Below are 72089 nucleotides of genomic sequence, written 5' to 3'. Positions count from 1 at the left end.
CAATGTAATTTGCATCTGAATTTAAAGCCAGAATTCTAATTTAGCATGAAATTTTTAATTTCCTGCTGATTTTGATTTCCTGTCACTTTTTTGGTTGGGGGAGGAGAGGTGGTGGGGAAAGGGGACACATGGCAGCCAGTGGACATTTAATTAAATTAATTTAATATACATAATTAATATGATATCAGTTTGGTATCAAAAGTGTCCTCACACCATTATGGCACTACTGAAAAGATCTCTATGTTACGATAAAACTGATGACATAGCTATTCTCAGTGAAAGTGTGAACAATTACAGGAGCTGTAGAATTGAATGAACAGTCCAATGTGTACAGAATTTGAATTGGGAGGAAATCGAAGAATGACGAAGCTAGTGAAAACTAGCAGCAATAAGAACGGCAAGAAAGATATCATAATCGAAGATCACAAAGCAGATGCGGATCAGGAATTTTGTTACCTAGGCAGAAATATTACCCATGACACACGGAAAAAGGACACTAAAAGCAGACTGGCACTGCCAAAAAGGGCATTTTTGGCCATGAGAAGTGAACCAGTATCTTAAGCCTATGTCTGAGGAAGAAACTTCTGAAAATGTACGCTTGGAGCGCAGCATTATGTGGCAGTGAGACGTGGACTGCGGGAAAACCGGAACATAAGAGATTCGAAGCGTTTTAGATGTGGTGCTACAGAAGAATGTCGAAAATTAGATGAAGCGATTAGTTAAGAAAAGAGGAGGTGCTCTACAGAATCAGCTGTGAAAGGAATACATGGAAAACACGGACAAGAAGAAGGAACATGATGATAGAACATTTGTTAAGACATCAGGGAATAATTCCATGGCACTACAGGGAACTGTGGAGGATAAAAACTATAGAGGAAGACAGAGACTGGGGTACATCCAGGAAAAACTGGAGGACGTAGTTTGCAACTGGTAGTCTTAAGTTGAAAAAGGTTGGCACAGTAGAGGCATTCGTGGCGAGCCGCATCAAACCAGTGGGATCACTGAGGACTAAAACCAATACAAAAAAGGTGGGGGTGGGGGGAGGGGTCTGAATGGGTGCTGGACAAACATAGAGCGATGATTAGACCAGGTCTTCAAGCGCTCATAGAAAACAGTGAACAAGAAATTGTAGCTACTGAAATCTGGTTAAAGGCGGAGATAAGGTGAACCGAAGTTCTTAGGAAGGACCCAGCGGTGATCATAGAAGTCAGACTTGTGGCTTGTACGTGGCCTTTTAAAATAATCTCTCTTGTAGTAAAATTGAAGAAGATACCTGTTGGGATTTAGTATAAACAGAGGTTATAATCGACAACCGGAATAAACCAATAACTGGTTCAAGGAGAATTAGTCTCCCTTGGAATAGGTACCCAACTGATTATTATCATTATTATTATTGTTATGGTTCGCGATGACTTCACTGTGCCTTCGATGTGTTGGTGAAACTACCTGTTTAGTGTCGGGGATAGGCATGAAACATCGCTTTATGTTGTGCTAAGTGCTGTCGCTAAAAATTATATTGGGCTGCTAGTTAAATATTGCACATGAATTATAAACAATTGCGATATCGTACTAGACCTCTTATCAACAAACAGCGCATTCAATAATTAAACCCAGAAAGTACCAACGGCAAAACACCATCAACGCCATCACTATGCGACAGCAGTGGTAGTGGCCGTGCGGTTCTAGGCCCTACAGTCTGGAACCGAACGACCGCTACGGTCGCAGGTTCGAATCCTGCCTCGGGGATGGCTGTGTGTGATGTCCTTAGGTTAGTTAGGTCTAATTAGTTCTAAGTTCTAAGCGACTGATGACCTCAGAAGTTAAGTCGCATAGTGCTCATAGCCATTTTGCAACCATATAGAACCATTTGCTTGACGAAATATCCGTATTTAAAGACTGAAAAGGTGCACAGATTATACTAAAACACATGAAATGGCCGCGGGGGAAGAGCCGAGCGGTCTAAGGCACTGCAGTCATGGACTGTGCGGCTAGTCTCCTCCGTCGGGCATGGGTGTGTGGGTTTGTCCTTAGGATTATTTAGGTTAAGTAGTGTGTGAGCTTGGGTACTGATGACTTTAGCAGTTAAGTTCCAAAAGATTTCACACGCACACACACACACACACACACACACACACACACACACACACACACACATGAAATGAAAATGAAGTGATCAGTTCAATTACAGAGTCAAATCACTGACATCTATATGCAGTAGAATTTGGGAACATGTAGAGGAATGGTGCATAATACGAGACACCCTTTTGTAAAACCGCTTTAAAATCTAAGAGTAAATGCAGTTATATTTTTTATCGTGGTAATAATATGTCGCATTACATAATTTTACCGTACATTTATCATATTTGCAATAATAAACAATCTTTCAGTGTAATTATTAAATCTTCACAAGTTAGTCATTTCATAGAAAAGGGGTAAAGGTTTCTTAATATGACATAGTAATAATACTTTTTTTAATTATTGATTAATGACATATGAACTTGCATTCTATAGATATTCATTGATTTCTGTTATCCTTTACTCATTTTACGCTACTTTTGTTTATTTTTACAACACTGCGGTCCAACAAAACTGTCTTCTGCGACAACGCAATCTTCATGAGCGATAACGTTTCGTGCACTGTGCCCACTTTTACCCGTGTTCGACGACAGAAAAGTGCCCTATACGGAATACACACTGCGTCATCGTCGTCACTGCTGCACGAATCACAGCTGTCGTGAAGATGGACATCGGATGCCGAGTTACTAGGCGATTCTTCAGTTTTTGGTGTACGTTTTGAAGACTTTCCACTCTGCTCTCCGAATAAGTTTTGAGCTTCTTTATTCTTAGTTTCAGCTGCTGATTTCTTCTGTTTGGATTCTTGTAATTATTAACGCAGCACAGCGCGAACGCGATGTTGACCTACTTGAAGGGCCGTGTCTTCAGGTGGCTTTGTGATCTGTGGAAGAGTTGTGATGTCTGTAGGGCTGATAGCTTGGCCAACATCACCACCACTAGTTCTGTTTTCCTCTTCGGCTTCTCTTTCTTGAGGAGAGTCAGCATGGTGACGAAGAGAAAATTCATGCTCTCTGAAGAAGTTTCTGTTGCGCGGGATGAGACCGGTTTTACGGAAGGCATTCACAGACCCTTCCATTGTTGCTACTCGGTTGTAAGCTGCCCCAATTAACCTGGCTGTTAATAACGAGGAGACAACACGAAATGTGGTACTTGCCAACCACATTTCTATCTCCTGGGCGCAATAGGTTTTAAAGGGCCCACCGTCAAGTGGCTGCATTTTATGCGTTGAGTGAGGTTGCAAACAAAAAATATGAACAGTATTTTCACATGCTCCATCTAACACATCGAGATCGTTCGTGTGGGAATATTGTCTATCAAGAACGAAAACAACAGGGTCATTTGATGATGGCTTTACATGACTCACAAAATACTCAAACCGGCTCTTTATTCACACGAAGTAACAAATGCTATCGGCAGTGGATCTCAAGCTGATTCCACGTTTCTAGATTTCCAATAGACTTTGACGCCGTATCTCACAAACGGTTTCTAATCAAATTGCATGCTTATGTGGTTGTTGCAATTGGGCTACTGGTTTTGTGATTTACTTTCAGAAAAATATCAGTTCGTAGTAACTGACGGGAAGATAACGAGTGAAACAGAAATGATATCAGGAGTCACAGGTCCTCCGTTGTTCCTAATCTATATAAACGATTTAAGGGACAATCTGAGCGGTCCTCTTATGTTATTTCCAGATGACACTGTCGTTTACCGACAATTAAACTATCAGAAGATGGTAAATGTCGCGTTTACCCTTAACAACAAAAATTTCCGTGAAATTTAGGTTACACGATAAACAACACAGATTTGACGAATGTAGATTCGACGAAGTACCTAGGGCCTGGAATTACAAACAGTTTAAATTGGACTTAACGCATAGAAAATGCTGTGAGGCATGCGAACCAAAGAATGGATTTTATTGGCAAACCACTTATAAGATGCAACGAATCTACTGAAGAGATGCCCGCACGCTTGTCCACTTTATTCCAGGGCATTCCTGTGTGACGGGGGATCCGTACCAGTTGGGGTTGACGGAGCACGTCGAAAAGGCCCAAAGAGTGGCAGCTTGTTTTGAGTTATCACCGAATAGCGGAGAGAGGGTCATGGATATGATAAACGAGTTAGTGACAATCATTATAACAAAGGCGCTTTTCGTAAAGCCAAGATCATTTCACGGATTGTCCGTCCCCGATAGCTGAGTGGTCAGCGCGACAGAATGTTATTCCTACGTGGCTGGGTTCGATTCCCGGCTGGATCGGAAATTTTCTCTTCTCAGGGACTGCGTGTTGTCCTAATCATCATCATTTCATCCCCATCGACCCGAAAGTCACCAAAGTGGGGTCAAATCGAAAGACGTCCCACCGGCGAACGGTCTACCAGGCGGGAGGCCCTAGTCACATGACATTTACGTTTATTTCACGAAATTTCAATCATCAACTTCCTCTACCGAATTCTTGACTCACCTGCGTAGGGAGCAATGACCACTGTAATGGGAGGAATCAGAGCTCCCACGGGAAGATTTAGATATTCATTTTCCCACTTGCTATTCGGTCGAGAAATAGTGTGAATTTGGTTCTGTGAACCATCTGCCGAACACTCCTGCTTGATCTGCCGAATGATCTCGTAGATGTAGTTGACATTTGGAGCGAAATATTTGCGTTTTAGAAAAGCTCATACAGCGTGGTAAGAAAGGAGGAAAACGAGAGAGGGTTTCGTAGTTCACTTCGAGTTTGTCATCCACAGACAGAAAGGTAATGCGCAACGCTCCGTAGAATATTCAAGTTATGATAATATCCTCAAAGAAATATTTAGTTCAACAGTTCATGACCTCTAGCTTCATATTTTCCTGGCAGCGACAGTAATTTGCATACCACCCACAAACATTTGAAAGAAAATCGTGATGCCTTTCTTGTGTAATAATCTCGCTGTAGAAAAAGGACAGTCGTTATAATAATCCGGTTATATTGCTGTCGCTGTGAGCCATAACGGTTTTGCCGCGCAGTATTTCAACTAAATGAGAATTTGCGGGCGTTCTAAGAGCCGGAAACGCTGATACATATCGTACTAGAACATGAAGGCTACGTTACCCCAGTCACTGCGAAGGAGAACGTTCTGTCACTGTAGGAATCTTCGAAGTGGTTTCGTGTATGAAAACTTTGAGGGCAGCTTACTGAGGATTATTTCCTTCTGTGGGTTTTTAAAATAATTCTTCTGTCGTGTCATTGCTGATCTCAATATATGGCACTTGCAAAGTGCGTTTCAAAGCAAATTACAGTCAGTAGTAGTCCTCAGTATAAAATAATTATTTACTTATTTTCCCTCGAGACTACAGTGTACGTGCTTGAGAATTATGTTGAATGATCATATCGGTCAGTAATAGCTGCGAATCACGCCGTCTCTGGCAGCAGAATGGCTCATACTGAGTGGAAACTGAGTTCCGCATGAAATAGCAGTGACTTAAATTACCGCTGTTCGTAAACGTGGGCAGATGGCTGCAAGAGATTAGCCACCTCAGACGCACGCACCATTTTTTACAACTCTTGCGTCTTAATATTCCTGTTTTTCGTTTGGGTCTTGTGCTGCAGTGGAGTTTTTAAGCGTCATACCGACAGGATACCGCGAACCTCGTAATAGCAATCGTACCTGCTACTACTAGTACATCACACGCTTTTATTACACCAGGAACGAAAAGCTTCATTTCAACGAACTTTTCTTTGAAATTCTATATGTTATTTTAACATTCGGCCACGCACTGCTACTATCGAACGTGTCATATCGCTTCCTTATGCGGTGGGTTTGCGAAAGTGACTGCATTGTTCGAGGCTAGCAACTACAGCCCATAAACACATTGTGGTGCAATATAAAGCTAATACTCAACACTATTCCGCAGTGTTCAATAAATTTCATGTTGTTTTCATTGTGACAGAAATTCACTAGTTGCTGAACGAAGAATGAAAGGATCATGTTGTACCGTGTAAACGTCAGCGTATTGCCGGCAGCGGTGGCCGAGCGGTTTTAGGCGCTTCAGTCGGGAACCGCGCGATTGCTACGGTTGCAGGTTCGAATCCTCCTAGGTCATGGATGTGTGTGATGTCTTTAGGTTAGTTAGGTTTAAGTAGTTCCATTCTGTTTAGAGCCATTTCAGCCGTCAGCGTATTGTCTTCCAGTTAGCGTGGCGAGCACTTGATAATACCGAGAAGATTCAAGCTACTCTACGGAACTTATACTGTATACTGTAACGCTGTGTTGCATCTACTCATGCCGATACTTCTCTTTCTTGAATTTCACGTTCATCCTTCCTAATTGTTTACTGGGGTTATTATAAAATCTCCTTATTTCAGTCACTTTTTCTCTTGTTCTCATCGTAAGTCTAGTCCACAATCTGGAATAACGAAAAAAGGCTATTTGGAAGTCCAATAAAGCCGTGGAAAGGCCGTGATCACTGCTACCCCTTCATTCCTTTTCCCATACTTTTACCCTCTCACTACTCAGTTTGCTAGTCATCCATGATTCTCTATCTGACAACAAAAGTGAGGCACCCAGAAGACATTGTGGGACCCCAATGTAACTTCATACATCTACACACCACCGGTATTGGATAACAAAATTCTCTGTGACACAAAGAGGGAACTCTGATGGAAATAAGGTATACCACAACAACATCTACAGGTACATCTACACGTCTACTATGCAATCCGCACTGAAGTGTCTGTCGGACGGTTCATCGAATCACTTTCACACTGTTTCTCTACCGTTCCATTCCCGAATTGCGTGCGAAGAAAACGAACATAAGCAATCGGTGTGAGCTCTGATTTCTCTTATTTTATTACGAAGATTATTTCTCCCTTTATTGGTGGGTATCAACAACATCTTTCGCACTTGGAGAAGAAACAGGGAATTAAAGTTTCATGAAATGGTCCAACCACAACGAAAAAAAGCCTTTGTTCTAATGATTACCACATCAGCTCCCGTATCACATCCATGACACTCTCCCCCCTCGTAGCGTCGTGCGCAGCTCCCATGTGTGCATGCCCACTACAGCTAATCATCATGCAGCTGAAACTCTGAACTGCAGAGTTCCATACAAAGATTTTTTTTTTTGTTATATCAAGTGGAAGTAGTGGGTGCTGCAGTTCCATAGACCTGCACGTGAACCGGAATTCCCACCAACTATAACTGTATGAATGGGGTATCTGTTGAGACTATAGTCAAGTTTTCTTTAAACTTTTCAACAGCTGTATCACCTGAATTAGGCTATCAACCAAAGCACCAATTATTAAGTTACTCTGGTGGTTAAGTGTAATAGATATCCATAACTACGAGATAAACTACTTCCAAGTAACAAGCACACCACCACCAACTGCATTTAATCTATCCTTTCTTAACACAATTAAGCCTATTGATGTGATAGAATTACACTTTCCTGGATATATGTAATTCTCAACTTTCTCTTTGATAAGGATAGAGGCTGGAGTAACGAATTAAAATTTGTGCAGAGATTAGGATTTGAACCCTGGTCTTCTGTTTTCAAATCAGATATGCTAACCATTACACCACACAGCCAGAGCGGTGCAGTGGTTAACTCATCTGCTTAGTAAGGTGGAGATTTGGGCCAAAGTTCCAGCCTTGACAAAGATTTTTACAAAGGACCTAATGGTCTTTATTAGGTCCTTTGTAAAATTTTCTGCTGAACGTATCTACAACTTAGCCAGCATTCAGTACCAATAGTGATTTGAACTTCAGCGCTTTCTAAAAGAGTTTGAGCTCCGGTTTCTTCGAAAAACATTGTGGCCATACTGGCCACTTAGATTAAGGAACAGGAATAATTGAGTTTCTGTTACTAAAACAATAATGACATATTTATTTTTACCATAAGCAACATAAGAATAGATAACTAACATAGATTTTAACTAGCTCTCAAAAGAGTAATAAGTTATACAGATCAGTGGCTTCCTGACCACAAACCATTAACAGTACCAAAAGAATTTATAATACCTTAAAAAGAATTAAAATTCCATATTTGGAACCAGCTCATAGTACAAATTGAAAAGTATGCCAAATAATGACATATGAAGATTAAAATCCAAATTACGGAAATGCCTATCGAATTTTTTGGGTCAAATGTTTTTACATAATTTTAAAAATTAATGACAGTAATCTCCCTTTCAGGAAAAGTGTCGATATCTCACTTTTCACTTGTCTAAAATTTCCATCCATGTTGGGATGAGACCATTTATCCACTTCCTTGCATCAGTGTACATGAAAGTTAACTACTGAAACAGTTCATAATTAGGCACAGAACACAGCAGTCATCTATCAACATCAATAACATGAATATAGCCAAGCACGCACTACAGCTGGTCTCTTTAACACACTAACTTATAACAGTCAGCATTTGTGAATTTACTAAACATTCTCTGTAACCAGTCACGCTAATATAAGCTATTATAAAGTCTGTATTTGAATACTCAACTAGTCATTCACTCTGGCCAGGCACATTAAAGCAGTTAGTTATGTTAGTCTGTACTGAAACACTTACTGGTAATGCCATACCATCATGTGTCCAAAATGGTAGAGCCATATGTTCACCACTCCAAGCATGGACTGTGCCCACTACGCCACAGGATAGCTCAGCTGCAATTGGCCATCCTTCACTATCGACACGCTAGCACTAGGCTTGCAGTAAACTTTGCTACTTTCAGCCATCCTCCACATTCCACCTTCTACGAGAGGGCACAACATCACTGGCTAGTGACTTGTTGACCCAAAGTATTGCCAACTTCTATACCAAAAGGACACATAGTGCCACTCTTGGCATATATTCATCCACCTGATATGCCAATGTGCTATTATATAACTAGATCAGCCTTGAGAACCAGCTTTATTTGGAGAAGGGGGGGGGGGGGAGGCCCTCACTTCTCTACCTGTCCGAAGATTGATTTACCGGATATTTTCAGGAATTGCAACTCTTCTGATTTTAAATGGACCCTTGATCACCGACAAAAGCTTCTCTGTAATCTTTTCAGTGGCTTTGATAATAAGCAGAAAGTTGCTGAGGAGAACTTTCTCCCCACCACAGTTGGCCACCCCACATTATACTGCATATCTTCCCTTTTATGGCCTTCTCTAATATTCATCTCAGTTAATCTCCATTGGTGAACCGCTTGTTGAGCAACTGTACTCTCAGGCAATAGGTCACCAAGTAATCGTGGGCTTCACAGTGGACTGACTACTCGATAACCCAAGATAAACTAGCAAGCATACGGTGATGGCTTTCATGATGGACCGTGTTGAATGCCACGATTAACCAGGGAAGCAATCGATCCCATCCACTCTGATCACTGTTATGGTAAGCTATAAGGGTCGGCGCTCAGTATATGAGGATAATAAGTTGTCATTATTGTATATTGAACTCCCATGCCGAGGCAATACTGCTTAAAATAATGGGCTGTAAAAGATGTCACATTATCAGTTACCAGACCCTGATATGGCCCAAAGGTACCTAAAATACTGTGCAAATTCTAGATAGCAACTTGAGCACTAGCAGCCCTGGTAGGCAGAAGCCTTACGCAATGCATAAACTTGACACCGAAAACCAAAAGTATAGTAATTCTCCAGCTTAGATATACTTAGAAGAAATACAGAATCCACATACATCTTCCGAAAGGCCCTATCCGCTGGCTTACAACAAATAACGTACCATGCTGTTCTAGGCCAGTTTAATCGCTGCTCAAATACTGCAATTGGGTGCTCGTTTCCAGATTTTGTTATCAATGGCTCGCCACACGAACTGCTGGCGGATTTTCTCACGAATTTTATACATGCCTACTATCCACAACATCAGAAATTAGAGATCTCTGCTGGGTACTAGTTAGGCTCAGAAAACTGAGTATATTGCCAGACTGACAACTAGAATTTTAACCCGGAAATCCGAGGTGCACAACATAGAGGGATCAGATAATTTGGTGAGTAATAGTTTGAGACACATGTTCGTTCAGAGCGAAAATCACCAAGTTGTAGCTAGAGCCATTAGAAATCTGTGCTCCACTTCCTTTGCTGACTTCCATTTTAACACAGATTCATCAGTTATTTTGGGACATCAGTGAATTTCTAGGTCAGGATGACTTGTGGAAATATCGAAAACCCAAATGAACCAATTCTTCAGGAACAATGAAACAACATATAAATTTACCTCTCAAAATTTCACCTTAATTTCCCTCAAACGGTCACCCTGATCTTGAAATTAACTGATGTTCTGAAATAACTGAGGAATCCGTGTTAAAATCATGCTCAGCAAAGGAACTGGAATACAATCTTCCAGAGTCTGATCTTCAGCTTGGTGTTTTGAACCCTGATCAAACATGCGATTCAAACTGTTAGCCACCAAATTATCCGACCTCTCTGTGTTCTTGACCTCGAAATTGGGAGTTAAAATTCTGGCTATGCATCTGGAAATATTCCCAGTTTTTTGTGGAATATCGCCTCAGTTCTGCCACTGGATTCTTGATTTCCTGTCAGAACGGTCACAGTTCGTAGTAGTAGACGGAAAGTCATCGAGTGAAACAGAACTAATATCCGGCGTTCCCCAAGGAAGTGTTATACGTCTTCTATTGTTCCTGATCTATATTAACGACACAGGAGACAATATTTTCGCAGACGATGCTGTCATTTACCGTCCTGTAAAGTCATCAGATGACCAAAACGAATTGCAAAATTATTTAGATAACATATATGTATGGTGAGAAAAGTGGCGCTTGACCCTGAATGAAGAAAAGTGTGATGTTATTCACATGAGTACTAAATGAAATCCACTAAATTTCGATTACGCGATAAGTCACACAAATGCTGTAAATTCAACGAAATACTTAGGAATTACAACTACAGGTAACCTAAATTGGACCGATCAATAGATAATGTTGTGGGTAGAGCAGAACACTTAGAAGATGCAACAGGTCCACTAGAGAGAGTACTTACACCACGCTTGTCCGCCCTGTTCTGGAGTATTGCTACGCGGTGTGGGATCCGCATCAGGTGGAACTGACGGATGACATCTAAAAAGTTCAAAGAATGGCGGCTCGTTTTATACTATCACTAAATAGGGGAGATAGTGCCTCAGACATATTACGTGAATTGGAGTGGCAATCATTACAACAAAGGTGTTTTTAATTGTGACGGGATCTTCTCACGACATTTCAATCACCATTTTTCCCCGCCGATTGCGAAAACATTATGTTGGTACCCATCTACATAGAGAGAAAGTATCATCACGATAAAATAAGAGAAATCAGGGCTCGCACAGAAAAATTTAAGTGCTCGTTTTTCCGGCGCGCCTTTCGAGATTGGAACGGTCGAGAGACAGCTTGAAGGTGGTTCATTGAACCCTCTGCCAGGCACTTTATTGTGAATTGCAGAGTAATCACGTAGATGTCGATGTAGACGGGCTGCAGAAAGCAGGGGGTCCATTTTAGCGTAAGACTTGAAAGCTCCTGGATATCTACCAGTCGTCCCCGCGTCGAGGTCTTCTTGGTAGAGACTAACTTACCCTAAGGACAACACACACCCCCATGCCCGAGGGAGGACACTAAACTCCGACGGGGGGGGGGGGAGGTGCGAATAGTGGCAAGCCGCCTGGCGCCTCAGACCGCGTGGGTACACCGCGTGGCTCACAGAGTCGATAAAGATACGAAGTCATTCCAATACACTTGGTGTTACTGAACGTACCAATGTCTTCTTCTGATTTCTTTGCATGCTCACCTAATAGCTATAAGTGACGTTACAGGTTGACTTCTATCTCCAGCCGTGGGACTGACTGACATTTAGATACTACAAGAACATCTGGCAGTTACACTGTATGGCAACACTGTAGCCAGCAAACCTACCTTCCCTACATGCACTGCCCAATTAGGACGTTGCCCTCCTGCTGGTGATATGTGAACAACCGCCGAATGAAATTATGTCCCTGGGAGAAGGTTGACTGCGCAGCAAATAAGTATTAACGCTTCAGATGAAAACGGATTACACTGTCGAGGCCCTGTGTCCTCCAATGAAGTTGGTATATATCTCTCAGCAGTATTAGTTTCACATCAGTAATAAATGGAACTTTCACAGAGGCCACTAATTCAAAGCAATCGTATCCCCAACATAACTTTTACGAACTAGTGATTCCAATAGGGTATTTAAAAAATGTCGGAGGAAGGCAATGGCAAACCACCTCCGCTTGGACCTTGCCTAGTAGGCGGTGCCGGTCTCCCGCATCGTCCCCTACGCTCCTCGGAGTGTGGGGCTTCATCATCATCATTTAAAAAATAAACTGTCACGCTGGACTCTATACCTGAAATGTAGCGATAGTCGTGATACTGCCTAGCAAAATGATAAGCAAATCAACTGCTGATGTTATGTTCTGTTGCTTATCTGTGTCAACAGATGGCTGCTCCGTAAAATGTTCGAAGTTCGATCTGGGTACCATACTTGGTTTAAGACGCAACAGAACTTCAGATTAATAGTTTCCCCCATCTATGCTACTTTCTTAATGTCACAGTATTCTTTGCAGATCCAAAATGTCTATAAAATGCATCAGCAGTGCAAAAAAGTGCAATGTTCACTTCAAGTATCGTAATGTTGTTTCTCATGCACACTCATATCCATCATATTATTGCTTAAAACATGATCGTTAACTCTACAATATGTGCCAACCCCCGAAGGTAAGAGAGAGTTTACGTTTAAAATCAGGCATAACATGTTAATACTAAGCTGACTGGCCTTTACACACGAATAATACAAGTTAGCTGAAATATTAGGCAATCACATAAATAGATCGCTATGCTGTGGCAAATTAAATGCCACAGTTCTATTTCCATGTCTAAACACAGCTATTTCTGTAGTTTCAAGTAACAGACAGATGATATCGCAAAGTTAGGCTTCAAGGATCGAAACTAAAATGACAAGGGTAGCAGTATACAAAGAAGCAGGTTCTGTGAATGTAATTATTTAGGCCTACTCTAGGTGTAACAAATAAAATATTTCGGATGTTACAATGATATTCAATCTGATGATGTATACTCTCATCGCCTAATGTTTATCACCACTAAATTAGGAGGTATGAAGTAATGTATCATCAGCAAAATACAGTCGATGACGTATATTGGCAATCACTGCAAATGACTGCATTTAGTTGCGGTTAACTCCGAAACAGAGCCGCTGCAATTGGAACTATGGTTCTCTAAAACTGTAATCAACTACTTAATAACAGCAACACCTAATAAAAATACCACCACACACACACACGCACACAAACATCATTTTATTATGGAAGGATTAATGTGTCTTTTTTATTATTATGACAACATTAACAATGAGAGAGATGTAACATCTCCAAAGACAAAGACAAAGTTGTTACCTCTAAAGTAATTTCTTTGATACAGTTATTTTCTTCTGTCTAATATAAACAGGAACACACAACACGCGAAGAGACACACATGCTGGCTGTTTATTATAATACACAAAAATAATTACAGACCTGTACAAGAAACTCGAGCAAAATAAAATTGTACTTTTTCTCGAAATATCTAAGTTTCTGCACACTTTGCAAGACAACGGACCTTCAAATGAAATATTTCCACACCTAAATTGTCTTTATTACTTATTAAAACACACGCAGCTTGAATGCTTATCGGGATATGCAAATGTAAGTACAGATCTCGGTGAAAACTATAGCAAAATCATTGATCACTGACCAGTATTGACCAATGATCACCATCAGTCATTGCTGTCATCATCATTGACAACTGATCGTTTCATATCCCGCCTGGAAGGCGGCGCGTAGGTCTGATCCTGTAAACTGAAGGGTAGACCGAATGTACGATGTGAGTAGGAGCAGGAAAAGGTGAAAATCTCTCGGTACTGCTCTTAGAAATGGTTTTACTATATCACAATATTAACTGAATACATAACTTTGCACTGAAGTTCGAAGCCTTAGACCCGTCGTAAATAGTACATAGCCTCAATAGCAAGCTGAGGTTGAAGCGATGTTTCCAGGCCGTCTGCTCTTGCAGCGGAGTTCGTAGACCTGAACAGCGCCTGCTAGAGGGCGCTGTCGGCGGTGTCTCGTAGTGCCAACATAGCAGAGCGCATCTACGTTGTGGCATCGTAGCTATCGATACTACAGATCGTCGTCCTTGATCACTGATCATAATTGACCACTGCCATCACTGCGCAACGAGCGTCGTTCTCAGTTGACCATGTTCGGTTACCTCTAGACCATTCGCAGCCATTCAGAAACTTCATGTTCCCAAACAACAATGGAATTGTTACGGATGGCAATGATCGTTGTTAATGGGCGACAATTGTTCGCGATTGGTCTGAAGAACTTTCTGGACAATCCGAGTGAATGATTGGCTATCCAGATCGCCCAACATGAATCACATCGAAGGTTGTGCATTGTACTTCGGCGGTTCTCACACGTCAGTGTCATGTCTCCGTCGCACACGCATCACCCTCACTGCATTCACTTTGCTAGGCTGTGGCGTTGACTCTTATCCCGGCTCGGACGTTATTTTCGCTATTATGGGGCCTTGCTATTTTTGTATCACTTCACACGCGCGAGTACTTTTTACTCGTCCTTCGCGTTCCACTTCACATATATACATAAATGATTCTCCTTCAAGAATAAAATTTCACGTAAAATTGACAATAGTGTATACATTTTACATAGACATAGACACTGACAATAATAAAATTGACAAATAAATGTACAATTCGCATTCACATTTCATATATGGACTCCATGACAGGCACCATCTTATATATTAATATGTAAATTGGAAGGAATCTTGCATACATTCTGAATATTTGCATTTCCCTTTCTTGTCTTGCAGGACCGACCTCCTGCGCATTTTTACCTTCGCAACTACACATAGAAATACTTTCCATACTACTTACGACATGGAAAGAAGAGGATTTGCTAGCGTCTGCTTTAGAGATCAAGCTTTTTCTAGGATTGCTACATCTACATCTACGTGATTACTCCACTATTCACAATAAAGTGAGTGTCAGAGGGTTCAATGAACCACCTCCAAGCTGTCTCTCTACCGTTCCACTCTCAAACGGCACGAGGGAAAAACGAGCATTTAAATTTTTCTGTGCGAGCCCTGATTTCTCTTATTTTATGGTGATGATCATTTCTCCCTATGTAGGTGGGCGCCAACAGAACGTTTTCGCAATCGGAGGAGAAAAATGGTGATTGAAATTTCATGAGAAGATCCCATCGCAACGAAAAATGCCTTTTTTAATGATTGCCGCTGCAGTTCACGTATCATGTCTGTGACTCTGTCTCCCCTATTTCGCGATAATACAAAACGAGCTGCCCTTCTTTGTACTTTTTGGATGTCATCCGGCAGTCCAACCTGATGCGGATCCCACACCGCATAGCAATACTCCCGAATACGGGGAACAAGCGTGGTGTAAGCAGTCTCTTTAGTAGACCTGTTGCACCTTCTAAGTGTTCTGCCAATGAATCGCAGTCTTTGGTTTGCTCTACCCACAATAATATCTATGTGATCGATCCTATTTAGGTTATTTGTAATTGTAATCCCTAAGTATTTAGTTGAATTTACAGCCTTCAGATTTCTGTGACTTACCGCGTAATCAAAATTTAGCGGATTTCTTTTAGTACTCATGTGAATAACATCACACCTTTTTTTCCAGGGTCGATAGCCACTTTTCGCACCACATAGATATCTTACCTAAATCATTTTGCAATTCGTTTCGGACATCTGATGACTGTACAAGACGCTAAATGACAGCATCATCGCCGGCCGGAGTGGCCGTGCGTTTCTGGGCGCTACAGTCTGGAGCCGAGCGACCGCTACGGTCGCAGTTTCGAATCCTGCCTCGGGCATGGATGTGTGTGATGTCCTTAGGTTTAATTATTACTAAGTTCTAGGCGACTGATGACCTCAGAAGTTAAGTCGCATAGTGCTCAGAGCCATTTGAACCATTTGACACCATCATCTGCAAATAATCTAAGACGGCTACTCAGATTGTCTCCTATGTCATTAATATAGATCAGGAATAATAGAGGGCCTATAACACTTCCTTGGTAAACGCCGGATATTACTTCTGTTTTACTCGATGATTTTCCGTCTATTACTACAAACTGTGACCTTTCTGACAGAAAATCACGAATCCAGTCGCACAACTGAGGCGATAATCCGCAGGCACGCAGTTTGGTTAGAAGGCGCCTGTGACGGACGGTGTCGAAAGCCTTCTGGAAATCTAAAAATATGGAATCAATTTGACATCCCCTGTCGATAGCACTTACTACTTCAGGAATATAAAGAGCGAGTTGTGTTTCACAAGAACGATATTTTCTGAATCCGTACTGACTATGTGCCAATAAATCGTTCTCTTCGAGGTACTTCAAATGTTCGAATATGTTCCAGAACCCTCCTGCAAATCGACGTAAGTGAATCAGACCTGTAATTCAGCGGATTACTCCTACTTTCCTTTTTGGGTATTGGAGTGACTGGAGCAATTTTCCAGTCTTCAGGTACGGATCTTTCTGTGAGCGAGTGGTTGTGTATAATTACTAAATATGGAGCTATTTTATCAGTATACTCTTAGAGGAACCTGACCAGAGGCCTTGCCTTTATTACGTGATTTAAGCTGCTTTGTTACACCGAGGATATCTACTTCTAAGTTACTGATCTTGGCAGTTGTTCTTGGCTGGAACCCAGGAATATTTACTTCGTCTTCTTTAGTGAACGAGTTTCGAGAAACCGTGTTTAATAACTCTGCTTTTGTGGCACTGTCATCAGTGACTTCACCGTTGTTATCGCACAGTGAAGGTATTGATTGCGTCTTGCCACTGGTGTGCTTTATGTATGACCATAATATCTTTGCGTTTTCTGCCAGATTTCGCGACAGAATTTCGTTGTGGAAATATTTAAAAGCATCTCGCATTGAAGTACGCGCTATATTTCGAACTTCTGTAAAACTTTGCCAGTCTTGGGGATTTTGCGTTCTTTTAAATTTGGCATGCTTTTTTCGTTGCTTCTGCAACAACGATCTGATCCGTTTCCTGTACCATGGAGGATCAGTACCATCACTTATCAATTTATGTGGTATATATCTCTCAAATGCCATCGATACTATCTCCTTGAAATCGTTCCACATCTTTTCTCTACTTACATGATCAGTCAGAAGGATTAGTGAATGTCTCTTAAAAAAGCGTTAAGAGCATTTTTATCAGCTTTTTTTAAACAGACGTACGTGGCGTTTCTTTTTGATGGTTGCCAATTTACGGTATTCAGGCTACCACCAGCAACTGCCTTGTAGTCGCTAATCCCTGTGTTCGTCATGATACTCCCTATGTGTCCAGGATTATTTGTTACTCAGAGGTGAAGTATGCTTTCACAACCATTTAGGCTTCGAGTGGACTCATGAAGTGGGCTCATGAACTAACTGTTCAAATTAACTTTCTGCGAAAGCATTCAATACAATTTTGGATGACGTTTTATGCCTGCACCGGCTTTAAACGTATCATTTTTCCAGCATATCGAGGGTAGATTGAAGTCAGCAGCAACTATAATTGTATGAGCAGAATATTTGAGCTTCAGTGCTTTCTATTAGGGCTTGGAGCTCTGGTTCTATCCCAACACAACTACGACAATTTACAACTACAATACCAATCGTTTGTACAGCTACCTTACTTGTTTTACCTGCCCACTTTTAGACGGACGCCCCTCCTGAGGTTCCCTGAAACCCTCTAGCCTAAAAAACCGCCAGTCCCTTCCACACAGCCCCCGCTACCCGCGGAGCCGCCTCCTGTGTGTAGTGGACTCCTGACCTATTAAGCGGAACCCGGAAACCCGCCACCCGATGGCGCAAGTCAAAGAATATGCAGCTACACGGTCACAGAAGCGCCCGAGCCTCTGATTCAGGCGCTCCACTCGGCTCTGCACCAAAGGACCACAGTAGTTTCTATCGACGATGTTGCAGATTCTGAGCTCTGCCTTAAACTCGGAAGAAAGACTGGCAGTCTTTACCATTTTCGCTAGCCGCCCGAAACCAGACAGAATCTGCTCCAATTCAAAGCGACACACGTCACTGGTACCGACATGAGCCACCACCTGCAGTTGCCTGCACCCTGTACTGTTCATGGCATCCAGAAGCACCCTTTCCACATCCGGAATGACTCACCCTGGAATGCACACGGAGTGCACACTGGCTTCCTTCCCCTCCTTGGCAGCCATGTTCCTAAGGGGCCCCATTACGCGTCTAACGTTGGAGCTCCCAACTACCAGCAAACCCACCCGCTGTGAATGCCCAGACCTCGCAGGCCGAGAAGCTTCCTTTGGAACAGGGTGGGCGATTGCATCCGGCTCAGAGACATCGTCAGCCACAGATAATACCCAAAACCTGTTCGTCAAACGAACTGGAGAGACCCTACGATCGGCCCCTAGGAACGTTTTTCACTGCTTGCCAGACTTTGGGATGATCTCCCACTCGACCACGGGTGAGGGGTCACCCTCAGCGCAGGCAGTACCCAGGTCGGTCACAGCAGTGGACTGACCGGAAGACACGTGTGATGTGTTCGACGTCCCTCGCATCCCCGCATTCGATTCCCCACAGTGACGCCCCTTGGCAGCAGCCTCAAGCTGTGTGACGGAAGCCAACGCAGCCTGGAGCAGTGAGTGAAGGTTTGCCAATTCAGCTCGCATCTGTACACAACACTCACAGTTAAAATGGTTCAAATGTCTCTGAGCTCTATGGGACTTAACATCTGAGGTCATCAGTCCCCTAGAACTTAAAACTACTTAAACCTAACAAACCTATGGATATCACACACACCTGTGCCCGAGGCAGGATTCGAACCTGCGACTGTAGTGGTCGCGCGGTTCCAGACTGAAGCGCCTAGAACTGCTCGGCCACATGGGTGGCACACTCACAGTTCCTGTCCATTACTTTAGTCGCTCCTGTTTTGAGCTCGTAAAAATATGGAAGAAACGAATGGTGTACTCGGCTTATTAGCAGCGGGAACTCGAAGTGCACTCTTACTGATGCTCTAAGTGACACTGAGCTGTTCTAATCAAACAAACAAAAGCCTGTGCACTAAGAGGGTCGATACAACGGTCTACATTTACATCTATATCTACATCCACACCCCGCAAGCCACCCAACGGTGTGTGGCGGAGGGCACTTTACGTGCCACTGTCATTATCTCCCTTTCCTGTTCCAGTCGCGTATGGTTCGCGGGAAGAACGACTGCCGGAAAGCCTCCGTGAGCGCTCGAATCTCTCGAATTTCACATTCGTGATCTCCTCGGGAGGTATAAGTAGGGCGAAGCAATATATTCGATACCTCATCCAGAATCGCACCCTCTCGAAACCTGGACAGCAAGCTACACCGCGATGCAGAGCGCCTCTCTTGCAGAGTCTGCCACTTGAGTTTGCTAAACATCTCCGTAACGCTATCACGCTTACCAAATAACACTGAGACGAAACGCACCGCTCTTCTTTGGATCTTCTCTATCTCCTCTGTCAATCCGACCTGGTACGGATCACACACTGATGAGCAATACTCAATTATTTTTTTATTTATTTAGCGTATGGTTAATACAGACATATCATGAAATTACATATACGTATGTACATATTGACACACAAGAAACTTGTCTTTACAACTGAATATCCAGTCCTTCAGTCCAGCGCACTGCGTCTGCAGTTGCTAGCAGGAAGTCCTCTTTGGCGCCGTGATAGGCTCGAATCCTGCATTCACTGACAATGTGGTGAACAGTCTGGTATGGAGCCCCGCAGTCACAAGCTGGATCAGGAAGCTTCTTCCACTTAAAGAGAGCATCCCTGCATCGCCCATGGCTGATACGGATTCTGTTGAGAGTAGACCACGTCTTGCGTGGTAAGTCGAATCCACTTGGAAGTTTAGCACCTGAGAAGATGTTATGCAGGTGCACATCTGTCACTGCTTCCCACCGACCTTTCCATTCTTCAAGAGGTTTGAAATTCTTAGTAACCGTGTCAGCAGCATCGCACAGAGTTGGATGACGTGATTTCAGTCTCTTGCGATTTAAAAGTGGCAGGTGGCTATGCACGGGTAGGTTAGAATTCCTGGAGATCTTGTGGAATTCTCTCATAAGGGCAGTACATCTGCGTAGATCAGGAGGCATTATACCGGTTAACAGTGGAAGCCAATAAACTGGAGTAGATCTGATTGTGCCAGATATTATGCGCATTGTCGTATTCAGCTGGGTATCAACAAGCCTTGTATGATGACTATTTATTCATCCAAACAGGTGCACAATACTCAGCACTTGAGTATACCAAGCCTAGAGCTGAAGTTCGCAGGGTGGTTGCTGAAGATCCCCAGGTAGTTCTGCATAGCTTAAGGAGGATGTTGTTTCAAGTCCTCAGCTTTTGAGCTAAGTTAAGAAGGTGTCGTTTGAAGCATAGTGTACGATCCAGGATGACACCAAGATATTTTGGGTTCCAGTTGTGACGAAGAACTCTGCCTCTGAAACTTACCTCCAATTTTACGTTCGCCAACTGGTTATTTAAATGGAAGCAACACACTTCTGTTTTACTCACACTGGGTTGCAGTCTCCAGATTTTGAAGTAATTGTCTAATGCAGACAGGTCATTGGCTAAAATCTCTTCTGTTGTCTTCATTTCCTGGTGTTTGACGGCTCGAGCCAGGTCATCGGCATAGCAGTATCTTCTGGACGAAGTGTCAGGTAGATCAGATAGACATAGGTTGAACAGTAAGGGTGAGAGAACTGATCCTTGAGGCAATCCGTTGTTCAGCTTCCTCTCCTTACTTATGTTGCTTCCAGTGATTACCTGGAACTTCCGATCATGCTGTTAATCAGTCGAGCCATTGTTCTGCAGGGTATGATGCGGAGAAATTTGTAGATAAGGCCTTCCCTCCACACAGTGTCGAAGGCGGCAGTTAGATCAACAAATGCCACAGATGTTTTCTGCTTCATTTGGTATCCTGACTCTATGAAGGATGTGAGAGACAATACTTGGTCGCAGCAGCTACGCCCTGGTCTGAAGCCTGTCTGATCAACTGGAACATTCTCTAAGATAGCGCTACTTATTCTGTTATATATTAGCCTTTCAAAAAGCTTGTAGCAGCAGCTGAGTAGGGAAATGGGGCGATAGTTTTCTACCCTGTTGCTGGGTTTGCCCGGTTTCAGAACAGATATTATCTTCACCTTTTTAAACTCAGATGGAAGTTGACCAGTCAGCAGGATGTCAGTGACGAATTCTGCCAGCCATTTCTTAGCTTTTCCTCCCATATGCATCAGGAATTCTGGGTGGATACCATCGAATCCAGGTGCCTTAAGAGGTTTGAGGTCCTTCAGTCCAGAGTCAATGTCTGAAACTGTGAAGGGATGGGTATACTCAGATGAGGGAGATGCCTTCTTTTTAAGGTCACGAAGCTGTCGTCTGATATGTCTTGTATGTTTCTTGTCAGGAGGTACTCTTGAGGTGGTAATGATGTGGGAAGCAATTTGGTCTGGTGTTACTTCGGAATTTTTTCTGCATGCTGGTGCACTTCCTCCCAGTTTTCTCAGAAGACTCCATGCTTTCCTGCTCGAGTGGGTAAAGTCCATAGTTTTGACTGTTTCTGCCCATTTCTGCCTCCGACACATGTCCAAGCTGGACAATAGTTCCGTAGCTATCTCTGGGTCACCACTTTGCTGGAAGTATTGGTACAGTGTTTCACTTTCCTCATTCCATCCTGGAACATATTCTTTTCGGTATCCTCTTGGCATACACTTTTTAGCTGTTGCTGTTACTGCACCAATGAAGCGTTGATAGTTATGTGATGGAGGTATCCATCGAATGGTCTTATCCAATTCCGTTGAAAACTTCATCCAGTTGGCTTTCTGGAAATTCCATCGAGCATGCGGAGTTGATAGTATGACAGGAACAGTGCAGCCAATTTGTATTATTACAGGTCTGTGTTGGCTGTGAGGAAAGGCATCTATCACTTTCCTTGTGGTGTTGATGGGAAAGCCAGTTTCGTTGCAGCTAACAAAGCATAAGTCAGGATTTGAATCCTTGTCCCAAGCAGCTGACCTGAAAGTGCCTTGATCTTTGGCATCAAACACTAGATGAAGATTATTCTCTTCGATCCATTCTGCAAGCATGCTCCCATTTTCATCATTTTGAGAGTACTTCCAAAGTTCATGGTGACTATTGAAGTCTCCTATGTAAATTGCAGGATGTTCTGCTGTGTGTAGGACAAAATCGGGCCATGTTGTTTTGGGTGGTTTGTAAACATTTGTAATAGTAATGCCGTGCAATTGTATGACAGCTGTATGTATATCTGCCTCCACACTTACAGAAATCAGCGAAGCTTCGTTTATGTTGTTACGGACATACGTAGCAATTCCATACACCTCGTGGTAAGTTACACCAAGTGCAGAATATCCAGGAATTCGACCTCGGCTTCGGAATATTTCTTCGCTGGAAACACGAGTTTCTTGAATGGCGACGACATCGATATTGTTGTCCAGCAAAAATTTTGACAAGTAGTCACACATTGCCCTGCTAATGCTTTCGATATTCAGTTGAAGGAGTCTGATAGTTGGTCCAATGTTTCTTGTTAATGAGCTCTGTAAAGAACTGTTTCTGCTATTTAGTTGATATTTCATTGCCAGGAGATCCTATGGATAGTCTGGCTGCCTGTAATCACTGTTGCTCAATTAGCACCACCCAGGAGGCACGTGTAGGGTATTTTAAGGTTAAACCTACGGACGTGAGCAACGCTACCTCCCAATACTCAAGTATAGGTCGAACGAGTGTTTTGGAAGCCACCTCCTTTGGTGATGGACTACATTTTCTAAGCGCTCTCCCAATGAATCTCAACCTGGCACCCGCCTTACCAACAATTAAATTTATGTGATAATTCCACTTCAAATCGTTCTGCAAGCATACTCCCAGATATTTTACAGAAGTAACTGCTACCAGTGTTTGTTCCGCTATCATATAATCATACAATAAAGGATCCCTCTTTCTATGTATTCGCAGTACATTACATTTGTCTATGTTAAGGGTCAGTTGCCACTCCCTGCACCAAGTGCCTATCCGCTGCAGATCTTCCTGCATTTCGCTGCAATTTTCTAATGCTGCAACTTCTCTGTATACTACAGCATCATCCGCGAAAAGCCGCATGGAATTTCCGACACTATCTACTAGGTCATTTATATATTGTGAAAAGCAATGGTCCCATAACACTCCCCTGTGGCACGCGAGAGGTTACTTTAACGTCTGTAGAAGTCTCTCCATTGATAACAACATGCTGTGTTCTGTTTGCTAAAAACTCTTCAATCAGCCACATAGCTGGTCTGATATTCCGTAGGCTCTTACTTTGTTTATCAGGCGACAGTGCGGAACTGTATCGAATGTCAAGGAAAATGCCATCTACCTTGGAGCCTGTATCTAATATTTTTTGGGTCTCATGAACAAATAAAGCGAGTTGGGTCTCACACGATCTCTGTTTCCGGAATCCATGTTGATTCCTACAAAGTAGATTGTGGGTTTCCAGAAATGAGATGATACGCGAGCAAAAAACATGTTCTATAATTCTACAACAGATCGATGTCAGAGATATATGTCTATCGTTTTGCGCATCTGCTAGACGACCTTTCTTGAAGACTGGGACTACCTTTGCTCTTTTCCAATCATTTGGAACCTTCCGTTTCTCTAGAGACTTGCGGTACACGGCTGTTAGAAGGGGGGCAAGTTCTTTCGCGTACTCTGTGTAGAATCGATCTGGTATCCCGTCAGGTCCAGTGGACTTTCCTCTGTTGAGTGATTCCAGTTGCTTTTCTATTCCTTGGACACTTATTTCGATGTCAGCCATTTTTTCGTTTGTGCAAGGATTTAGAGAAGGAACTGCAGTGCGGTCTTCCTCTATGAAACAGCTTTGGAAAAAAGGTATTTAGTATTTCAGCTTTGCGCTTGTCATCCTCTGTTTGAATGCCATCATCATCCCAGGGTGTCTGGATACGCTGTTTCGAGCCACGTACTGATTTAACGTAAGACCAGAACTTCCTAGGATTTTCTGTCAAGTCGGTACACAGAATGTTACTTTCGAATTCACTGAACGCTTCACGCATAGTCCTCCTTACGCTAACTTTGACATCGTTAGCTTGTGTTTGTCTGAGAGGTTTGGGCTGCATTTAAACTTGCAGTGAAGCTCTCTTTGCTTTCGCAGTAGTTTCCTAACTTTGTTGTTGAACTACGGTGGGTTTTTCCCGTCCCTCACAATTTTACTCGGCACGTACCTGTCTAAAACGCATTTTTCGATTGCCTTGAACTTTTTCCATAAATACTCAAAATTGTCAGTGCCGGAACAGAAATTTTCGTTTTGATCTGTTAGGTAGTCTGAAATCTGCCTTCTATTACTCTTGCTAAACATGTAAACTTTCCTCCCTTTTTTTATATTCCTATTTACTTCCTTATTCAGGGGTGCTGCAACGGCCTTATGATCACTGATTCCCTGTTCTGCGCTTACAGAGTCGAAGAGTACGGGTCTGTTTGTTATCAGTAGGTCCAAGATGTTATCTCCACGAGTCGGTTGTCTGTTTAATTGCTCGAGGTAATTTTCGGATAGTGCACTCAGTATAACGTCACTCGATGCTCTGTCCCTACCACCCGTCCTAAACATTTGATTGTCCCAGTCTATATCTGGTAAATTGAAATCTCCACCTAAGACAATAACATGCTGAGAAAATTTATGTGAAATGTATTCCAGATTTTCTCTCAGTTGTTCTGCGACTAATGATGCTGAGTCGGGAGGTCGGTAAAAGGAGCCAATTATTAACCTAGCTCGGTTGTTGAGTGTAACTTCCACCCATAATAATTCACAGGAACTAGCAACGGCGGTACTGTACACTACACTGTTATTGAAATAAAAGGTTGTGCCTAGTAAGCACTCGACCACGTAAGAACTTACAAAAATAAACTAGTAACTACAGAGATAACTGAAAATAAGTCGTTCCTGTACACTACTTGTAGTGGGTCGTTAGTGTATTTTGTGCATGTGTGGCCTTTAATAAATCTTTATACTATGTGCAATATTTATAAATTCTCATTTGTGAGCGAGTATGGGGAATGTTATACCCCCGACAATCCTGACTTCATAATTTCTTATTAATCATCGTAATTCATACATACATATTTCAAGCTGTATATCTGCCTTATTAGTGCGACGACATATTCTTGTTTACCTTGGTAAGGTGTGACTGGTAACCTTGCTGTATTTAATCATGTGTAATTTCGCTCTCAATTCATTCCCGCTAAAGAAGAAGTGCTTTTGCTAAATGTACTGCTTTCGCTTCTGCGTGTGTCAAGAACTCACTGTAGAAAATATTGTTTCACTGCATTTTGTGCTCACCCCTCGTACGAATTGTATACCATATTTTCATTTATATTTACCTTACGGTTGCTCAAGCTGTAAGAGTTAGTCGCTAAGGAAATTATTTTCATACTAAGTTCTTTTTCATTGTGATGTGCGTGTAGCAAATTACTATGGTGTGGTGTACGTTAAATGTACCATGTACCCCTGTACTATTGAGTTCACTGTCCCTCCTTTACTCTTCACTGCTTCAAGATGTTCTTTATCACAATTATTTACAGTACATGTATCATTACACTTCGCTTTCCACACTCATACAATCATTCATTGTAAAACTTAAAACTAAATAATCGATTCTTGCTTAAGTCGCTTTTGTGGACTTTTCCTAGGTACCACTGAAATATTCATCTTCATATTCATCACCATATACCCATACAATTATTCATTAAAAATCTTCCGCATAAATCACCATTTATTTCCATATATTACCTGTGGGGTCCTCACACTGGCACCATCACCCTATTTATTTCTTCCCACAAGTATAAATAACTCATATTACTCTAATACACTTTCATTCTCTTCCTAATTTCACTCCACGTATGATATATCATACAAAAGGAGATTAACCAATTAATACCTCCAGCTGAGTCTAAAATCTTTCACACTCTCTATAAAAAATGGCTCTGAGCACTATGGGACTCAACTGCTGTGGTCATCAGTCCCCTAGAACTTAGAACTACTTAAACCTAACTAACCTAAGGACATCACACACATCCATGCCCGAGGCAGGATTCGAACCTGCGACCGTAGCAGTCGCACGGTTCCGGACTGCGCGCCTAGAACCGCGAGACCACCGCGGCCGGCTTTCACACTCTCTATACTTCCAAGTATTATCCTGCAGTGAAATTTCATTTATTCCTCCATATTGCTTTTTAAACATACAGTACTTAACTCAATTATTTTGTTAAAGTTCTTGTAATTACATTGTGTGTGCTGGTTTGTTTTTGTATTTACGTAGCTTATCTCCCACGTGTTGTACGATTCATATTTACAGTTTTATTTTGCTGCCTATGCTTTTCCCATAAGGTACTACGTAATTAATAGCAACTAACGTAAGTGAGTTCTGTAATAGCAAATTTGTAGGTATGTGTTCTCCCTCTACATTAAGCCCACTGCCTCTAATGTTGTCAGTAAAGAAGTGTAGTTCCATAAGTGCACATCTGCTCCTTTCGCTAAATCTTGTACGATATGTTATTTTACACTTTACGTCTCAGGCACACGCATTTTTCTATGTGTATATTTCATTCTATCTTTCTCATCGTCGCTTATTTGCATGCGGTATGTAAGTCGCTTCGTTCTTAAAGTTCTGTACTAATAGTTTTCTTTTAAGGGTACATGTTATTATTTTTCTTTCAGATTTGCCTTAATCCTGTTGTATATGGTCGGGTAGGTTATTTCCTGTGTATATTCTCTTCTACCTTTAATCCTTATACTTAACTATGTACGTTCAATAGCCTATTTTAAGTTCCAAAATTTAGCATAGTCTACGCACCTTATAGTTTACTACTATCGATGGGCTCCTATTCTTAAAACTATGTATGCTTAACATAATGATATACTCTTAAAATCAGTGTTCTTTGCAGTGTTGTCTGGACTTGGGAATAAATGTCTGCTCGTTTTGTTTGTGTAGCTGATTTACGTTATAGTAATCACCTGATAGGTACTCCATTTCGTATCGCTTCTGTTTTGTCCAGCTGCCTGTGCGCTGTGCATGTCGATTCGCTTAAATTCCAAAATGGTTTCCGTCGCGGTGTGCGGTGTGTCTACATCTACATCTAAATCTACATCAACATCCATACTCCGCAAGCCACCTGACGGTGTGTGGCGGAGGGTACCCTGAGTACCTCTATCGGTTCTCCCTTCTATTCCAGTCTCGTATTGTTCGTGGAAAGAAGGATTGTCGGTATGCTTCTGTGTGGGCTCTATCTCTCTGATTTTATCCTCATGGTCTCTTCGCGAGATATACGTAGGAGGGAGCAATATACTGCTTGACTCTTCGGTGAAGGTATGTTCTCGAAACTTTAACAAAAGCCCGTACCGAGCTACTGAGCGTCTCTCCTGCAGAGTCTTCCACTGGAGTTTATCCATCATCTCCGTAACGCTTTCGCGATTACTAAATGATCCTGTAACGAAGCGCGCTGCTCTCCGTTGGATCTTCTCTATATCTTCTATCAACTCTGTCTGGTACGGATCCCACACTGCTGAGCAGTATTCAAGCAGTGGGCGAACAAGCGTACTGTAACCTACTTTCTTTGTTTTCGGATTGCATTTCCTTAGGATTCTTCCAATAAATCTCAGTCTGACATCTGCTTTACCGATACTCAACTTTATATGCTCATTCCATTTTAAATCACTCCTAATGCGTACTCCCAGATAATTTATGGAATTAACTGCTTCCAGTTGCTGACCTGCTATTTTGTAGGTAAACGATAAGGGATTTATCTTTCTATGTATTCGCAGCACATTACACTTGTCTACATTGAGATTCAATTGCCATTCCCTGCACCATGCGTCAATTCGCTGCAGATCCTCCTGCATTTCAGTACAATTTTCCATTGTTACAACCTCTCGGTACACCACAGCATCATCTGCAAAAAGCCTCAGTGAACTTCCAATGTCATCCACGAGGTCATTTATGTATATTGTGAATAGAAACGGTCCTATGACACTCCCCTGCGGCACACCTGAAATCACTCTTACTTCGGAAGACTTCTCTCCATTGAGAATGACATGCTGCGTTCTGTTATCTAGGAACTCTTCAATCCAATCACACAATTGGTCTGATAGTCCATATGCTCTTACTTTGTTCATTAAACGTCTGTGGGGAACTGTATCGAACGCCTTGCGGAAGTCAAGAAACACGGCATCTACCTGTGAACCCGTGTCAATGGCCCTCTGAGTCTTTTGGACGAATAGCGCGAGCTGGGTTTCACACGATCGTCTTTTTCGAAACCCATGCTGATTCCTACAGAGAAGATTTCTAGTCTCCAGAAAAGTCATTATACTCGAACATAATACGTGTTCCAAAATTCTACAACTGATCGACGTTAGAGATACAGGTCTATAGTTCTGCACATCTGTTCGACGTCCCTTCTTGAAAACGGTGATGACCTGTGCCCTTTTCCAATCCTTTGGAACGGTACGCTCTTCTAGAGACCTACGGTACACCGCTGCAAGAAGGGGGGCAAGTTCCTTCGCGTACTCTGTGTAAAATCGAACTGGTATCCCATCAGGTCCAGCGGCCTTTCCTCTTTTGAGCGATTTTAATTGTTTCTCTATCCCTCTGTCGTCTATTTCGATATCTACCATTTTGACATCTGTGCGACAATCTAGAGAAGGAACTACAGTGCAGTCTTCCTCTGTGAAACAGCTTTGGAAAAAGGCATTTAGTATTTCGGCCTTTAGTCTGTCATCCTCTGTTCCAGTGCCATTTTGGTCACAGAGTGTCTGGACATTTTGTTTTGATCTACCTACCGTTTTGACATAAGACCAAAATTTCTTAGCATTTTCTGCCAAGTCAGTACCTAGAACTTTACTTTCGAATTCATTGGACGCCTCTCGCATAGCCCTCCTCACACTACATTTCGCTTCGCGTAATTTTTGTTTGTCTGCAAGGCTTTGGCTATGTTTATGTTTGCTGTGAATTTCCCTTTGCTTCCGCAGCAGTTTTCTAACGCGGTTGTTGTACCACGGTGGCTCTTTTGCATCTCCCACGATCTTGCTTGGCACCTACTCATCTAACGCATATTGGACGACGGTTTTCGCGCATCTCGGCTGTAGAAGGCAGTCCTTAAACGTGATATTGACCCTGACTTCGCATTTTGCCTACTCTAGCCCTCCAATCATCTTTAGCCTTTTTGCATGTGGTTGTTACTGTATGCTCAGCCTTAAGTGCGGCTGCGCGTCTCAATATATTTCACCGCTCGTTGCTATCGCTTAAATCTCGCGAGCTGTGAATTCCTTTCTTTTCAATTACTCTCATTCAAGTTTTAGCGCATGATGTAGTACAGCTACATCATCTCTAATGGTTTTCACTCGTTCAGTATTATGTACAGAAGTTTTAGTTCTTGGTGTATATTCCGTGTTTCATTAAGAAATATCAAAAGACTCCTTTGCTTCTATAGAAATTTAAGTCTTAAGTACAATATCAAAATACAAGGAAAATTTCTGTTCACTAGGTTACATGTCATTCTTCGCATGTTAGATAGTAGAAGAAAATTTAACGTTTCTTATTGGCTATTAGAAGAGGTGCCGGAAATACAACTATTGCTGGAGAGGAACCGAGCGCCAGCCAGTTTATTCGTCAAAGGGCGACAAACCTCCTACCTTCGTGTGTTTTGTTGATATGTCAGATAGGGAAGACTTGAATTTTCATTTAACAATTTTCAGCAGATCTTTATGTAGATACATGCCTTTTATTTTGCTATTAAAATTTTAGGGTAGATAAGTTTAACATTGTCAGGTGTCTGCCTAGTCTGACTAGTCGTTGTAGTTCTTATTAATTTTACTGTCAGTGTGCGTTCTCCTACGTGAAACTGACATTCCCCGCTGCCGGTGACTATCTTTACCCCATAACTTCTGAACACCTCCGTACCAAGTATACAGTTCACTATAAGATTGTCTACCAACAAGAAAGTACACTACAAAATTACACCACATATTGTAATGGATATGGTAGCCTGTAATTTTATAACTTTAGATTTACTTCCCATCGCCGTTATGATCTTACAGTTCTCTACGAGTAGCGTAGGTACATTTAATTCCTGCGCTATCTCTTCAAACAAGCTGGTTGACATCACTCTTGTTGACGCGCCAGTATCCAAAACAACTGGTATATCTATGTTTCCCACCTTTACCTGTATTGTTACTTGAATAATTTCACTTACCTTGCTCGTTGTTTCTTTTTCTTCAGTGAACAAATCGTCTTTAATTTCGCTCCCATATAATACGTTAAAAATAGATTACGAATATTCTGTACGTGTAAACTTGTTTCAGTATCTACTTCCTCTTTCCTATTTCTGTTCATGTTAGTGTATATGTCACTAATTTTATTACTGTGGCACACTGCCAATTCATTACCTTCTTCCTCTTGAAAATCTGTTTTTAAATTATGGCTTAGTCATGCCCGATTATTGTTATTTCCTGGGGACTGTAAAGGTATTGTTCCATTTTCTGCCACCGCTTTACTATATTCGCCGTATGTTCGCGTGCTCACCAGTTCGCATCCTGGTTGTTTCGGTTTGACTGTACGTGCTGCTGGTTCTCACTTTGATCCCGGTAATTTGCATTTCCTTGTCGCCGAGTATCAAAGTTTTCTCTCGAATTTCTTCTACCTCGGCTATTGCCGTACCGATGACGCTGATATTTGTTTTCTTACCTTCGGTCACCCTGTGGCTGATAGGTAAGCCAATTCTACTGATTTCCGCCGTGGTGCGGCAGTGCTTAAGGATGCCGTTCATTCATACGCACACAACCTTTATAGTATCCAAAGCCATTGACGTTACCGTATTTTTTCCTCCCATTTGGGTTGTGTTCATTACCGTTACGATCACAAGGCATGGCTTGCTCATCCTCCTGAATTAGATCTATTGAGTCGAGCAGAGAGAGAAAATATGTGAGATCAATTCCGGAATTTTATCGTAACATTTGCAGTCCATTCGTTCTTTAAGACTTTCAGTACATCGAAGATTATTCCAGTCTCGGGTCTTGTTTAGATATGCTTCAAAATAGTTTCTTAGCGCCCCGAATTATGGATGACATGATAATGGATTGAATACCTCTCGCCTTAATGTCTTCTGTATAGATGTTCACCAGTATTTATCTAAAAATTCGTTCTCAAATATTATTGATCATATGTCGAGCAGTGTTCCGACATCTCTGTAGCCCACAAAAGGGCGTCGCCTTCTACCATATATTTGATCTTTTGAGCTTCTGTCCAAGCCCTAGCCAGTACATTCCCAAAGGTTTGGATAAACACTACCGGGTGAGTTCGCTTTGTATCGTTTGAAACTACAGGAAACTGTGGGTGTTTTATTAAACTCTCGTCCATTAACAACGCTGTCCAGCAGGACGGAACAGCATTTACATACGGTGATGACATATCTGTCTCATAAAAGTTTTGCCCGTTGCTCGCGTCGTGCGTCGGCATGCAGTCGCGCGGCGTTGGTTGGGCATTGGTGTCCGCGCCACTGCTTTCTCTCCTCTGCGGATGGATGTTTACAGCTCCGTTTAACGCCCCCGGCGATGATATTACCGTACTTTGTTTGCCAACTGTTTCGTCCATTAACCCTTGTTCTACCTGTTTTAAAATTTCCTCTCCCATGTCTCCCGTTACTTCATTCACCGCTTCCACATAAGTACGCTGTTCGCGTACACATTTTCCCACAAACGTTGTGTTTTCATCTTATGTATTGTCCTTTACTGTTTCGTTAAGTTGCGCAATATCGGATTTGATTGTTTTATGTTCTAACTTAAGTAATCCTGTCTCCACTGTGATTCTGTGATTTTTACTACATGTTCTGGTAAGTCGTCACAGAACGAACGTAGCTTCGCTATTACTAATTGTACATTATCTATGTTAACCTGCGTATTCTTTTGCACTACCTGTAAATAATCCTGATTTTCTCTGATTCCGGATAGCTCCTGTCCATGAGTGTGTTTGAGTGTTTCAAATTTTTCTTCCACTGTGCCTTTTAATTTCTCACTCATATCGTGAAGTTTGTACTTGTTCGTTAATTTTCTTACCCACCTCCATGGAGATTTGCGAAATCTGCTGGGTGAATTTCGCATCCAGATTGTTAAGTTCTGTACGTAATTTTTTTTACTTTGCCTGATATGTGTGTCATGTTTGTATTTACCTTCCCGATCTCTGACTTTACTATGGTCATGTCTGCTTTCATTTTAGTCATGTCTGTTTGTATTGTTTCTGAACTCGATATTTTTGAATTTACTGTGTTCAAATTGGTCTCTAAACTCTACATTTTCGAATATATGTCTGTTTTCATTGCGTTCATGTCTCTTTATATTGTTTCTGTTAAGGCTCGATATAAGGCTTGCATATCTCCCCCAGTCACTTCTGGCCTACACCTGTCAGTATCTGCGTCTGTACTACACGTACTACTCTTAATTAAAATATTCCTTTGCCTTGAAGTGTCATTAATTTCGTCTACTGTAATCAATGTATTGCTTGTAATGAAATGTTCTATATTCACGGGCGTCGAATGCAACAATGGTATGTCGCGCCCAGCATCCAAATAGTCACAAGTTGACGGTTCCAAACTTGCAAATGCAAGTCTACAACACTGGTATTTTCATTTTGAAATTACATTTCATTATCGTTTTGTCTATCTATTATGAAAACCTTTGCGCCTCTGCAGTTACCAAAATTAATATTTTCTCTGTTTGGATTTTACTTCCGCGCTATTTCTCATGCGACAGAATGCATGTACAGCTATATGCAATTGTATGCTTGTTCACTTAACATGCTTTTCGAACTGATAAAGAAATGCCAGTCTCTCTAGTTGATTGCAGTTGCGTTAGCTTCTGAAGCTTTAGGTTCTGGGTTTTAGGAAATAGGTGTTTGGATTTTCTAATAGGTTTACTAAGAGCGTATTCTCTACATGCATTGCGTAGTCCTACCTTATTGTTGTCTTTTAACTGGTACTTCCCTTTATTGTACTTTTAGTTGTTTTCTTCCTTCTAATTTACTTATTATTATTATTATTTTTTCTCAGTTAGTATTTTTCCAGTATTACATTGTTTTCTCCGTCATGTCATCAGAGTGCAAGGAATATAAGGAAATTATTAACACACATTTATATTCATTGTCTTAACAATACTAGTACTCACTGTTTTGCCCACTACGTATCGTCTTGTCACTTGTCGCCACTTCAAAATATCATAAAAAATAAAATTTAAGTATATGGAAATAATGAAATTAATTAAAGGCAGATAAGAAAATAATAAAGAGGTGATATGAAATTTGAATTTTGATTACTGTCTTACAAAATTTCCCGGAGTGTCGGACAAGCACAATAAGCTCAGCTTTGCCTGTAAATGGGTAAAAAATCTTTTCATATTAGATTCACATAAACATAATAGTCTTTATCTTGTTGTAGATTTATTCTTACCAATTAATAATACTATGTCCGGTCGCCGTATCCTCCTAAAAAAACCTTGACCATGTCTTTTATATTGTAATCGGATCTTCGTGACAACTCCGAAATGCACAGGTGGTCTTGGTTTTCTATATATTACAGTACTGCTTGGAATAATGACTCATACAACTTTTCACTGGTAAAATAATGCTATATTCTTCCTTCGACACACATAAAAAATGCAGTTTTTTTCTTATTCTCACAACAAAAAGGCTACCGCCGATTACGCTCTTAAATAACTTGTATCTACCTTCGTTTATTAACAGAGAGCGAGTCCTTCCTCTTACCGAAGAACAGGAAAAACATCTTTTTTTTAACACTTGAAAATCAAATATTCATGACAGTAGGCGCAGACTCTACGCTGGGCTACCGCTTCACATTTCTCTTTGCCTTTGAAGAATACGAAAACATAAAAGTTAGAAATGAAAAAGGCACGTCATACAGCTACACACAACTCTTTTCTGACCGCGACTGACACTTGGAACCTATTGTACGTTGCACAGGTGCCGTTTGTGGTCAAATAAAACAGCACTACCCACAGGCTCGGATAGCATTTGCATTTATGTTCAAGCACGTATTTCTCGCGATGGTTCCATGGTCGAACGCCTGTACCTCTGCTGTTACATGTGGCAGCTGTATCTGGAAATATACACGTTCTACATCACACCACTGGCTCGGCTGGGCAGCTATCTCTTGGCCACCAGGCTCATTTTCGTATATGTGACAATGCAAGGTTACAATGTGACGATATCTGTTGGCACTGTGTTTTCCTTCCTTGCGGGCATCCTAATCATCTTACACCCAAGTTGTTTTCCATATAACGTCTTCAATAATTCTCACATCACTTTCCCTACCCACAATTATCAGAAGCTTCTATCATATCATCCACCTAAGGGAAGAAGTTATATGACAAAATCATCACGTATTTCATTTGCGCGTGGTCTACGGGCAGCCAGCACGGTAGCTCAGCGTGTTCGGTCAGAGGGCAGCTCGTCCTCTGTAATAATAATATTCATCATCATCATTTAAGACTGATTATGCCTTTCAGCGTTCAGTCTGGAGCATAGCCCCCTTATAATATTCCTCCATGATCCCCTATTCAGTGCTAACATGGGTGCCTCTTCTGATGTTAAACCTGTTACTTCAAAATCATTCTTAACCGAATCCAGGTACCTTCTCCTTGGTCTGCCCCGACTCCTCCTACCCTCTACTGCAGAACCCATGAGTCTCTTGGGTAACCTTGCTTCTCCCATGCGTGTAACATGACCCCACCATCTAAGCCTGTTCGCCCTGACTGCTACATCTGTAGAGTTCATTCCCAGTTTTTCTTTCATTTCCTCATTGTGGACACGCTCCTGCCATTGTTCCCATCTACTATTACCTGCAATCATCCTAGCTACTTTCCGTAACCTCAACCTTGATGTGACTACGAAGGCTTTCCCGGCGTAATAATTTATAAAATTCTTCTCGGGTATGCAGCCGGATCATGACGTCTTCAAGACACAATATTTCTGCGGTCCAACTGTCCGCCATCATCAGGTGAGAGCGCTGGTGCACAATCTCGCCGGAACTGACTTCCCAGCGCAAGCGGCAGCCCATATATAGGCCGCAGAAGGCCCACAACGCGTGCGCGAAAAGGTGCCGTAGCTGCCCTCTAGTGCAGTAAACATGCCGCGCCGCCGGTGGTGGAAAGAGGCGAAATCGAGATATCGCTGTCAAAAATAAAAGAAAATTAAAAATTTCTATTCCGACGATTGAGACGCAGACCGTTGTTTTTTTTAATGTCGGATAACACCGGGTCCCAAGTCTTACTTAAAAGATAGCCCTTGTCCCTATTAATAAGATTGTCAGATAAACGAATCTCTATTGATTCTTTTAAAATACAGTCCCAATATCGAGATGCAGGGGCAACCATTTGTGTCGCATCATATTGCATTCTGTGTCCCTGGGTGAGACAGTGCTCCGCCACTGCGGATTTCTCGGGTTGAAGCAGCCGTGTGTGCCGCTGATGCTCAACACATCGGTCCTGAATGGTCCGGATCGTCTGACCAATGTAAGCCTTCAACCTTGTTGATAAGGTAACCTGAATCCACCCAGCTTTCGCTCCCATACAACAAAGTTGGTCGAAAGATTGAACGGTGCACAGATAACTTAGTCTTGGTACTGACTTTCTTCTTGCAGAAGAGAGTAGATCGTAGCTGAGCGCTCACTGCATTACCTTTGCTACACCTCGTTTCCAGTTCTTTCACTATGTTACCATCATGTGAGAATATGCATCCTAAGTATTTGAAACCGTTCACCTGTTCTAACTTTATTCCTCCTATTTGGCACTCAATCCGTTTATATTTCTTTCCCACTGACATTACTTTCGTTTTGGAGATGCTAATCTTCATACCATAGTCCTTACATTTCTGATCTAGCTCTGAAATATTACTTTGCAAACTTTCAATCGAATCTGCCATCACAACTAAGTCATCTGCATATGCAAGACTGCTTATTTTGTGTTCACATATCTTAATCTCACCCAGCCAGTCTATTGTTTTCAACATATGATCCATGAATAATATGAACAACAGTGGAGACAGGTTGTAGCCTTGTCTTACCCCTGAAACTACTCTGAACCATGAACTCAATTTACCGTCAACTCTAACTGCTGCCTGACTATCCATGTAAAGACCTTTAATTGCTTGCAAAAGTTTGCCTCCTATTCCATAATCTCGTAGAACAGACAATAACGTCCTCCTAGGAACCCGGTCATACGCCTTTTCTAGATCTGTAAAGCATAGATACAATTCCGTGTTCCACTCATAACACTTCTCCATTATTTGCCGTAAGCTAAAGATCTGGTCCTGACAACCTCTAAGAGGCCTAAACCCACATTGATTTTCATCCAATTGGTCCTCAACTAATACTCGCACTTTCCTTTCAACAATACCTGAGAAGATTTTACCAACAACGTTGATTAAATAGATACCTCTGTAGTTGTTACAATCTTTTCTGTTTCCATGTTTAAAGATTGGTGTGATTACTGCTTTTGTCCAGTCTGATGGAACCTGTCCCGACTCCCAGGCCATTTCAATTATCCTGTGTAGCCATTTAAGACCTGACATTCCACTGTATTTGATGAGTTCCGACTTAATTTCATCCACCCCAGCTGCTTTATTGCACTGCAATCTATTGACCATTTTCTCCACGTCCTCAAATGTGATCCTATTTCCATCATCATTCCTATCCCATTCTACCTCGAAATCTGAAAGATTACTGATCGTATTTTCACCTACATTGAGCAACTCTTCAAAATATTCCCTCCGTCTGCCCAAGGCATCCACAGGATTCACCAGCAGTTTTCCTGACCTGTGCAAAATATTTGTAATTTCCAGCTTACCTCCCTTTCGAAGACTGCTAATTACACTCCAGAATGGTTTACCAGTAGCTTGACCCATAGCCTCCAACCTGTTTCCAAAGTCTTCCCAAGATTTCTTCTTGGATGCTGCAATTATCTGTTTGGCTTTGTTTCTTTCTTCAACATAACTTTCTCCGTCTACCTGAGTTCTAGTATGTAACCATTTTTGATACGCCTTCTTTTTCCTTTTACAGGCTGCCTTGACTGTGTCATTCCACCAAGCTGTTTGCTTCATCCTACTTTTACACACTACTGTTCCAAGACATTCTTTAGCCACTTCTAGTACTGTGTCCCTGTACCTTGTCCATTCCTTTTCCAATGACTGTAATTGACTACATTCAACTAACTGGTACCTTTCTGAGATCACTGTTATGTACTTGTGCCTGATTTCCTTATCCTGAAGTTTCTCCACTCTTATCCTCCTACATATGGACCTGACCTCCTGCACTTTCGGCCTCACTTCCCAATTTCACTGCAGATTAAATAATGATCAGTGTCATCAAAGAATCCCCTGAATACACGTGTGTCCCTCACAGCCTTCCTGAATTCCTGATCTGTTATTATATAGTCAATGACAGATCTGGTTCCCTTTCATACCCTTCTGTTCGATTCCCAATCCTGGCATTAAAATCACCCATGAGCAGAACACTGTCCTTGTGCTTTACTCTAACAACTACATCACCGAGTGCCTCATAAAAACTATCCATCTTATCTTGATCTGTCCCTTCACAATGCGAATATACTGACACAATCCTAATTTTTTTGCTAGACACTGTCAAATCTATCCACATCAGTCGTTCGTTTAAATACCATACTGCAACTACGCTGGGTTCCATTTATTTCCTGATGTAAAGCCCTACACCACATTGTGCTATTCCTGCTTTGACCCCTGACTGGTAGACCTTGTATTCTCCCACTTCCTCTTCATTCTCACCCCTTACCCGAATGTCACTAACAGCTAAAACGTCCAGCCCCATCTTACTTGCAACCTCTGCCAGCTCTACCTTCTTCCCAGAGTAGCCCCCATTGATATTAATAGCTCCCCATCTCATTGCCATTTGTTTGCAAAGTCGTATCTTAGGAGTCTCTGGTTTGTCAGTTAGAGGTGGGACTCCGTCACCTCCAAAGGTCCGAGGCATTTTGCTCTGATTGTTGCCAGCATCATATTTAAAGTACCAGGGAAGCAGGTTGCTAGCCTTACTTGCCCCGAGTCCCATTGGGTTTTACCCCTAACGGTTGAGGGACTAACCGGTGGATTTGGTAGTCTTTGCCGTATGAGTACAAAGGTGACCACGACTCAGAATATGTTCGAGATGCCCAGCCTTCTTCCAAAGTAACTGGTATCCCGACTGTCGGGACCACTTACTTGGCCACTCATACGTTGCCCGTGGTTCATGAACTAGGACATGACCAAAGGAACCCACACCATGAACCACCCTCTGTAATAATTAAAAAAAAAAAGAAAAAAAAACTTAGTAAAGGAATCAACGATCAACGTGAATGAATGTCTTCTGACCTCCACGCAAACCAAACGCAATGAACAATACCGAACAAAATGCAAAGAAAGAAAAAAAGGGGGGGGGGGCGGTAGCGTCTTTGATTCTTAATCAAAACGTCTTCGTCCCCGGGTTCGAATCCTGTCGCTGCTTAGATTTTGATTAATAATCAGCATTGGCGGCAGAAGACTTCTGGCATCAGAAGCCAGCCTCATTCTGCCAAAGGCCTTCTGAAAGAGGGCGGAGGAGCGGACTGAGTTCAGAGCACTCTCTTGTCTCATGGGTGCGAAACTGCCCCTAAAGGCGGAAGAATCAGCAATGATCAACGGCATGAGAACGCAGAAGGCAATGGAAACCACTGCATTAAAGACACGTAACATGTATCCACAGGACCTGTGGCTTGTAATTGAAGAAGTGTCATGATGATCTCTTCATTGGTAAAAGATTCCGTACAAGTCCCCCATTCGGGTCTCCGGGAGGCGACTGCCAAGGGGGAGGATACCATGAGAAAAAGACTGAATAATCAATAAAATGATAACGTTCTACGAATCGGGGCGTGGAATGTCAGAAGCTTGATTATTGTAGGGAAACTAGAAAATATGAGAGGGAAATACAAATGCTCAATCTAGATATAGGAGATGTCAGTGAAGTGAAGTGGAAAGAAGATAAGGGTAATATCAACAGCAGCAGAAAATGATATTACGTGAGTAGGATTCGTTATGAATAGGAAGGTAGGGCAGAGAATGTGTTACTGTGAACAGTTCAGTGACAGGGTTGTTCTTATCAGAATTGACAACAAACCAACACCGACAACAATAGTTCAGGTATACATACCGACGTAGAAAGCTTAAGATGAAGAGATCGGGATAGAGTATGAGAATACTGAAAGGGTAATACAGTATGTAAAGGGGGATGAAAAACTGATAGTCATGTGGGACTGGAATGCAGTTTAGGGGAACGAGTAAAAGAAAAGGTTACAGGACAAGGACAATGAATGAGAGAGGAGAAAGACTGAGTTCAGTTCTGTAAAAAGTTTCAGCTAGTAATAGCGAATACTCTGCACAAGAATGTCAAGAGGAGGAAGTATACTTGAAAAAAGGCTGGGTGATACGGGAAAATTTCAGTTACACTACATCATGGTCAGACAGAGATTCCGAAATCAGATACTGGAATGTAAGGCGTAACCAGGAGCAGATATAGACTCTGTTCACTATATAGAAGTGATGAATAGTAGGCTGAAGTTTGAGACATTAGTCAGGAAGAATCAATATGCAAAGAAGTGGGATACGGAAGTACTAAGGAATGACGAGGTGAGGTTGAAGTTCTCTAAGCCATTAGACTCGGCAATAAGGAATAACTCAGTAGGTAGTACAGTTGAAGAGGAATGAACATCTCTAAAAAGGGCCATAACAGAAGTTGGGAAGGAAAACATAGGTACGAAGACGGTAACTGCTGAGAAACCGTGGGTAACAGAAGAAATATTTCAATTGATCGATGACAGATATAAATACAAAAATGTTACGGGAAACTCAGGAATAGAGAAATAAAAGTTGCTGAGGAATGAAATATATATTAGGAGCAGGGAAGCTAAGACGAAATGGCTGCAGGAAAAATGTGAAGACATCGAAAAAGAAATGATTGTTGGAAGGACAGACTCAAATACAGGAAAGTCAAAATAACCTCCGGTAACATTAAAAGCAAGGGTGATAACATTAAGTGTGAAGCGGGAATTCCATTGTTAAATGCAGAAGAGAGAGCAGATAGGTGGAAAGAATACATAGAAAGCCTCTGTGAGGGGAAAGATTTGTCTGATGTGATAGAAGAAGAAACAGGAGACCGTTTAGAAGAGATAGGGGATCCAGTATTTGAATCAGAATATAAAGGAGATTTGAAGGACTTAAGATCAAATAAGGCAGAAGGGACGGATAGCATTCCTTCAGAATTTCTAAAATCATTGGAGGAAGTGGCAACAAAACGACTATTCACGTTGGTGTGTAGAATGTATGACTCTGCCGACATATCATCTGACTTTCGGAAAAGCGTCATCCACACAATTGCGAAGACAGCAAGAGCTGACAAGTGTCAGAATTACCGCTAAATCATCTTAACAGGTCATCCATTCAAGTTGCTGACAGGAATAATATACCGAAGATTGGCAAAGAAAATTGAGGTTGCGCTAGAACACGTTTAGTTAGGCTTTAGGAAAGGTAAAGGCACGAGAGAGGAAATTCTGATGTTTCGGTTAATAATGGAAGCAAGACTAAAGAGCGAACCAGCGTCCTTTGCTTAGCTCAACCTTACACAAACAACGTAAGATTCAATGGCAATATTGGCAAGTCCCGGTGAGTGGTTGATACATTGGAATCGCGTTTGGAAGGAGAGGGGCTTAAATCTCTGCCCGACGATCCAGATTTAGGTTTTCGGTGGTTTTGATAAGACATTGAGGCCGTTCTTTTTTCCAGAAATGGTCTGTTTTCGTCTCTAGCGTTGTTGAGATCAATCCTGTCTCCGTCTCGGAAGATGTGGCGGTAGTTCATTTGAAATTCCTCAGCAGAAATCATTTCATAAAGGAAGTATATTGATTCCAACGTAGCTGTTGCTTAATTAATAAGTATTTGCTTTTTTACGCTCCCCTCGACTGGTCGAATTCCACATTACAGGTCATTATCATGTAGTATTCGTACCGAAAATCTGTCGCAATATATCCGACTATAAGCAGCTCATATAGGCGAATCCATTTTACGTGAAGCCTAATCGGTGATTTTTTTTCGGTAAAATCCTGGCGAACATGGTTCCCAACGTTCTACATTAAAACTGGTGTAAGTCGGCTGTTTAGGTTTTCTTATTGGTAACGCCACGTAGCGCTCTGTATGAAAATCACTGGCTGTGCTGCGTGCAGTCTGTGGCTAGTTTGCATTGTTGTCTGCCATTGTAGTGTTGGGCAGCTGGATGTTAACAGCGCGTAGCGTTGTGCAGTTGGAGGTGAGCCGCCAGCAGTGGTGGATGTGGGGAAGCGAGATGGCGGATTTTTGAGAGCAGATGATCTGGACGTGTGTCCATCAGAAACAGTACATTTGTAAGAAAGGATGTCATGAACTGCCATATATATTATGACTTTTGAAGAATATTAAGGTAAAAACATTGTTTGTTCTCTATCAAAATCTTTCATTTGCTAACTATGCCTATCAGTAGTTAGTGCCTTCAGTAGTTTGAATCATTTATTTAGCTGGCAGTAGTGGCACGCGCTGTTTTGCAGTAGTTCGAGTAACGAAGATTTTTGTGGGGTAAGTGATTTGTGAAAGGTATAGGTTAATGTTAGTCAGGGCCATTCTTTTGTAGGGATTATTGAAAGTCAGATTGCGTTGCGCTAAAAATATTGTGTGTCAGTTTAAACACAGTCATGTGTAATTTTTCTAAGGGTACGTTTCATATTGGCAGTGGTCAGACGGGTGAACGTCCGTTATTGTTAGACAGAGGCGGCTCGACGTCCGATCACCAAACGCTTGCAGTCGTCCAGTGCGACCGTTTAGTCGTGTGGAAGTATTGTCTCTGTGATACTGAAAACGGACTCTTGTGCTGTAGACCTGGGAAGCCCAAATTCTTGAGTAATGTTGACATCCTATGTTTCGTGCGTCTTGCACAGATTCATCCTACGTACAGAGTCAATTAACTAGTGACGTGTTGCCAGACCTTCCTTGAACAGACAGTGCAGGTATCGTCCCTACGTTCACGCCATATTCCGTACCTAAAAAATGGTTCAAATGGCTCTGAGCACTATGGGACTCAACTGCGGAGGTCATTAGTCCCCGAGAACTTAGAACTAGTTAAACCTAACTAACCTAAGGACATCACAAACATCCATGCCCGAGGCAGGATTCGAACCTGCGACCGTAGCGGTCCTGCGGTTCCAGACTGCAGCGCCTTTAACCGCACGGCCACTTCGGCCATTCCGTACCTAGCCGCAGCATTAAGGCATTATAGACGTCACGTCTTCAAATGGGACACACCTTCCCACGACTTTCGGCCACTCAGTTTCAAACGTAGAGTAATTACTTCGTCAGTACTTACATTCTTGCACGTAAATCAGAGTTGCTAAAAACTGATCGAACAGTCCACTGGTGTACTGCCGTGCCATAGACTGCAACACACACGTGCATGGTGGACGCTATAGACCGACAGTACATTAGTGGACTGTTCGATCAAAAACCTGGAGAATCACATGCTAAAACTGTTCTTTCCCTTTTAAAAAAGTTTTTTTTTATTTTGGAAAATATCTGAACAAACTGATGTCGGTGACGATCTTATAGCTGTGCTAAATTTTTGATATTTATTCGCAACTGCAAACGACATTAGCTACATTTCCCACTTACGGATTAATTTCACAAATTTAGCCCAGTTACAAGATCGTCACCAATATCAGTTTCTTCCGACATTGTTAATTATAAGTAGTAGAAGCCTCTACAGGCAAAATGACGACCGTGATAGTAACGTCTCCCTCAAACCCTGTGGCGAGAAGTAAAGTTGCGAGCGATGTGATCGTATACAGTGTGGCATTTGGAAGTTTGGGTCCTGAAAGCGAGCTTGGATTGCAACGTCGTTAAGACGACCACTCTCGAAAATGGTTCAAATGGCTCTGAGCGCTATGGGACTTAACATCTGAGGTCATCAGTCCCCTAGAACTTAGAACTACTTAAACCTAACTAACCTAAGGACATCACACACATCCATGCGCGAGGCAGGATTCGAACATGCCACCGTAGCGGTCCCGCGGTCCACTCCCGACAAGTGGTCATTCCGGGTTCGAGGATCAGTCTGGCACCAATGGTAATATCCTCATACCTAACGCAGCTGATGACAGAAAGGTTCCATCATTATGAATAAACTTCACAAAATAAAGGTTTTCGGTGATAATCATTATAGCGATAATGAAGCACTTAATTGCACTGCACTTAACTGGAGGATATCTGCTGCATGTGGAGACGTGTGGTGTGATAGAATAGCTGCATGTGGGGATGGAATTTAAAATAGAGGGAGTTACTATGGAGACCAGACCGTGGATATGGACGGGAACATAGAAGGTAGAATGGGAAAGGAAGAGCAAGAAAGAAGGGGCTGTGTAACTGGTATGAAGAAATAAAGTCAGTGCACATTTCACTGTCTTCCAGGAGGAAACTGTGAAAGTGCTGTTGGAAAAGCATATATGGAGTGCGTACGCGTAACTTCGGAGGGGTGTGTAGTTACTGACTTGGGAGACTGCTAACAGCTAATATTGGTAACTGCAGAAGAAATTATACTCTTGGAATCGACGTTTCAGGACGTTGTAGGTAATATGGAGCTGTTCAAAGTGGACTAGAAGGAGACTGCATTTGATGACTTTGTAAGGAAAACACATGTTCAAAGGAGTGTGAATTTCTAAGGGACCAAACTGCTGAGGTCATCGGTCTCTAGACTTACACTCTACTTAAATTAACTTATGCTAAGAACAACACACACCCATACCAGAGGGAGGACTCGAACCTCCGACGGGAGAGGCCACGCTGTCAGAGACATGGCGCCTCTAACCGTGCGAGAAGGAAATCGATTATTGGTTGATTTTGGGGGGGAGGGGGGGGTAAGCGATGCGATTGAGATTAGCAAGATAGAGCCCATAGTGTTCAAGGAATTGGATGGACTGATGCCGCGCGGTATTAGCCGAGCGGGCATGGGTGTTTATCTTTAGGATAATTTAGGTTAAGTAGTGTGTAAGCTTAGGGACTGATGACCTTAGCAGTTAAGTCCCATAATATTTCACACACATTTGAACATTTTTTGATGGACTGATTGCGACTGGTGCGGATAACCAGGTGATACTCATATGATTAGATTGGTCGGATTACGGCTTTGTACGGTTAGAGATTGGTGGCATTTCCCACGTTAGGACAGTAAGCAGTTTTGATTTCTTCGTTGACAGGTCAGCCTCACCCTTCGTTTTTGCCTTGGATCGAGAACCACCGCGGCAGCTCGACGTCGCAGAGGCGGGCGCAGTGTACCAGAAGTACACAACGTTCTGTGAAGAAAGTGGTCTGTCCCAGATTTGATAGACACCGGAGGCTGGCAGACCGGCGCTCTCGAGGCGGTATTGTGCGCTGCCACCCTTCGGCGCTCAGGCGGAAGCGTGTCCTCGGAGGCGGTGCAGCTGGCGCGCACATTGCGCGGCACTTGTGCCCGCGCGGTGCGGCGGAATGGCAGGAACAAAGCGAGGCATTCCTCCGGAGCGGAGCGCAACCGCCGCCGCTCACCCTTCGCCTGCTTATCAGCCCGGCAGCAGGAAGCGCTGCAGCTTCCCCGGTAGCCGGTGCGCGGCCCTCTTCCGCTACCGGAAGTCTCCGTCGACTGCAAATAATAGCCTCCGCGGCCAAAGTCAATGTTGGCCCAGTCAACCTGGCCCGCCACGGCAAACAGAAAAGAATTCACTCGCCGCCCGCCGACCGTTGAGAGGCGCCGCCCCTGCCGGCCTTGACTGGGAACAGGTTTGTTCTTCCCGCCTCCCCCGGCCCCCATCAGCACGAGTACAATGCCGGGATTTCTTCTCCAGTAGCCCTTCCGAGCAATTACAAAGCGGGCGCAATTTCGCCGGCGCGGCTGACCAGGTGCGAATCTGGCGCGACCCGACCGTTGGAAGGCCTCCCGCGTCGACTCCGCCTCGAGAGGTCCTCGTTAGCGGAGCTCTCGTCGCGGCCGCCACTGGCTCGTGAAACGGACTCGCGCACACGTCGAGTGTATTTCCGCTGCGCCCGATATGCAGCGGAAGTACTCAGCTGCCCGGCCGAGCTGAAATTATTTTATCCCCATTCAAAAGATGCAAATGGCTTAACAACGGAAAATTGTTAACCCGTTCCTTTTCGGCCCACATCAAAAGCAAGTCGACATGAGAGCACCGAGAAAAGGAAGTGTTTTATGGAGCACACGATCACGAACGTTAAACCTCCCGTTCGTGGTCGCAGGACAAATTTCTGTACATTCTAGCAGTGACCGTTTTCTGTTTCGTTTACATCTACGAGGGACGGCCAGTAAGTAACGCAACGATTTTTTTTTATTCTGGAAACAGGTGGAGTTTATTCAGGATTTCAGTACACCAGACTATTCCCCACTCTTCTGGCTACGAAATCCTATTTCTCAACATATTTCCCTTCAATGCGACGGCGTTACGCCACTTTATATGAGGGCCTCCAAAGTGCGACTCCGCTGGTCGACGTCGGACCCGAAGTCTTTCTGCATTAATAACCAATGTTCGGAAAAAAATCCGCTATCACGACCAGCATCGTAGTGTACAAGGAATTCTGCACAGATTGGCCTTCGTTGATCTTTATGGTCTTCTGTTGGGCGGAATGTCTGCGATGCTCTGATTTTACCCAAAAAAAAACTCAGTGACTGCTCTCTGTCCGGAACGCACCCCCGTTGCTGACGACATTGTAAAGGCTACATATAGCGCCTACACTTATAGGAACTTACGAAACTATAGGGACTGAATCGGGAATATTCCACGCTGTTCCACAGCGACTTCCGCGTTTTTTCAACCGAAACTGGCTGAGAAAAAAAAGTGTTGCATTACTTGTAGAGCGACTCTCGTATGTCCTTATTTTGTATCGAATTCTGTCATCACGACTGTTGGGTGTAAATCACTAAGACAGAAAGGTAAGTAGTTGTTAAAAAGGAGCATATGGATTGGGAGAACCGATCAAGTATAGATGACATCAGGTTCCTTAACTTCCTATTGTGGTACAGAACATGCATACCACCTGGCGATTTCTACTGCTGATATTGTAGCGACCTTATGGTGTATCAAAACGCAGGGGTCATGTAATCCATTCAGCTGTTGCACTGATGATTTTTTATTCACACGATCGATTTCTAAATTGAACAATTTTATCTTCAGACTTTCTTACGGCTGTCTGGCTCAACCAAAACATTGTATTACAGTGTCTAAAATCAATAATGCTATGGTACGCATAAAACATAACACTTCTTGTGACAGAAGAAGTTTCGGGAGTGCATTGCCTTTATGGACTGTCACAGCCACATCTGAAGATGGAATTGTATAATTTAGAAATCGAACATGTGAATAAAGTGCCATCAACGAAACAGCGGAACGCGTTATCAAGTAACAGTAACAGCTGAACGCTCCTAAGGTGTCATGCATGAAGATGAGTCACCTCAAAATTTTGGTGATTAATTTTTCCATTCCGCACAGCAATCAGTTACCACTTTCACCTCTGAATATCAACAACCGCTATAACCAGAAATGAGGTAATGAAACGAAATTTTCGGTACGAGGGTCGTTACTTTTCCTAATATACTTTAACGACGCAATTCCACTGTAGGTGGAAGATAACCATGACTCGGAAATTCTCAGTTGTGCAGCTACGGGCGGAAAAACCTCAGCTTAACACTGTAATGAATTATATCTCATAAAATAATTATGTTTGAAATTTAATTTCTGTTTTCTTTGTCATCGATATGTCAGTTTACAATTACTGGTGTATTTATTGGAATTAATGTTCATTTGTGTTCGTGTGGCAGCAAAAATTAAAACTCGTGACCACTAAATTTCAATATCAGAGACAGCGAACTTTATACACCACATCTCGACTACCTTACTAATAATACTGGCTCTGTTGTACAGCTTATTATCGTAAGAAATTTATGGCATTATGATACCTGTAGCGTAGGTCTTACCCCAGCAAACACTGCAGAGAAATCTCTTCTAAAGAAATCGGCTGTGCGTAGAAAATTAAAGTAATCCTATCTTTCATTATTGGAGATTTTTGTTTAACGTCCCGTCGACGACGAGGTCATTACAGACGGAGCACGAGGTCGCATTAGGGAAGAATGGAGAAGGAAAGCACCCGAGTCCTTGCGAAGGAATCATCATGGAATCTGCCGTAAGCGATTTAGAGAATTACAGAAAATCTAAATCAAGCTGGCCAGACGCAGGTATGAACCGACTTTATCCCGAATGCGAGAGCAGTGCGCTAACCACTTCGCTATTCCGTTCTGTGTTTTCACTATTCAGCTTGTAAACCATTGCCATGTGCTCATTTATCAGTAACAACATTCTTCCTCATAACATGTTTCAGCTGGGGCAAGATAACTGAAGTGCACATAGTTTCGCACGTTCGTCGCTCGTTTTAGCGCCATAGCTCCTCAATGGGGCATTACTGATCCGTGATGCCCCGACAAATTTTGGTCGGTTCGACTCCCTTTGAGTTGTTCTAATCTTATTATCATGTCTTTTTTTCATACAGTATTCGAAGAAGAATAAGTCAAGGTCTACCACTCAGACCTAGACATTTAACTGAGTTCAATATCAATGAAACGCAGTACACCGTGTTTCTTTTTTTGTTCCAGCTAACATCCACTATATTAAAATGGAACCATGATTAGCGAAGCAGAAAATACAAAATTCTTCATTTGAGGATAGAATGATATAAATCGCGGAAGACATTTATTTGCGACGTTCCACAGCCGTATGCAGCTACTTCTACGGTTATGCCCGCATCTCGTGGTCGTGCGGTGGCGTTCTCGCTTCCCACGCCCGGGTTCCCGGGTTCGATTCCCGGCGGGGTCAGGGATTTTCTCTGCCTCGTGATGGCTGGGTGTTGTGTGCTGTCCTTAGGTTAGTTGGGTTTAAGTAGTTCTAAGTTCTAGGGGACTGATGAGCATAGCTGTTAAGTCGCATAGTGCTCAGAGCCATTTGAACCATTTCTACGGTTAGAATATTGTCAACAGTCCTAATCTGCAGTACATGCAAAACTTCTTTAATCAATATCTTTGCTTTTGGTTCCATTGCCACAATGATTCCAGATGAAAAAGAGACTAGAGACTAACTGCGTTCACAGGCCCTGGCGGACCCACGGGTATCGTCCGGCCGCCGTGTCATCTTCAGCTCTCAGGCGTCACCAGATGCGATATGGAGGGGCATGTGGTCAGCACACAGCTCTCCCGGAGTGGTTTCAGTGACCGGAGCTGCTACTTATCAGTCAAGTAGCTCCTCAACTCCTCAGTTTGTCTCACAAGGGCTGATTGCACCCCACTTGCCAACAGCGCTCGGCTGACCGAATGGTCGCCCATCCAAGTACTAGCCAAGCCCGACAGCACTTAACTTCGGTGATCTGACGGGAAACGGTGTTACCACTGCGGCAACGCCGTTGGCAGATGAAAAAGAGAATTCTACTTTAATCCCAATCTTATGGCAGTTGATACTCATATCCCTGTAAGTTTCTCCATATCACTCGAAAATAGTCTCTAAGGTAGAAACTGTCCAGCTGTGATGTAAAAAATAAATTTGTGACAAAAGCTTACAGCTCCTGCGGAACCGTAGTTTTAATCTTTGACTTGAAACTTACTTACCTCTTTGATCGATATGAGACTACATTTTCAGGCGACTATAATATACTATGTTTATATAGTGGCCACACTATGCACAGTGATTAATAGTCTGATTTTCTAGTGAAATCCTCCATGCATTACTAATACCATAGGTTCTGTCATAGTTATTGCTATGAATTCTTCGAAATTATAAATTTCTGTCGTTCTTGCGAGCAACAGTTTTACAAGGGTGAAGCTGTTAACGAGCAGTGTGGCATGTGACTTTAAACGTGTCGGTGTTTCATATTACGGTTTTCCAATTAAAATCGCGATATTCTTGATGTTGATTGGCTACAAAATCACAGTGCCATTATGTCGTATTTAATACCCACTGTTTCAGAAAAGAGTAACTGTTCTTTTTGCGTGTCTTCGTTCTAACAATAAGCTAACCAGATCACCATTCATTTTGTGACGTGACGTACAGGTCGTTTCACGATGCTGCATCAGTTCAATTACACCCACTTCAAACTATCTGAGACCCGGTGTTGCACTGGTATATATTTTCAGTGCTATTAGTTTGTCTCCTCCTTCCCCTTCTCCCTGTTCATCTCCTTTGCTGCCCTCTTTGTGCATCTCCTTCTCCCTCTCTTCATCTTCTACCCCCCCCCCCCTCCTCTCCAACTCTCTGCCCATCTCCTCCTTCCATTCTCCCTGTCCTTCTGTATTCCCCCATCTCTTTTTGCCCTTCTCTGTGTCCAGCCTTCCCCTCTTCCCTTTCTGTCCATCTCCTCATCCCCCGTTGCGGCAGCGCGGTTTTTTCCGTCCCTTTACGACGAACCTGCACCTACCTGTGAACATTGTCTCAGCAGATCATCAGTAGGAAAGCCGAGTGAAACCTACTGTACTTCGACGTGAACCAGGCTGCAATTTAAGTCACTAATCTACGTTTCGGGAGAAACACGAAATGAAAGTTTGGAAATTTTGTCCTCAGTTAATATATTCTGAAACTTAGGTGAACAAGTATCACTGCCAAGCCCGTGCTAGTCTTAACACAGTCACTCACAATTCGTTTCACTCACGTTAGCAAGTTCATGGTGTTGCATTTCCCGAAAATGCAATAGCTACAAAAATACTGATTGTTTTAGATTGATAATTCTCGCCAAATATTAAGTCTGTCGGTACCAAATGCAGTCACAGTTTTTAGCCACCGACCTGCTCAATACGCCACGTGGAATATATGTCTTTTCTAGTCACAAAATTCACTTAAAAATTCCGAAATTTCTACACACACATCGGAATAATTATGCCGTCACTTTCCAACACTTTTGATGTATGAAACACTGCTAGATCCGGCAAGTTATCATTTCCATCGGAACTACTACTGCACACGTCCGATCTGTTTCATGGCTAGGCTTCGACTCTTCCCAAGAATACTCTCAGTTTTCTCTACCAGCAGAGAAAGACGCTAGAAGAACATTGCTTTACCATTGGTCAGTTTACTCAACAGCCAATAGCAAAACAACAGTCTCCCGCGTCAGACCGCGCTTTTCATCCATAACCAATCGCAAAATAGTAAACCTCACGACTGCACTTTTTACCGACGTAATTATCTAATATGTTGAAGTTTTGCTAATGCATAAAGTTATTTACTATTGTTATTTATACCTGAATTAACTTTCCCTTTACCATAAATTTACTTTACAAATTTATTCTACAAAAATCCCCTTTGTCCATATCCATACTTCTTCGAAATGTTCCCACAGTAAATCCTACTACATAATTCGTTAAACAATTATCTTCGTATTAACCTTAAACCACACTCACGCATCATTCATACTGCTAAAACACATTTATAACATTTTACATACACAAAAGGACATAATAACACTTTACGAAAATATTCCTTCAACTGCTAGAGCGACATCATCAGCACAAATAAATCTCTTTGTCCCTTGCGGGCAGGGCTGATAATTTGTGTAGATGTTAAAAAGTATAGTAGCTAGCACACCCCTTTGTGGAAGGTCGTTCTTTACATTCCTCCACCTGCTCCGCTGACCTTTAAATTTAACAAAAAGCCTTCTGTCCTGAAGAAAGCACTCAATCATTTGGGCGAGTTTGAAATCCCCAGTTATGTTAAGCACTTTATTTAGCATTGGACGGTGGTTAACAGTATCGTAGGCTCATGTCAAGTCAATAAAAGGTACACCACTGACTTTATGTTTTCATAGGAGTCTTCCATATATTGTGTTAGGTGAAGAACTAATGAAGTACAGTTTCTCTCCGGATTGTTCTAATATGAGCAATGGCTCTACCACATCAGATAGTCTGTCCAAAATCATTCTTTCCAAGATTTTATATAAATGACACAGTAAGGAGATTGGTCGGTAGTTCTTGGGATCGCTTGCGTTCTTGCCAGGCTTGAGTATTGCAATAACTCTGGCTTTTCTCCAGAGTTTAGGGATTTTGCAGTAGTTGATGCAATTGTTGAATAAGTCCAAGAGCCATTGCTTACTGGCAGGACCAAATCTTTTAAGTTGTTCAATGAAGATGAACTGGCAGATTAAAACTGTGTGCCGGACCGAGAGTCGAACTCGGGACTTTTGTCTTTCGCGGGCAAGTGCTCTACCAACTGAGCTACCCAAGTACGACTCACGCCCCGTCCTCACAGCTTTACTTCTGCTAGTACCTCTTCTCCTACCTTCCAAACTTTGCAGCAGCTCTCCCGTGAACCTTGCAGAACTAGCACTCCTGAAAGAAAGGATATTTCGGAAACATGGCTTAGCCATAGCCTGGGGGATGTTTTCAGAATGACATTTTCACTCTGCAGCGGAGTGTGTGCTGATATGAAACTTCCTGGTAGATTAAAACTGTGTGCCGGACCGAAGATGTCAACCATACCTGCCGCCTTATTATACGATGAACTTAAGAGAATTCAATTTGATTCAAGGGAGACCAAAAATCATCAGTATTGGACGAAAATTGTTGCTTGAGCGACGAGAACAGTGCCATAAAACATGATTTTGAGAAAGTTTGACGATCAGGTTTACTGAAATCAGTATAAATAGGGAGCGTGAGCGCGGAAACAGTTTTCTAACGCAGAGTCGTGCCGTGCACGCTCGGCTTCTGACGCTCACAGGATCGTTAATTTTTGGAGTTCCCACATAATATTTTGGGGAATAATTCGTAAATGCGTATACATTCGAATTCCTTAAAAAAATTTCGAGTTTTTTTCGACCTGTCACCCTGTCGTTTCCCCTTAAGCAATGTGTACATCATACAAAATATAGCATGGAAGTACGGAATAAACACACTGAAGAATGGGCAAGCGTTGTATGCTTTCCTGAATCGTTTCTCGTAGCACAGATTAGCCGACAAAAGAATTTTCATAAATATGGTAAAGTTCAAATCTCACATGGTAAAAAACTTTTTCAAAGAGTAAACATTTTTCCATAATTCGCGTAATATTCCTCAGATCAATAAGAATCTAGTAACCCCCCCCCTCTCCATGAATCATGAATCTTGCCGTTGGTGGGGAGGCTTGCGAGCTTTAGAGATAGTGATCTGGCCTTGTAACATTAACCAAAACGGCCTTGCCGTGCTGATACTGCGAAAGACTGACAGCAAGGGGAAACTATAGCCGCAATTTTTCCCGGCGACATGCAGCTTTACTGTATGGTTAAATGATGATGGCGTCCTCTTGGGTAAAATAGTCCGGAGGTAAAATAGTCCCCCATTTGGATCTCCGGGTGGGGACTACTCAGGAGGACGTCGTTATTAGGAGAAACACAACTGGCGTTCTACGGATAGGAGCGTGGAATGTCAGAGCCCTAAATCGGGTAGGTAGGTTAGAAAATTTAAAAAGGAATTAGTGAAGTTCGGTGGCAGGAGGAACAAGACTTCTGGTCAGGTGAATACAGGGTTATACATACAAAATCAAGTAAGGGTAATGCATGAGTAGTTTTAATAATGAATAAAAAAATAAGAACGCGGGTAAGTTACTACGAACGTCTTAGTGAACGCATTATTGTAGCCGTGATAGACTTGAATCCCACGACTACCACAGCAGTACAAGTATGTATGCCAACTAGCTCCGCAGATGATGAAGAGACTGAAGAAACTTATGATGAGGTAAAAGAAATTATTCAGATAGTGAATGGAGAAGAAAATTTGATAGTCATGGTGGACTGGAATTCCACAGTAGGAAAAGGAAGAGAAGGAAAAGTAGAAGGTGAATATGGAATGAGGGTAAGGAATGAAAGAAGAAGTCGCCTGGTAGAATTTTGCAAAGAGCATAACTTAATCATAGCTGACACTTGGTTTAAGAATCATGAAAGGAAGTTGTATACGTGGAATAAGCTTGGAGGCAGCGGAAGGTTCAAATGGTTCAAATGGCTCTGAGCACTATCAGACTTAACATCTAAGGTCATCAGTCCCCTAGAACTTAGAACTACATAAACCTAACTAACCTAAGGACATCACACACATACATGGCCGAGGAAGGATTCGAACCTGCGACCGTAGCGGTCGCGCGGTTCCAAACTGAAGCGCCTAGAACCGCTCGGCCACACCGGCCGGCGCACCGATGGGTTTCAGGTAGATTATATAATAGTAAGACAGAGATGTAAGAACCAGGTTTTAAATTGTAAGACATTTCCAGGGACAGATGTGGCCTCTGACCAAAATCTATTGGTTCTACTGGTTAGGAACTGTAGATGAAAACTGAAGAAAAAACAAAAAGGCGGGAATTAAAGGAGATGGGACCTGGATAAACTGAAAGAACCAGAGTTTTCTGAGAGTTTCAGAGAGAGCATTATGGAACGATGGATAAGAACGGAGGAAAGAAATACAGTAGAAGAAGAATGGGTAGGCTTGAGATATGAAATAGTGAAGGCAGCAGAGGATCAAGTAGGTAAAAAGGCGAGGGCTAGTAGAAATCTTTCGGTAATAAGAGATATTGAATTTAATTGATGAAAGGAGAAAATATTAAAATGAAGTAAATGAAGCAGGCAAAAAGGAATACAAACGTCTCAATAATGAGATCGACAGGAAATAAAAAATGGCTAAGCAGCGATGGTTAGAGGACAATTGTAAAGATGTAGAGGCATATATCACTAGGAGTAAGATAGATACTGTCTACAGGAAAATTAAAAAGACATTTGGAGAAACGAGAACCACTCGTATGAATATCAAGAGCTCAAATGGAAAGCCAGTGCTAAGCACAGAAGGGAAGGCAGAAAGGTGGAAGGAGTATATAGAGGGCCTATACAAGGGCGATGTACTTGAGGGTAATATTATGGAGATGGAAGAGGACGCAGATGAAGATGAAATGAGAGATATGATACTGCGTGAAGAGTTTTACAGAGCACTAAAAGACCGGGACAGGGCGTCGAGAGTAGACAACATTCCATTAGAACTATTGATAGCCTTGGGAGACCCAGCCATGACAAAACTCTACCCGTTGGTGAGCAAGATGAATGAGCCAAGCAAAATAACCTCTGCTTCAAGAAGAATGTAATAATTCAAAACCCAAAGAAAGCAGGTGTTGACAAGTGTGAAAATTACCGAACTATCAGTTTAATAAGTCATGGCTGCAAAATACTACCACGAATTTCATTACAGACTAATGGAGAAACTGGTAGAAGCCGACCTCGAGGAAGATCAGTTTGAATACCATAGAAATGTGAGTCAATACTGACCCTACGACTTATCTTATAAGATAGATTAAGGAAAGGCAAACCTACGTTTCTAGCATTGGTAGACTTACAGAAAACTTTTGAAAATGTTGACTGGAATACTTTCTTTCAAATTCTGAAGGTGGCAGGGCTCAAATACAGGGAGCGACAGGCCATTTACAATTTCACAGCAATCAGATGTCAGTTGTAAGAGTCGAGGGGCACTGAAGCGAAAAAGTTGTCGAGAAGGGATTGAGACAGGATTATAGCCTTTCCCCGATGTGATTCAATCTGTATATTGAGCAAGCAGTAAAGAAAACAAAACAAAAAATCGGTGTAGGAATTAAAATCCATGGAGAAGAAGTAAAAACTTCGAGGTTTGCCGATGACATTGTAAATCTGACAGAGACAGCAAAGGGTTGAAAGAGCAGTTGAACTCAATGGCCAGTGTCTTGAAAGCAGGATACAAGATAAACATCAACTAAAGAAAAACGAGGATAATGGAATGTAGTTGGATTAAATCAGGTAATGCGGAGGGAATTGTGTTAGGAAATGAGGCACTTAAAGTAGTAGATGAGTTTTCCTATTTTGGGAGCAAAATACCTGATGATATTCGAAGCAGAGGTGATATAAAATGTAGACTGGCAATGGGAATGAAAGTCTTTCTGAAGAAGTCTGTTAACATCGAGTATAGATTTGTCAGGAAGTCTTTTCTGACAGTATTTGTATAGAGTGTAGCTATGTATGGAAGGCAAACATGGACGATAAAGAGTTTGGACAAGAAGAAACTAGAAGCTTTCGAAATGTGGTGGTACAGAAAAATGCTGAAGATTAGATGGATAGGTCAAGTAACTAATGAGGAGGTACTGAATATAATTGGGGAGAAGAGGAATTTGTGGCACAATTTGACTAGAAGAAGGGATCGGTTGGTAGGACATGTTCCGAGGCATCAAGAGATCACCAGCTTAGTGCTGGAGGGGAGTGTATGGGTAAAAATCGTAGAGGGAGAGCAGGAGATGAATACACTAAGCAGATTCAGAGGGAAGTAGGTTGCAGTAGGTACTGGGAGATAGAGTAGCATGGAGAGCTGCATCAAACCAGTCTCAGGACTGAAGACCACAAGAACAACTACACACTTTCCTAAATAGCCCGTATCCTTCCTCAGGGTTCATGCTACCTAATTGCCAAATTTCATCGAAATCGGCTCAGTCGATTAGTAAAAATAATTTCAAACGTCATGCGTGATGCGGCAGGTTTTCACGCATCTCTGTATTTATGTCGTCATATATCCTGAACACCCCCCCATGAACCATGGACCTTGCCGTTGGTGGGGAGGCTTGCGTGCCTCAGCGATACAGATGGCCGTACCATAGGTGCAACCACAACGGAGGGGTATCTGTTGAGAGGCCAGACAAACACGTGGTTCCTGAAGAGGGGCAGCAGCCTTTTCAGTAGTTGCAGGGGCAACAGTCTGGATGATTGACTGATCTGGCCTTGTAACATTAACCAAAACGGCCTTGCTGTGCTGGTACTGCGAACGGCTGAAAGCAAGGGGAAACTACAGCCGTAAATTTTCCCGAGGACATGCAGCTTTACTGTATGATTAAATGATGATGGCGTCCTCTTGGGTAAAATATTCCGGAGGTAAAATAGTCCCCCATTCGGATCTCCGGGCGGGGACTACTCAAGAGCACATCGTTATCAGGAGAAAGAAAACTGGCGTTCTACGGATCGGAGCGTGGAATGTCAGATCCCTTAATCGGGCAGGTAGGTTAGAAAATTTAAAAAGGGAAATGGATAGGTTAAAGTTAGATATAGTGGGAATTAGTGAAGTTCGGTGGCAGGAGGAACAAGACTTTTGGTCAGGTGATTACAGGGTTATAAATACAAAATCAAATAGGGGTAATGCAGGAGTAGGTTTAATAATGAATAAAAAAATAGGAGTGCGGGTTGGTTATGACCTGCAGATTGAAACTGAAGAAACTGCAAAAAGGTGGAAATTTAAGGAGATGGGACCTGGATAAACTGAAAGAACCAGAGGTTGTAGAGAGTTTCAGGGAGAGCATAAGGGGAAAATTGACAGGAATGGGGGAAAGAAATACAGTAGAAGAAGAATGGGTAGCTCTGAGGGATGAAGTAGTGAAGGCAGCAGAGGATCAAGTAGGTAAAAAGACGAGGGCTAATAGAGATCCTTGGGTAACAGAAGAAATATTGAATTTAATTGATGAAAGGAGAAAATATAAAAATGCAGTAAATGAAGCAGGCAAAAAGGAATACAAACGTCTCAGAAATGAGATCGACAGGAAGTGCAAAATGGCTAAGCAGGGATGGCTAGAGGACATATGTAAGGATGTAGAGGCTTGTCTCACTAGGGGTAAGATAGATACTGCCTACAGGAAAATTAAAGAGACCTTTGGAGAGAAGAGAACCACTTGTATGAATATCAAGAGCTCAGATGGCAACCCAGCAAAGAAGGGAAGGCAGAAAGGTGGAAGGAGTATATAGAAGGTTTATACAAGGGCGATGTACTTGAGGACAATATTATGGAAATGGAAGAGGATGTAGATGAAGATGCAATGGGAGATAAGATACTTCGTGAAGTGTTTGACAGAGCACTGAAAGACCTGAGTCGAAACAAGGCCCCGGGAGTAGACAACATTCCATTAGAACTACTGATGGCCTTGGGAGAGCCAGTCATGACAAAACTCTACCATCTGGTGAGCAAGATGTATGAGACAGGCGAAATACCCACAGACTTCACGAAGAATATAATAATTCCAATCCCAAAGAAAGCAGGTGTTGACAGATGTGAAAATTACCGAACTATCAGTTTAATAAGTCACAGCTGCAAAATACTAACGCCAATTCTTTACAGACGAATGGAAAAACTGGTAGAAGCGGACCTTGGGGAAGATCAGTTTGGATTCCGTAGAAATGTTGGAACACGTGAGGTAATACTAACCTTACGACTTATCTTAGAAGAAAGATTAAGGAAAGGCGAACCTACGTTTCTAGCATTTGTAGACTTAGAGAAAGCTTTTGACAACGTTAACTGGAATACTCTCTTTCAAATTTTGAAGGTGGCAGGGGTAAAATACAGGGAGTGAAAGGCTATTTGCAATTTGTACAGAAACCAGATGGCAGTTATAAGAGTCGAGGGGCATGAAAGGGAAGCAGTGGTTGGGAAAGGAGTGAGACAGGGTTGTAGCCTCTCCCCGATGTTATTCAATCTTTCAATCTGTATATTGAGCAAGCAGTAAAGGAAACAAAAGAAAAATTCGGAGTAGGTATTAAAATTCATGGAGAAGAAGTAAAAACTTTAAGGTTCGCCGATGACATTGTAATTCTGTCAGAGACAGCAAAGGACTTGGAAGAGCAGTTGAACGGAATGGACAGTGTCTTGAAATGAGGATATAAGATGAACATCAACAAAAGCAAAACGAGGATAATGGAATGTAGTCAAATTAAATCGGGTGATGCTGAGGGGATTAGATTAGGAAATGAGACACTTAAAGTAGTAAAGGAGTTTTGCTATTTAGGGAGTAAAATAACTGATGATGGTCGAAGTAGAGAGGATATAAAATGTAGACTGGCAATGGCAAGGAAATCGTTTCTGAAGAAGAGAAATTTGTTAACATCGAGTGTAGATTTAAGTGTCAGGAAGTCGTTTCTGAAAGTATTTGTATGGAGTGTAACCATGTATGGAAGTGAAACATGGACGATAACCAGTTTGGACAAGAAGAGAATAGAAGCTTTCGAAATATGGTGCTACAGGAGAATGCTGAAGATAAGGTGGGTAGATCACGTAACTAATGAGGAGGTATTGAATAGGATTGGGGAGAAGAGAAGTTTGTGGCACAACTTGACTAGAAGAAGGGATCGGTTGGTAGGACATGTTTTGAGGCATCAAGGGATCACAAATTTAGCATTGGAGGGCAGCGTGGAGGGTAAAAATCGTAGAGGGAGACCAAGAGATGAATACACTAAGCAGATTCAGAAGGATGTAGGCTGCAGTAGGTACTGGGAGATGAAGAAGCTTGCACAGGTTAGAGTAGCATGGAGACCTGCATCAAACCAGTCTCAGGACTGAAGACCACAACAACAACAACATATCCTGAACCAAGTGTCGTTCACCCTTATAATTTTGCATGTGAATTCAGGCGTATATGTGAACACTGTCTGCAGAATGTGTCGCGAATGCAGTTAGTAGTAAAGAAGTAATAAATTGAAACATCATGATTGATGCGAAAATGAACAGTGAAAATGTAGTAAGACTTAAACGTTTTTTCTTTTCATCATGGAAGCGAGAAGAATGCTTTTAAAGATTATAAATTATTTGTAAAGTTTGTTAAAAACCAACAAGTGCTCTCGTTCTTAAACACAGGATTAATAAAATCTGAGCATTCACGTGTCGTGGCTACACTTCGGTTTCACCTCCACCCCCAACATCTTCGATAGGTAGATGGTATTTACACCCACAGTTGTTCTTTCGAGACAGTAAGTGGTTTGTTATTTGTATAGGCATTAAGCAACATCATAACAGTAAATAACAGAAAGTAAAAATAATGAAACAATTTAAACACCTAGGAGAAATTGTAACATACAACTTGGACGAGAAAACTGCGTGGCATGAAAGAACTGAGAAAATGCTAAAAGCTCAAAAACTAACATTTTCTGGTGTATTCTAAAGTTGCGGTTTTTGCGAGTTAATTCCTCATGCTCCGACCGCTGTGGCCGAGCGATTCTAGGTGCTTAAGTCCGGAACCGCGCTGCTGCTACGGTCGCAGGTTCGAATCCTGCCTCGGGCATTGATGTGTGTTATGTCCTTAGGTTAGTTAGGTTCTAAGTCTAGGGGACTGATGACCTCAGATGTTAAGTCCCATGGAGCTTAGACCCATGTGAACCATTTAATTCCTGATGAGCGGCCACAACATTAGTTTAGCCACCAAGCGCCCACTTGAGATATAGGCAACTATCTATTCAGTGTAGACATCAACAAGAATCCTGCATTTCCATTCCCATGAAACGTGAGAAATTTAGCTTTATCTCCAGAATAATTCTCACAGATAGGACGAATGGCAGCACTGGTCGTAAATTTTTGGTCAGTTTATTGCAAATCGATTTCAGCTATTGTGTAACTCTATTCAGTGCAGTTATATGGAAGTCTACGAAGGACAAATAGAAAAAAAAACGGAGTATGATGCCACCAACAATGTCAACTAGTGCACAACAAAACAAAAGCAGTGAGACAACACTCTTTGGACATCTAGGTGGGAATATGAATACAAGTATCAACTACGGAAATGTGCAGACGTCCTGTCAACAAAACACGGATATGAAAATTAGCATCCCACTTCGCAGAAGCAAACAAATGTTACCAACAACCAAAACAAGAGCATGGCGACATGCAATAGCCTGGAGGCAACAACTTGGGTTGCTGCTGGCCACAGACTCACCAACGACCATGAATCCCGTCAATAGTTGCAACATTGCGGAAGAAAAATATTTTATCCTGACAGATTATATCGACGATGCGTGTTTCTGCGGCGCCATGGACTACAATGTGGCGAGGCACATCAAACACGAACTTTCCCAGTGGGCAACACTCGAAACCTATCTTAGAGTATATGAAGTGTAAGTGGAAGTTCCGAGTGAAGAAGGCGTTAAAAACAAAACACTATACACAACAGGAGTACATAAAAGTGACGATGGACATCCAAGATACGGCCATGCCCACCAGGAAGAGGACCATTACACAGTCGTTAAACGCAACACACCGTCATTAACAGAAGTACATAACAATGACAACAGATATCCGAGACACGGCCAAGCCCATCCAGGGCATAACACCAGTCCATCCGGACGCACCGAAACAACATAAACGCCAGAGTATAGGTTACCGTATAACGAACCAATAACTTCAAAAATATATGAATAGGACACATAAAAATGTAAACCAAAATGCAAACTTTACGTTTTGTCTATGGTGGCAAAACGCACGAAAAGACAACTCAGGTGCCAGAAACAATTATCAATGAGAAACAAATGCAAACAGGAAACTTCAAACTACAAGAAGTGGCCACATACCGTTGGATACTAGAAACAACACACAGAAATCTCACACTGAAAAATCACAACAGTCTTCAACTGACGAGACATTACATAACTCAAAACCGGAAACTACACCAATAGATAAACACCAAGAATCAGTACATCAACCAGAGTTAGAAAACCATGAAGTAAGAAACAAAATAGACTACGATGACATCGAAAAGAACTTGCTCCTAAGTCGACTGGAAAATAAAGGAGTTTTCCTAACTGCACTAAGACTGGCAACAAGACTGAATCACTTTTTGGGCGACACTTTATGCTAACCCACGAGTGAACAAACAGACAGAATTATTCTACGAACCGAAAACCTAGCAAACAGATAAACTCGAACTCTGTAATCTTTACGTAAATCATGCGAACGAAGACATGAAGACCCAAGGTAGCACTGATTACAGAGCTCACGTTCTTACATAAGTATCACAGAGATCACAAGCTACAGCAATACGTACAGCACGCGACGTAGCCAAACAAATCGCGCCATGGTCAGCACTGTTGATGGGATTAAGAAAAGACGCTCGCGATAAACGACTATATTACCAAAGATGATAGACAGCACAGGAAAGAGAAATTAGACTTCAGCATTACCGCGATGCTAAAGCACGAAACAAAGACGAACTAGATAAGACCAGGAAAGACCACTGACAAACTTATATTAGGACAAACTTACAGAACAACATCTGGGGGGAGCCGTGTAAACTGTAGATGAAACGTATAAAGACTCCTACAGTATTATCAACACTGAAGAAACCAGATGGTACTACCGCAAGAGACTGGAGGAGCGCGGCACAGTATCTCCTCAACAAACTACCCCCTGACAATGACAACACTTAGGACAATCAACTTCACATCGCACTTCGCAGACTACTTTATGACGAGTACGAAAACGGAGGTATCACTATCCCCTTTGCTCGCGAGGAAGTTGAACTGGCAACAGATGTTCAAATGTTCAAATGTGTGTGAATTCCTAAGGGACCAAACTGCTTAAGTCATCGGTCCCTAGACTTACATACTACTTAAACTAACTTATGCTAATAACAACACACACACACGCGCCATGCCCGAGGGAGGACTCGAATCTCCGACGGGAGGGGCCGCGCAGTCCGTGACATGACGCCTCAAACCGTGCGACCATACTGGCAATAGACAAAATTAAGAACAAAAAGACACTGGGTCCGGTTGGCATCCACCCAGAAACCATCAAACAAGCTGCTCCATTTGTCGTACCAAATATGACAGACTTACTGAATGATGCCCTACTAGAAGGACGAATACCGAATATATGGAAGAAAGCAATTCAGTTATAATCAAGGAAGCGGAGGACAAAGACCCAGCTGACCCTAAGACATACAGACCAATATGCCTCATTAACATTCTGGCAAAGGTACAGGAGAGACTCTATGCAACAGACCTCAGTAGCACCAGCAGCTCTTCGACCTTAGACCGATTCAGTTTCTTTTTAGACCACATAAATCCATCGACGACGCAGTAAATAGGACCTTAGGAATGACACAGACAATACATGACAAATATATAGCGGCAATCCTAATTGACATTGCTGGCGCTTTCGACAACCTTTGAAGTCAACTGGTTCAATACAATAGCCATAGAGATTATTGTTAAAACAGGATACTGCAATGGAAGACTGGTCGCCAATAGGTTATAAAGAGGGTAACAAAGGGTTGCCCGCTAGGATACATATGCGGACCGACTTTTTGAGACATAGCCGTACTGAATGCGCTTGACGACAACGACGTGCCTAACGGGATGGTTGCGTACGATGATAACCTTGTGGTCATAGTATCTGCAAACTCCAGGTCCCAATTATAGAATAAAGCCACGTGGCTCCTGGCGTTAATCAGTGAATGGTGCACGAACAACAAACCCACAATAGCAACAAACAAAACTGTTCACCTACTTCTAAGAAGCACACTGAAAAGAAAACCAATTAAAAAGTTGAACAACATATCTATATAAAGAAAAGCTGTTACAATATCCCTTGGCATTTATATTAATGAGCAATTACACTTTAACGAACATACCAGACTGACAATTAATGAAGCTACGAAACTCCTGCATAATATTGCAAGACTGAACGCTATAAGACACAAATTACCACTTCAGACAAGGAGGACATATTAAACATCACTCTTTGGGCCAACATCTTTTTTTTTCGGCTAGTGCTTGGCACATCTATTATGCTTAGGTACGCGTAAAACCAGAGGAGTGTCCTACTCAAAATCTGGGAGGCTTTCAGCACTACCTCGATTGAGGCACTGTAGGTGGTACTGGGAGGTTTCCCTATATATGTTACAATTCGCCACAGAGCAGCTGCCTGCTTACTGGCTGAAGAGTGGAAGACGCGACAAGATACGAAAAATAACAGGACAAGACGTAACCGACAAACAGAAATTAAACAAGTTGGGAATAGATACATGACAAACAGAATGGGACACTACATATAAGGGAAAACGTGTGTCCTCTTTCTTCCCCAGTAAACGAGAGCGGATGAACATGGCGCGTTTTCTCACGTGCCATGGCCTGTATCCCGTGCATCTCCACAGGTTTAGCCTAAAACACACATTTGTGCCCGTGATGAAAAGGCACACCTGAGCACACAGTGCTCATATGCGATGCCCTAGGAAACATAAGTTCGAGTTTAGGAAACCAGGACATTGGACAGTTAATATGCAGAGATGACTGGAACCCTATAAACAACATCGCAGACGAATTATCGCGAGTACTATATGCGACATACAAGTAGGAGAGAACATAACCTGGAATAAGGCAGGCTTAACATCGGACAGATCAGCAGTACACAGTAAATGACACAGACACAAGCACAGACTTGGAATCGGATGCTAAGTCCCATACAGAAAATGAAGACGAGATAAACATACAAACATAGCAAAAGTAAGCGACGCTTCTGCAACGCTAAATCAAATCAGTCTGATAACGGAACTCTTTATGTAGCTTTTTTTATACCATTTCGTAGCATGTAATATTATGAGAAGATGTGACATTTCTTCTTCTTCCGCTGCATCAGATGTGACTGGCTCGAAGTTTTAACGAGCCCTCGCATCTGATGAAGGTGACTATGACATTTCAAAGCAACTCCCTATCTCCACTGTTACCTTAAGTTCGGAAACACGTTACAACATAACTGATCAATACATCAAATTAAGTATTACATCTGTCAAGACAACATATGTAACAGATGTAACCTTACACGTAGAAGGTATAAAGGGAAGAACTGTCATATCATACCTAAGCCAAACTGGCATCTCTAGTTTCTTCCATTAAATACACTTTTAACTCCAACTTAAAATACACCAACAACCTATTATGTATCTTATTCATTATCAAAGCCAGAAACAAGTTTAAGCGAAATTATATATATTGTGTGTCAGTTATTCTTTATTTTATACTTTTGTAAAATTTTTAACAAAAAATTTATTTACTAGTAATGAAACGGAATGTGTATGATATAACAAGTAAAATCACACAACGTACGATGTGCTATATAATAATAGGCAGCAGCTCTTTACTTTAAAAATAAATAAATTAATTAATTAAATAAATAGCTCTGTGAAGGCCGGATTGAAATCGTTGGAGACGGTCGCCTATCGTAGATGGCATGCCGAGGCGATCGCTGTTCAGTCACTGCAATCGTCGGTGGCCACTTGTATGTTGGCGTCTCCCCCCCCCCCCCCCCCCCTACGAAGTCGGTTCTGGGGCGACAATCATTGGCAAAGTCTTCTTAATGCGGCCTGCCAAAAGCCTGGCAAAGAACTTGCAGTCGGCGTTCAGTATTGTAAGTATGCGATAATCATTGACCGATTGCACTCCTGCTGGCTTGTGTACTGGTATGAGAAATGCTTCAATGAAGGATGTGGTTTGGTGCAGTCCGGGGACACGAGTTCTCAGAACACTGTAACAAGCGGGGCATCATGATGTCACGGAACGTCCGGTAAAAGTCGACTGGTAATCCATCTGGCCCAGGACACTTGTTGACCACACCTTTGTCCAAGGCGTCGTCCACCTCCTCAGAAGAAAATTCCTCCAGTAATGCCTCGCCGTTGCCCTGTCAATAGTGCGCGTCACCTGTCGTAACGCTTCCGTAGTGGCCTCTTCGTCTACAGATCTTTCCTGGTAAAGATGAAAAAATTATCCTCCATGACTTCCACTATGGTTGCTTGGGTCGTGCTTAACTGTCGGCGGTGTCGGCGCTTGTCCATCACAATGTGGTACGAGGCTGTTCTGTCGTGTCGCCGCGAGCAGACTAAAGCGCCTTCTTAGCGACACTTCAATGACAATATGTGAGCTCTGATTCAGAGTCGTTCTCGTTTTCTGTCTGATGATGGACGTTGAGCGTCGACGTCCCTGAGCGCCGCATAGTAAAAGTCCAGAACCTGCCGGTGTCCTTGCCAAACTGCATAAGTGTCCTGCGGACTGTCAGTTTGCCGCAGAGAAGCCAGCACGCCCAAGTCGATTTGTATCTGGACTGTCGTCGTTCACAGTTTGTCCACGTTGTGGCGACTTGCCAACGGCAGCCCGGATCCTGGAGGTGTGTTACATTCATCTTCTATTACTACGCCAGACTTGTTAAGTGTGGAGATGCGTCGTACAGATGTGGCCATTATGATCGGAAAAGGCCAGAGGCCATCGTTGAGCGGCCACCACTCCCTTTGTAAGACCTTGCGACACATTATGCCATACAGTCGGCTCGCCAGATGACTGGTAAGATGCGTGTGTCCAGAACTGTCGCCGTGTACCTTTTCCCACGTGTCGCACAAATGGAGATCGTGAATCACCATACCCAGTTCCGGAGAAGGCGTATAGTGACGGATTTGGTCCTTGGAAATGTTTTTTTTTTTTTTGGGGGGGTCATCAGTCTACTGACTGGTTGGATGCGGCCCGCCACAAATTCCTTTCCTGTGCTAACCTCTTCATCTCAGAGTAGCACTTGCAACCTACGTCCTCAATTATTTGCTTGACGAATTCCAATCTCTGTCTTCCTCTACAGTTTTTGCCCTCTAGTACGATGGAAGTCATTCCCTCATGTCTTAGCAGATGTCCTATCATCCTGTCCTCCTTATCACTGTTTTCCACATATTCCTTTCCTCTCCGATTCTGCGTAGAACCTCCTCATTCCTTACCTTATCAGTCCACCTAATTTTCAACATTCGTCTATAGCACCACATCTCAAATGCTTCGATTCTCTTCTGTTCCAGTTTTCCCACAGTCCATGTTTCACTACCATACAATGCTGTACTCCAGACGTACATCGTCAGAAATTTCTTCCTCAAATTAAGGCCGGTATTTGATATTAGTAGACTTCTCTTGGCCAGAAACGCCTTTTTTGCCATAGCGAGTCTGCTTTTGATGTCCTCCTTGCTCCGTCCGTCATTGGTTATTTTACTGCCTAGGTAGCAGAATTCCTTAACTTCATTGACTTCGTGACCATCAATGCTGATGTTAAGTTTCTCGCTGTTCTCATTTCTACAACTTCTCATTACCTTCGTCTTTCTCCGATTTACTCTCAAACCATACTGTGTACTCATTAGACTGTTCATTCCGTTCAGCAGATCATTTAATTCTTCTTCACTTTCACTCAGGATAGCAACGTCATCAGCGAATCGTATCATTGATATCCTTTCACCTTGTATTTTAATTCCACTCCTGAACCTAAGGACATCACACACACCCATGCCCGAGGCAGGATTCGAACCTGCGACCGTAGCAGTCCCGCGGTTCCGGACTGCAGCGCCAGAACCGCTAGACCACCGCGGCCGGCTCGGCTAGCAAAACCGTTTCTAAAAGCGAAGCTCAGTGTTACTTTTCGGTATTGATTTAATATCTTGTTGCACTACGGCGTCACATTAGTGTCGGCCGAAGGTAGTACACAAAGCGAGCGGACCCGCGTTGCGGGCGAAAACACACAGCACTTCCGCGCCGCTCGACCGTTAAAACCGTACTAGGCACTCAGCTAAGGAAATAACTTCAACTGTCATCTTGCTTTTTTTTTTCATGTCCGCCACTGGTAGCTGAGTGGTCAGCGCGACAGAATGTCGATCCCAAGCGCTCGAGTTCGATTCCCAGCTGAGTCGGAGATTTTCTCCGCTCAGGGACGCGCAAGTCGCCGAAGTGGTGTCAAATCGAAAGACTTGTACCCGGCGAACGGTCTACCAGACGGGGGACGTTAGTCTCACGACATTTACATTTTTTTTAATAATGCTCTTTCTTTTTTGTGGTCGAATGGTATAAATTACGGAAGTGTGCTGTTGTTTGTTACACATAATGCTCTGTACATTGTAAAAGCAGTAAAAGCATTAAAAGTTCTTTACTCCAAACTAATAATTTAAGCTGATTACCCGTGGGCTACACTGCGTAGCAGGAACCGCGAGATTACAATGCGTAGCAGAAACGGTGAGATCACAGTATCCGAAAGTTGACCGTCTTATTTCCAATGTCAATAAAATTTTCATTGAACCACATGTTAGAGTATAAATTTTCAGATAATTGGTTCCAAAGCCTATTTAACACAGAGGTGTTCCTCGATGCAGGCCGTTCGTAACTATACTGAACGTTTCAGTGATGTGAAAAGAATAGTGGGCAGCAGTACATAAGCAGACGCTTTTCCGTGTTGCCAGAATTTATAAAGAAATTGTAGACTAGAATAATTCGCTGAAACAGTCATCGTCCCTAGTGAAATATATAATGCTGGCACATTCCTTCGAAACACATGGAGTTGCTAACACTGCTTTTGACGAGTTGTATGGAGTTCCTGGTAAAAATACAGACTATAAAACAATTTAGAAATTGCAGAGCAGCTGCCCATGGAAACGTGAGAAGTATAACAAGACTAAGGAAGAGCTTTGGAATTTCTCTCATGTGACGTAGATAGGCCTTTTTCACTCTACAAAACGTTCTTTGGCAACAAACGAGGAAGTTCCACTGCAGAAAACCTCAAGGTGACATTTCTCTTCTATTACAACAACAGCTTTGGACAATACACAGAGGCGAAAAAAGACATGGATACTCCCTAGTGTAGTGTAGGACCTCCTTTGGCACGGCGAAGTGCAGCATTTTTTGCAGCGGTTCGGTGTGGTATGGACTCAACAAGACGTTGCAAGTCCCCTGCAGAAGTATTGAGCCTTGCTGCCTCAGTAGCTGTCCACAATTGCGAAAGTGTTGCCACTGTAGGATTTTGGGCACGAATAGACGTCTCAATGTCTCACAAAAGTTCGATGGGATTGCCGGCCGTGGTGGCCGAGCGGTTAAAGGCGCTACAGTCCGGAACCGCGCGGCCGCTACGGTCGCAGGTTCGAATCCTGCCTCGGGCATGGATGTGTGTGATGTCCTTAGGTTAGTTAGGTTTAATTAGTTCTAAGTTCTAGGCGACTCATGACCGCAGAAGTTAAGTCGCACAGTGCTCAGAGCCATTTGAACCATTTCGATGGGATTCACATCGGGCGATATGTGTGGTGAAATCATTCCTTTGAATTGTCCAGGCTGTTCTTCAACCAACTGCGAACAACTGTGACCTGGTGACATGGCGCATTGTCATTCATAAAAATTACCTCATTGCTTGGGAACATAAAGGCCAAGAATGGCTGCAGATCGTCTCCAAGTAGCCGAACATAACCATTTCCATTCAGCTGGATCACAGCGGACATCATTATGGAGCCACCGCCACGTTGCATAGTGTCTTGTTGTCAACTAGGGTCCATGGCTTCGTGGTGTCTGCGACACACACGAACCCTAGCATCAGCTCTTATCAACTGAAATCCGAACTCGTCCAGGGTCCAACCAATACGGTCCCGAAGCCGGGAGAGTCGATGGAGGCGAGATGGTGCTGTTAGCAAAGCATTTGCGTCGGTCGTCCGCTGCCACAGCCCAGTAACGCCAAATTTCGCCACAGTCCTAATGGATACATTCGTCGTACGACGCACATTAATCTTTGCTGTTATATGATGCAGTGTTGATTGTCTGTCGGCACTGACAACTGTATGCGAACGCCGCTGCTCTCAAATGTTAAGTCAAGGCCGTCGACCACTGCTTTCTCCGTGGTGAGGGGTAATGACTGAAATCCGGTACTCTCGGCACATTCTCGAAGCTGTGGATCTCGGAATATTTAATTCCTTAACGATTTCTGAAATGGAATGCCACATGCGTCTAGCTCCAACTACAATTCCACGTTGAAAAGGCTGGTAATGCCCGTTGTGCGGCCTTAATGACATCGGACACTTTTGCACATCTATCACGTGTATCAGGGCCGTTGCTAGGTGTTTTGTCGCCCTCGGGGAGACGTGGAAAATGAGCCCCATCTTTTTTTTTACTACAGTCGGTCTCCCCGACATCCCCAATTCCACCATCAAACACCAACATCCAACAGCACAATTATACTTTCAGTCGTTCAAGTTAGGTCCTGATTTTCTGGGAACAGTTCTGAATTTCCATGCTTTTTCACATGGACAACAGATGTCCTCAATTTCCTATTTTTCGTCCTCTGTTTTTGAAATTTTCCAAAATCAGTTGGAATAGGAAGAGTGTACTGAACATTTTAAACTAGAACTCAATTGAATATACCTGTGCAACCAAATTTGGCATTAACTGTTGTTTTATTTGAAATTAAGATTTCCTGCTCTTTGCCGCCCCTGAAGTTTTGCCGCCCTAGGTTCCCGCCTAGTCTTGGCTAATGGTAGAAACGCCACTGATCTGAGTACAAATGACAATGCTTACCTTGTGTATGCGATACCGTGCGGCTGGTCCCGGCGGAGGTTCGAGTCATCCCTCGGGCATGGGTGTGTGTGTTTGTCCTTAGGATAATTTACGTTAAGTAGTATGTAAGCCTAGGGACTGATGACCTTAACAGTTAAGTCCCAGATTTCACACACTTTTTTGTTTTTTGTTTTTTTTTTTGTACGCGATACTAACGTTGTCTCATTATGTGCATACCGCCATGACTTTTGTCACCTCAGTGTAGGGTGAGTTTCTGATATGAGGTATTCTTTATTTCTCTTTCAGATTTAGTTTGAAGCAGTAGACTCCAGCCGGCCCTAGTGACCGTGCGGTTCTAGGCACTGCAGTCCGGAACCGCGGGACTGCTACGGTCGCAGGATCGAATCCTGCCTCGGGCATGGATGTGTGTGATGTCCTTAGGTTAGTTTGGTTTAAGTAGTTCTAAGTGCTAGGGGACTGATGACCTAAGATGTTAAGTCCCATGGTTCTCAGAGCCATTTGAACCATTTGAAGCAGTAGAATTTCTCTACACCAACTGAGTACAAAGGATTAAACTGTGACGAATTGATGACTGTATTTGTTAATCGTACCATTTTCATTTTGGGCGTCGTTTATGCATTTTAAGAACTTTTAGTGCATATTTTGGCATTTGGTCTTTGGATACAAATCCTGGCTCTGCGAATCCCTCTCAGCTTTTCAGAATGTGACTCTACGCGTCTTGTATTCCCGCTGTCCCAGTTCTCTTGCGAAGGCAGCACTTACCTAGTACGTCAACATAGCACGCCAGTAGAAAGCAACACGCAAGCGAAGTGATTCGCCAGATGGCAGGTGCAAGCGATCGCTCCCACGGTGCCAGTAAGCAGCCAGTGGCGGCGCGAAACTCGATCACACACGCACGACGCTGCTTTCTCCGGCGCGGCGTGGCGCGGCGCGGCTCGGCGCGTCATTAGCGCTGACCTTTGCCGGCGAGCGCGCAGCACGCAGCCTCGCCCTGACGCCAGCACCGCCGTCCGCTGGCGCCACTAATTGATTTCTCGTCTTCCCGAGCGCCGCGCTGCGCCGGCGGGCACGCCCCGTAATAACACGCTCACCGCGCGACCGGCCAGCAGGTTGCTCAACGCCACGCGACCCCATAAACACGGAGAACAACGCCGCGCCGGGCGACGCTATTGTAATTCGATTCCCTCCTCCCCGCCGGCAGTATGCATACTGAGTTCGGGTTCGCTTTCCGGCTGCCGCGCATAAATTCTCGCCGTGTTTTGTTTGGCGAGGAATACCAGACACCGCTTTCGTCACCGATCGTGAAACGGAATTGTTATTTACGAAACATCTTTATGTGGGCTCATCAGACTGGCTCGTATTCGCGCGAGGACAATAGAATTCTTAAACAACTCTCTGGAACTACACCCAAATACCTTTCTTTTCTGGCTGTCGACGTTAATTTCACCTCCGACAGCGGCAATAATCAAACACTTGCGAGGCTCCTTCATGATATATCTTCAGCGAAACATAATAGAACGGTGACGTCCATACCTCACTGCGAACCGAAGCAGCTGTTGTGGTGCTAACATACTGAAGTTTTGTTGCAACGGATGTCGGTTTTCCGCGGTTTATCTGGATCGCTTAAGGCGAACACGGGGATGGTCCCCTTGGAAGGCGGCGGCTGAATTCCTTGTCTCCTTACCTAATATGAGCACGTACTCCGTGTCTGTTGACATCCTCAGTGACAGGACATTAAAACGCCTAATAATGCTACCTTCCCAAAGGTGAATGTACAGGAGTACTACAAGTGATCAATTTGTTTTCAAAGCTCTACGTTTCTAAAGTATTACATCTACAAATATGATTGATACGTGAATAGAATCATAAACTCCCCAAGTTCGCAATTTCCACTCTACAAATGTTCCGTAATTGCCCCTCTTGTCATACGACACACGTCAGAGCTGTATTCAAGTTCGTTACACACGTTATTTAGCAACATCCTATTGGTTCAGAAATGGTTCCAATGGCTCTGAGCACTGTGGGACTTAACATCAGAGGTCATCAGTCTCTTAGAACTTAGAACTACTTAAACCTAACTACCCTAAGGACATCACACACATCCATGCCCGAGGCAGGATTCGAACCTGTGACCGTAGCAGTCCCGTTGTTCCGGACTGAAGCGCCTAGAACCGCTCGGACTCACCGGCGTGCTTAAATTTTACATTCTGTTCTGCGTCTCATTTGTGATCTCCATATTGCTAATGCTGTATCTTGTACTCTTCAATTGTACATCTCTTCCCCAATACTTCACTTAGTTTTTGGTGGCAACCACAACACCTTATCCATTCCCATACCTCAATCTTTATCAAATAATTGAGCAATTCACACGTCGCCTTTAATAATGTCCACAGTCACAACTTCTCTCTCTGACAGATTTGTTACCTTACAAATGTCTCCAATATTCCATCAACCTTAGAGATCATCGTTGGTTATGTACTTCAAAGTAATTCATACTGGTGGAAAGACCCTTGTTAATATGGTTCAAATGGCTCTGAGCACTATGGGACTCAACTGCTGTGGTCATAAGTCCCCAAGAACTTAGAACTACTTAAACCTAACTAACCTAAGGACAGCACACAACACCCAGCCATCACGAGGCAGA

At 42.7% G+C, this 72089-nt stretch overlaps 1 pseudogene; it reads right to left on the bottom strand.

The window, feature by feature from the left end:
* Positions 1–48647: 48647 nt before the first annotated feature.
* Positions 48648–48765, bottom strand: LOC126263916 (5S ribosomal RNA; annotated as a pseudogene).
* Positions 48766–72089: the final 23324 nt, after the last annotated feature.

Source organism: Schistocerca nitens, chromosome 6 (genome assembly GCF_023898315.1).
Source record: "Schistocerca nitens isolate TAMUIC-IGC-003100 chromosome 6, iqSchNite1.1, whole genome shotgun sequence".
NCBI classification, from domain to species: domain Eukaryota; kingdom Metazoa; phylum Arthropoda; class Insecta; order Orthoptera; family Acrididae; genus Schistocerca; species Schistocerca nitens.
This window is presented reverse-complemented; position numbering and strand designations above follow the sequence as displayed.